This window comes from Mixophyes fleayi, chromosome 6 (genome assembly GCF_038048845.1).
Source record: "Mixophyes fleayi isolate aMixFle1 chromosome 6, aMixFle1.hap1, whole genome shotgun sequence".
Classification (NCBI taxonomy): domain Eukaryota; kingdom Metazoa; phylum Chordata; class Amphibia; order Anura; family Limnodynastidae; genus Mixophyes; species Mixophyes fleayi.
This window is the reverse complement of record NC_134407.1, coordinates 158,124,018-158,196,106: the sequence shown is the minus strand read 5'-3', so window position 1 is coordinate 158,196,106 and position 72,089 is coordinate 158,124,018. Positions and strand designations below refer to the sequence as shown.

General features: G+C 40.7%; 1 protein-coding gene and 1 long non-coding RNA gene across 3 annotated transcripts; one reads left to right on the top strand and one right to left on the bottom strand.

Moving 5' to 3' along the window:
• Nucleotides 1-41,828: 41,828 nt before the first annotated feature.
• WNT9B (Wnt family member 9B) lies at nucleotides 41,829-59,572 on the bottom strand. Of its 2 annotated transcripts, none has more exons than XM_075176890.1 (4): nucleotides 59,521-59,572; nucleotides 47,040-47,296; nucleotides 45,965-46,230; nucleotides 41,829-44,209 (listed from the first exon to the last, which is right to left on the bottom strand). In XM_075176890.1, the coding sequence occupies exons 1-4, from the start codon at nucleotides 59,547-59,549 to the stop codon at nucleotides 43,751-43,753; spliced, it is 1,011 nt and encodes a 336-aa protein (XP_075032991.1). In that variant the 5' UTR covers nucleotides 59,550-59,572; the 3' UTR covers nucleotides 41,829-43,750. The 2 variants fall into 2 exon arrangements, with proteins under 2 accessions (XP_075032991.1, XP_075032990.1); XM_075176889.1 differs by lacking the exon at nucleotides 59,521-59,572 and adding an exon at nucleotides 52,865-53,244.
• Nucleotides 59,573-60,445: 873 nt separating this feature from the next.
• On the top strand, nucleotides 60,446-69,673 carry LOC142094586 (uncharacterized). The gene is made up of 4 exons (XR_012677679.1): nucleotides 60,446-62,385; nucleotides 63,201-63,273; nucleotides 65,517-65,746; nucleotides 67,933-69,673. It is a non-coding gene; the product is annotated as an uncharacterized LOC142094586 (long non-coding RNA).
• Nucleotides 69,674-72,089: the final 2,416 nt, after the last annotated feature.

Here is a 72,089-nt window from a genome sequence, read left to right as displayed (position 1 = left end):
AGCGGCTGGCCTTAACCAAGAACCGCCGCAAGGTGGTATGGACTTTGCAGCGACCGCCACGCAGGTCGCGGTCCTCTGGTAGTGGGGCAGGTTCCACGGAGTTCGGAGAAACAGAGCTTGAACAGAAATAATCACTGAGATAGCGAAGCTGTATGGAGTACTGCGGATTGCAGAATGACCACTGGAATAGCGGAAGCTGTACAAGTTGCTGCGGTTTGCAGGATGACTGCTGGGATGGCGGGAAGCTGTATAAGTTGCTGCGGATTGCAGGATGACCGCTGGGATAGCGGAAGCTGTACAAGTTGCTGCGGTTTGCAGGATAACTGCTGGGATGGCGGGAAGCTGTATAAGTTGCTGCGGTTTGCAGGATGACCGCTGGGATAGCGGGAAGCTGTATAAGTTGCTGCGGATTGCATGATGCTGTATAGAATTGCTGCGGATTGCAGGATGCTGTATATAATTGCTGCGGATTGCAGGATGCTGTATAGAATTGCTGCGGATTGCAGGATGCTGTATAGAATGCTGCGGATTGCAGGAGGAATTCACTAGGACATCCAACTGAACCTAAGAACAGGCTCAGAGTAAAGGAAGAGAGAGGTTTAAATACTGGAGGAAGATCCTCCAACCAATAGAGGGCAGTGGAAAGCCTTAAAAGCCTTAAAGCATCTAAGATGGCGGCCGTCATCGGGACTCCGCCGGGCACCGGAGAAGTAAAAGAGCCGGGTCCCAACTAGCGGGTCCCCGGCGTGACAACATGAACCTGAATGGACCAAAGCCATTGTGTTTAGTTTTCCAGCTCTCTCAGACTGTGGGCTTGCTCACATTATAGGTTTTTTAAACCCAAGGCCTCTGCTCCTCTCCTGGATTGTTATGTGATGGACCCTCTTTTTTTGAGGAGAGCAAGACTGCTAGCGTTAAGAGACAAGCTTTCCATCTCCACTAATAATTCTGGTAAACCATTCTGTCCAAGAATTCTGTCGATATCTTAGTCTGGATGGTTCTGTGCATGTTAAACATTCTGTCCACTTATCTGTTCTCTCTACCTAAGAACAAGGATCTACAGAGGATTGTGCTCTTGGAATAGGAATTTCCTGATAAGCATTTTCATGTCAGTTGCCACTTTGCAGCTTTCCCATGGAGGACACAGTTAAGTCAGCTCTTCCGCTTGTCTAAATAGGCAGTGCTTCCCATTCTGGATTCTGCTTCTCCTCAATGCAGTTTTCTCTACTGCTGCCTTCTCAACAGCTATAAAAAGATGGAACATTGCTTGGAGCAGCTTCCATTAGATCTCAGAGCAGATACATCTCATGATTATATCTTCCATAACGTGGGCCAGCTACAGGACACCACATTCTATTTGGGGTGAGCTGACCAACTTAGGCAAGCTTATGGCCCGAGTGTCTGACAATGCTTTTGCTGGGGGCTAGTGTAGCAGATGTTTATTCTAAAAAAATCTTAGAATTCCCTTTAAGGGTATTCACGTTATGGGCTGAAGCTGAAGAAAGTCATCTTCCAGGCAATAAGTGGTGAAAGTGCTTTACTGCCAAAAAATCTAATGCTCATTCTATGCTCCTTGTAAAAGAAGACTTAGAAGCAGAATTCAGGTAAGGGCAGAAATACGCCCTTGGAAAATATAGACTCCAACTTCACTGCTGCTGTCAAGTCTTTTAGAATGCTTAATTTCAGGGGGGTATGGTTGGGTTCTTACACTGATCCCTGGACAACATGGCATTGTCAGCTCACCTAGTTTCACGTATACCCCCTCTGTTTTTTTCAGATCCTTTATCACAGAGCCAATTTTGCAGCTTGAGTTCCTCAACATCTTGGAATGTTTCAAGAAAGAATCCTTGTGGTCTGTTATACACACCATGTCCCCATTAAGAATGCATACCTCATTATTCCGATTTGTGTGCTTTGCAGTGGGCAAATCTTGCTGCCAGTTTTGAGAGCTTCCCTTTGATCTGACATCCACCCTATGTGTGTTTGCCAAACGATAATGGCTCTAACAGCTCATCTTTGTCGATGAGGTATCACCATCCTACCCTACCGCAATGAGCAGCTGATCAAGGTTGATTATCCTTCATTTTGGCTTATCTTTGCATGAATGTGCTTGGGGGCCATAATACCTACTAGAGAGGTAGTTCTGTTCACACAGTTTCATCTTCGCCTGCTCAGGGGTATTTTCTGTAGGTCTTCCATCTGTCTGAGGTTGATAAAAAAAATGCAGTATTCTCCCCAGCAGCTTTTTTCCTGGTGCTCCACCTGGCTGTTTTTACTTGCCACCCGGCTCTTGGAGCCCAAGCGACTTCTATTATAATAGAATAAACCATTGTTTCTCTTATTAGAACAGGCACTATGGAAGCACTACAGCCTGCAGTGTCTGTTAGACCACTGACCAATAGTCTGACCAGTCCTAGTAGTGTGGGCAATAACCTCCAACATATTTCAAAATTATTACAAAGTATTACAACTACCCCCACCTGACTTCTTCTGAATGCCACCCAGCTGGGTGAGAACACTGCCATGTATGCCAGGGTAAGGGGCCAATGGACAGTCGTTCTAAATCTCAGCCTGAAGGCACTGTAACCTCCTCAGGAAGCTCTTCTGCCCATCATTGTTCTGCAGCTGATAGCAGTAGTCTTGGCTCTTCAGAGGTACACTCACTTTTTCAGTAAAAAAAAAAAGCATTTCAAGCTCTGTCTATTAACATTGCAATGGCAGCATATCAAAATGATCAGGATCATCAAAAGGAGCTATTGGCAAGGCAATGACAGAATAGGGCTGGATGAAAGGGATAGTCATGATCCAGATGTGCAGTCTTGGGAAGCCAACTCACTTGACAAATGCTGGATCATTCATAAAGGTTTTTTTTTAAAATTGGTCATTAAGACTATGTTGCATGTCCGATCATCCTGGACCTATTACAGGATCTGAAACATCTATATAGAGCCTCCTCCACCATCGGTTGCCTTCCAATTGCTAATTTTGGGAGGAAGGTTCTGCAATCTTTTGTCTTTTAGGAGACTTTCCTTCGTGTCCTAACTTCTTGTGTTTGGCATCCTCCCAGTTTTGACTCTCTGGCTGTTTCCTGATCTGTTGCCCAACTGGCTTGGTTTATCTCTGTAGATGAATATTCCTCTTTGCTATTGTTTTCCTATTTTGAAGTTCCTCATTGCTATGTGTGAACTGGAGGTCCCCTGTCAAGGAGGGGACATTTTTCTAAAAGTGTCCTGTCTCTTAGGTTTGGGACTTACCAACCATCGGTAAGACTGTATACCATAATGGCCTCAGAGAAAAAGATTTTCCATAAGTAAAAATACATTCACCAATTTGTTTCTGCCACTTCTTCTTCACTTTTCCTGAGGTTTGACTTACAAATTACCTTCAATTTGGACAGTAGAGAGGTCATGTCAATAAAATATATCCTTATATCTGTGAGTAATGATAATATTATTGTCACATGTGAAATATATAACTATCAATGAAGGGAAAAAATCAATAGAAAAAGAAAAGGTAATACATACCTAGGGATGATGGTACCTCATACTGGCAACTTAAAATTTGTGTATTATATAATATAATAGAGCAACATATATTTGCCTTATGATCAAAATACAATTTCCCTTTCATAATAAGTCCATTTTTAGGTATTTTGCTATTGCTTGAAATAGTAACCGCTTTATTGCGTTAGCTTTGTTTTTAAAATTTGCAGTGATAATGTCTGCATTACGTAGTATGTAGTTGTGCTCAGGGGATACCAATATAATACCAGAGCTACAACAGACAGATATTTGTGAGTTATTACCTACAAACCAGCACTAAATTATCTATGTGTGTGGCACTAATTAGCAAACGTTACAGGTCTACTTTCATCTAAGTTTCTAAATATCACTCAGGACAGGGGTTGCGGGTGCAAAAGGTTGAAAGTGTTTTTGGTTTGTAACCTTAAACAGTGCCGATTATAAATGAACGTAGCATTCCACAAGAAGAAAATCATGTTTATAGCTGACATGCAGAATACCCCACACTGTTTGTTGTTAACATTTTACCAAAAACACAAACTTCCTGCCCAAAACAAATTCCAACCCTCAGGGTATAGATTCCACATGACTGAGATGCTCTAGCTTTTGGGGAGATGGTGCAGCTGAGTTTCGTGTAAATACAAAAGACATACATATTAATGGAAGTAAGGAATCCATAAGTATTTCATTACTCTTTTGTGCTAAATTTGAACCTTGTACTTTTTATGAAATATCCCTATTGAGGAGCATTATCCAAGTGAGATAATAATATTTAAAGTAACATTTGTTTGGTATGCATCCAACCCCTATAAGGTGCTTTGGTCAAAAGATAATGTTTGGTAACACCAAGTATTACCTGTAGTGGATCCTACTCTCTGTAACAATTTATTACAGCAGAATAATATTTTTTTTTTATTTGGGTACAGTTTAACATAAAATAGAAAAATATATATATTAAACGGATTTTGCTATAAACCCATGTAATCAGAACACCTGGCATTAAAATTATTCCTAGACATCAGCTATTCATAATACTGCCTCAGCATAATTTAAATTTGTATATGCTGTGTGTATTGTGCTTCATAGGAAACCAGGTTAGATGTTAGAAGTCAGATTAATGGAATTTGGGGCTTATGTACTTGAACTAAGCAGTTCAGAATACCATTCAACGTTCTCTCTGATATACTGGGGCTGATGATATGTAAAATGTATAGCCAAATTTGAGAAACAGTTGAAATGTTGCCTATAGCAACCAATCAGATTCAAGTTATCATTTATTTAGTACATTCTACAGAATGACAGCTAGGGGGGTATTCAATTGTTAGCGTTAACGCTCTCAAACGAACGCTCAAAAAATCTTAGCGTTAATACGGTAATTACTCGCGGAATTTCAGCTCGCCGCTCCCTGACCGGCGAGCTGAAATTCCGCGAGTAAACTACCGTATTAATGCTTTTCGAGCGCAATATTACCGTATAAACGGTAATATTTTTTGAGCGCTCGTTTTTTAGCGTTAACGCTAACAATTGAATACCCCCCTAGAATCTGATTGATTGCTATAGGCAACATTTCAACTTTTTCAAACCTGCAGTTTAGTAAATATACACCTGACTGTTGGCAAAAGGCATTTTGACTACTTTTTGCTATTTAAGCGTTAACCCCCATTAGATTTTTGAAAGGGTAAAACAATGGATATGGTGGTACTTCATCATCATCACCATTTATTTATATAGCGCCACTAATTCCGCAGCACTGTACAGAGAACTCATTCACATCAGTCCCTGGCTACTTGTATTTAATTATGTTTTATATGGAAAATGTGAGCTTTGCAATTATAAATAACAGTCAAGGCAGAATTGATTGTGTATATAACATTTCATTACAGTATTATATTATGTACAAATAGGGTAATTAGACTTTAGCAGCTACTACTAACACTGTGAAGCCACAATTTTAGGCTATTATTAGGCATAAGTATACACACCTGTACACCTGGCACAAGTACTACTGTTCTTGAGTTGGACGCTTCTTTGGATGTACTTGACCTTACATACATACGTAGGTACAGAGTATTTTTCTACATATGATTGGTATGCAAATGTGTGTAACTCTAAAAAAGGCATGTGTGTAACATACTAAAGTTTGCTGTATTTGCCCCACATGCAGAAAAAAGTTTGCATATGCACCCCTTGCTTCCGCTTTATGACACTATAGTTATTGACCAAAGACAATGGTTATGGGTGTGGGACGGGCTTTAAAAATATGGTAGTATCCAGTTGTTTATAGATAAGGTAAGACAGAAGACTTCATTCTCTTCTATTTTTTATAAAATATTTTTCTGGTTTAGTTCTACTACAAAGAGAAAGTGTTGTTTCTTTGTTCCATTATTAATAATAACAACACAATAGGAGCCATTCCTGTTTGGTTTGTCCACTAGCATGTTCAGAATCATGTGAAGGGAAGCTTTTTATCCTGGCTGTTACATCCCACCTATTCTGCCCACCCATAATGCTCCATTTAGGCACATGCATGTTCAGTACATTTTCTACACACTAAAGAGGGAAGATTATTTTGGCCTAGAGAATGAGAGTACTAAATTTCACATTGAAATTTAATGGGTAGTAAATTAATGGGTAGAAAATTTACAGCTTGCTCTACCCATCTAAGTAGTTTATTAGTGTCGCAGAAGAATGTAAGAGTATGGATTCATGTTTACTGGTTTTCCCAAGACATTTTTTCCACAGTAAATGTGTGCCTTAGGCCTGACTTGCCTGCAAAAATTTCCAGAACGATCCCGAATTTCAGGGAGTCCTCCCAGACTCTCAGAAGAGTAGGCATCCTCCCGGGTCCTCGTGGAGGTGGGGCTTAATGACGTAATTGGCGTCATCAAGCCCACCTCCAATATTCAGTGCAGTGAAATTCGGTATTTCATAGCAGGGGTAGGGCCAATGTGAAGTGAGTGATGGGCAGCACGGTGACTAAGTTAGCACTTCTGCCTCACAGCGCTGGGGTCATGAGTTCAATTCCCGACCATGGCTTTATCTGTGTGGAGTTTGTATGTTCTCCCCGTGTTTGCGTGGGTTTCCACTGGGTGCTCCGGTTTCCCACACTCCGAAAAAACATACTGGTAGGTTAATTGGCTGCTATTAAAATTGACCCTAGTGTCTCTTTCTATCTCTGTGTGTGTATGTTAGGGAATTTAGTCTGTAAGCTCCAATGGGGCAGGGACTGATGTGAGTGAGTTCTCTGTAAAGCGCTGCGGAATCAGTGGCGCAATATAAATAAATGGTGATGATGATGACCTTTGTTACCTGACCTCCCCTCTTGAAACTCCCGGAGGGGAGAATTTAAAAGTCTGCAAGTATTCCTTAGACATCATATTTTCCTAGAATTTGGACTCCTGATGAATATGGATTATTCAGGTTAATAGGAATGGGAGCTTAAATTGGTTTGGCTGTGTGTGACTCCAAAAAGAGTCACAAACAGAAACCGTCTTGTGACGTGGTGTACTGGTTATTTTCTTGAGATCAAAAATTAAGTTTTTTCTTGACACGAGCAAGTAACATTTGTAAAGACTTCTGATTTATATTGTATCATGGAGTGTTATAGAGAAACAAAAAATGACAGTGCAGCATATATTTAAACTGTACAGCAGTATATGGTAAAATTGGTCAAAAGAGTACTGTATTGATCACAGACCATTATATAATGCACTATATGATGGCAGTGGTGCACAAGCCAAGAGGGAGCAGCATCTAGTCTAGAGCCTCAATTGATAGTGGGCCTTGAGCAGCGTCATCCTATTTATAATTTTATTAGTGTCTACCTGTGAAAAAAATAAGATTAAATTCTAATTTTAAACCATACTTGCCTACTTTCAGGAGGCGACATCCGGGAGAGGGGCGTGACTAATGGCCGGGAGGGGGCGGGGCGCTTCGGATTGCGTCATTTTGGTCACACCCCCACGAGTAAAATGGCGTTTTGTCGTGGGGGGCGGGGCCAAAATGATGCGATTCCTGGTGAATCGCGTCATTTTAACAAGGGAATTCCGGGATGCGGGAGAAATGACAGCTCTCGCGGGAGCCCGGGAGACTGACCCGAATTTCGTGAGTCTCCCGGACTTTCCGGGAGAGTTGGCAACTATGTTAAACATTGATGCAGTATCACATATGCCTGATGTACCACTGCAGGAAGGAAAAGGGGTCAGGTTGGATGGGACAAAATACTGTTCATCTGCCATCAAGTTCTATCTTACTATACAAAAAAATGTGTATTTTTAATACTGGCCCTGCTGGCTTCCAGTTTCCGCTGTCTGCTCATCTCTCGGCTGCTGGCTACTCTGCATATCACGAGAAAGAAGCTTAATCCTCCCAGCCCTTCAAAATGGGGCATTACGAGCTTTAGTTTAAAAGTCCTTAATGGGTTTTTACAAGAATGCTCAGACGCTTCTCCTCTCCAAGCTGTCACATTATCTAGAGAGCAGATACCAGAGAGTGGGGAGATGCTGTTGTGCCATAAATGAGTTTCTCTGTCTTTCTTTTTCAAAATAAGTGTTTTTCTGGCTTATTACATCAAACCTGGGAGCATGAGAGTGACAGGTAATGATTCTAGAGGCTAGCAAGGGTAGGTTAATGCCCTTCATTTAACAATCATCTAACACATGAGGCCTCTGAAATTTTTTTCCTCTGTGCTCTCATTTAAAATGGATTAATTGGAGACAGCTAACAGCAAAGATCTTTTTGTAGTTTTTTAATTATTGTTTTTTAATAAGTTGAAACTGGGCACACTTGTCTTTACAGGTGTGTTACTGGAGACTGGAAGGATCAATACAATGAAATATTTATACATTTTTTCTTTTTAAGAATGTTATGTAAGATTTTGAAGTAAACAAATTTAAAAGAACGTTAAAGGCTACGAACAAACCAGATCACAAGTTGGCAAAGACAGGTAAGATAAATTCAGCAGACCGGACACAAGAGAATAGCAAGTTGGAAATTTAAACTGACTTTGCACTTGGCACCAATATCATCTGGAGTTATTTTGACAGGATACCTAACACCATTGGCTAAATGTTGGCTTTTCCCTTCCTACATCGAAGATACCTACATATGGACACGTAAGAGTTATCCGGTCTGAAATACTCTGTGCAGTTCTTAAAGTTCTAATTTGATAGTTATAATCCCCCCCCTTCATCTCATGCCTTGTTGGTGTTCTTATCCTAGCACACCTGAAATGGAGGATTATAGATAAGATTACTACACTATATTATAGTTAGGTATTACACTTTATTATAGAAGGTATTACAGTGAATAAAAAATATTCTCAAAAGATCTTGATATAAACTGCGTAAATAAACATTACTACTAAATTATTTTTTTTCTATTAATAGGATTTGGGGCTGCTCTAACAGGAGGACAGAATCAGGCTATAAATCTTCTTTAATAATAAGCACTATTAATTTAAGATTTTTAGTAGAAAAAGCTGGTAATGCAGACCTGCTTGTTTAGCAATCTCCAGTAACTGGGAAAGAATATTTTCTCAAGTACCAAGTTCACTGGGCTGCTATAGGTGACAGCGGGGTTCATGTTAGGTATCATAACCTCTGGAGTTAATTAACATGCGTTTACTAGTGTTTATATTGCTAGTACAACACATGTAAATGGGTCTAAAAATAGAACCCATTGTTCTTTTAATTACCCCATACCCAGTCTAATTTTTACTAGTGTTCGGGTACATTGTGTTTGCGTTCAGTTTTTCCAAATTCATCTTGCCACTGGTTCCTAATGTATTAATAGGCTGCTTTTTGCTTACTTTTTTGCTCTAATTGTCTCTGTGATCAGATTAAGGGCTCTATTTATCATAATAAACGTCTGGTTCCTCTCGGTACTGCCATCCCCATATCCTCTGGGAACTGCGATTTTGTCCAATTTACCAAGCTCTGAAAAACTTAGCAGCTCTCTCCCTATAATAAAGCCTAGCTGAAGAGGGATCTTCTCAGCCTCATCCTCACCCCCCCCCCTCCCCCTCAACATTTGTGCGCATGTGTGGTCTGATGGCCACACATGCGCAGCTGGTAGTTTGTGGCAGAACCAGGAAATACACTCTTTCAGCTCTGCGATTAGCAGCTAGAAAGTAGTTGCTACCATTCACAGGGACAGCTGCATGTCAGAGCAGCTGTCTCGCCTTCAGTTAATTGATGAATTACTCCATTACTACAGTTCATATCACTGCGAATAGCGGAGATAAGAAATGTTAGTCAAAAGGCAAAATTTGCGACATTAAAATGGCTGGTATAATCATTGCACCTCATTGCGCTACCACAAACCCACAGCTCTGTCCATGGTGCTTACTTCATACTGCTGTATGCCCCTTTACAGCTAGCAAAATCCTACTATTCTCAGTGAATCCCCTAGGATAGAAAGTAGAAGTAAGAAAGTATTGCACAGTACCTGGACCAATGTTGTTCCACAGCAACAGTATTTGTGCTGGCTTGAATTGTGTGTGATGAGTGACATGCACTGATTGTCAGAGGAATATTCTAAATATCAGACACATGCAGTTTTATATCCAGATTATGGGGTTTACTAACAGAGATGAATCTGCCCTAGAGATACCTTAGTCGGCCCATGGCATAATTCCACCCCTGTAAATATTACAAGGTACAGGTAATTTGTGTGAAATAAAGAGATTAAGTGATTATAGGGTGGGAGAGCCTTATAAATAAGTTGTTTGTACTGTAAGTGTCACTTCTCGTACATGGAGGCTGTGAGAATTGTTCCTTTTTCCTAGAATAAGACATCATGTCCTCATGGAAAGTAGGTGGAAGGTGGGGTGAGAGGCCCTTCAGCGTGGTGGGGATTTAGAAAATTGAGTTTAAAAGGCTTTACTCATTAACAAAAGTGGAATGACAACTAGTATGTGCATAGGTGTAGAATATATAAATTTGGCCGAAAACAATCTGAGATTGGATTTTCATTGTCTGTGCCGTGCAGTCATCAATGTTTTGCAGAGGTCTGTAAATTGCAAGTTATTTATATGGTTGTCTTTGCTATTTTAGTGTACTTCAGTGTCCATGACTCCTCTCTCTCTTTTGCCCCCCACGTCCAATCCCTTGCCCAAGCTTGTCGCTTCCAACTGCGCAACATCACCCGCATCCGACCCTTCCTCTCACAAGATGCCACCAAAACTATCATCCATGCTCTCATCATCTCCCGCCTCGACTACTGCAACCTTCTCCTCACTGGCCTTCCCCTCTCCCATCTCGCCCCCCTCCGCTCTGTACTCAATGTTGCTGCTAGACTCATCTTTCTCTCCTTCTCTGCCTCCCCTCTCTGCCATGCCTTACACTGGCTCCCCTTCCCCTACAGGATCCTTTTCAAACTCCTCACCACCACTTATAAAGCTCTCTCCCAGTCTACTGCCCCCTATATCTCTAACCTCCTCACCATTCACACTCTTGCCCGCTCCCTGCGCCTGGCAAATGAACGTCGCCTCTCCTCCACTCTGATTACCTCTTCCCACTCCAGAATTCAAGACTACTCCCGAGCTGCCCTCCTGCACTGGAATGACCACCCTCGCTCTATCCGTCTCTCTCCCAATCTGTGCTCCTTCAAACGGGCACTAAGAACTCACCTGTTCCTCAAAGCCTACCATCCATCCACTTAACTCCTCATCTACTCTGCTCTATCTCCCCTCTCTCCCCTGGTCCCTCTTTTCTCTCCCCCTGCTTCACTGGCTCCCTTCTGTGCCTCTTTTTGTTCACCCTCCCTTAGGGTGTAAGCTCGTATGAGCAGGGCCCCTCTCCCCTCCTGTCTCCCTACCTGTTCTTCTGCTCCGTCTTTACTCCATATGTCTGCCCGAAGTTTCTGAAGCATTGGTACTATGTGTTTATTGTTCTGTACTGTTTCACCTTGTATGGTCTACTGTTTGTACTATGTACGGCGCTGCGGAAACCTTGTGGCGCCTAACAAATAAATGATAATAATAATAATAATAATAATAATAATATACTTTCCTCTAGCACCACATGCTTATATTGGCAGTTGTGATTATATTCATTTATCAGGTGACATGGGCTTTGCTTGGGAAAGTACTAATTTAACAATAAACTATGTTGGATGTAAGTTTAATTTTATATTGAAATACATTTGATACAATAATATTACAATCAGATTGAAAGGCGTCTTGTATCCTGTTGGAGGATTTTATTGTCTTTTAATGTTGCATTTTCAGTCTGTGACTTCTTCATTTCCTTCATTCCCCTTCTTAAATAATGTCATTACCCTCTCATGTAGCCTTGTCTTCACTCCTATCAGACCACTTGACAGGTCTGCCTCTAAGATCAGCGCAACCATCTATTGGACTACTCTGCAATGCTGTGGACACTGTCATGATCTTACTGGTTACAGTTTGTAATTAAAATTTGTTTACACACAGACAAGCAAGAGATGGAAGAATGAATACAACAGACCCTCTAAATCCTATTCAATCATACCTAACAAACACATGGAAAAGCTGTTCTGTCCATGTGCAAAATAATAAACAAAATAAAAATGTAATTCCATACTAACTCTTACTAACATCAGTAGATGCTATCGCTTACATCAGTTTTGCTCCTGATTGGGCTTTCTCAAGGTGAGAGCCATAAATATATGTACTACCGTCATAGTTTGGTACATAATTTAAACCTTTGTTCTTTCAATATAATCTCGGGTAAGTCTGTACCCATTACATTAGTTGCATCCATTTTATGAGTAGGCCATAGTTCCCCTCCCCACCAACAAAAAGACTTCAATTCTCTCTGGCTAGAGATGCTGGAATACAAATCTCTTCAATATACTTTTAATCGGATGCATTTTACACATTCCAGTTGACGTACTCCAAGCAATGTAGTAAACACAAACACACGGGGGAATTGAATTGACTGTGTTACTCGTGAGAGTAACGTGGCCCACGTACTATTACCGTTACTACAAAAGACACTAGCAGAAATCCACATTAAAATTACCGTACTAACGGTCATAGTGCACGGGCCGCGTTACTCTCAGTAACGCTGCCAATTGAATTTCACCCACGATCCTAAACATTTAATAGAAACAGTCCCAATATCCCCTCGTGCACATAATTAATTTAAATAAACTTGGACATTTAGATGCAGTAGTGAAAATGAAAAAAGCAGTGCTGACCTACATATTTTTCACTTTAAAAACTACCCTTAGGTCAGGTATTTGCTGGTCTTGCCTTAGCAGTTGAGAATGCAGCATTTGACATGTATTTGTTACGAGTATTTTTACTTGTGTTTGGAGCTCCAATGTACTCTTTTTTTTGCACACAACACATCTTGTTCCATTCTTTGTGTTTTTACCATTGGTAAATGCATTGGTGTAGCCTTTGACAGGAATCCTTTACATTCTGCTCATACTACTGTACTAAAATAGGTCAGGGTCACATTTCTTGTTTAATACATAACTTTATAACAATGTATCTCCCAGTGGTATCCATATCTTAAATGTAATCAGAAAAACAAGCTCCATAGATTTTTACTGTATTAGTGCTATTTCCTTCTGTTAGTGTAACTCCTCTACAAGGTCACATGGCCAGCTCTGAGGTTATGTGTCTACAATACATTTTTGAGTGATTTTCATGTTTTCTCCTATATAATATTTTTGAGGCCGAAAGTACTGAGACTGCCAGGAAATTTGAGGCTAGCCAAACATCACTGTCAGTCTCTGTAATACTAAACTGGAATAGCTGGGCACCAGGAGAGCAACAATGAGTGTTCTGGAATAACACTAAAAGCATGGGAAATACAAAGTGTGGAACACAGAAAGCACAATGTTACAGATGTAAGGAGGAGATTTGAAATGTTCTCTGATACAAACCTAAGGTCAATACCCAGCCAGCACCAGTTGGGACTGGAGCCATTATTGACATTCCTTCTCACTGTATGACGAGCTATAACACCTGACCATCCCCCAACATGTAAATGACAGGTTATATGGAGATGCTTTTAGTAATAACTTTTAAGTTGCAAAGAGGTTTAGATTTATTTATTTAGAAAGTTACAGGTATTTCCATAGCTTTGTACAATAGGAAGACAGTACAAATAATGACATGCAACTTGTCAGTTCACTTGGAACCAGGGACATAACTGGGCCATGAACCTGTTTCTAAGTGCTAATGATTCAGTCCACAAGATGGCTGACTCCACTGTGTGTTGGTGACTGGCCTATTTTAATTTCTTCCAAATTTGACACGCAGAATGGCCCTAAATCCTGCAAGCTAGTATTATACATTTAGATCAGCAAAAGGTTTTTGAAATAAAATTAGCATTAATAAATTACATATAATTAATTACAGGTGTTATATGAGGATACGTGAAATTAAAAGAAGTTATAGTCAGAAAGTATATGGAGTAATTAGAGTAATTATAGGTAGATATAATATGCAGTTATAGGGATAGGTTATATGGAGTAACAAGAGAAGTTACAGAGATGTTATATGGAGTAAAATGAGTAGTTATGTGGAATAATGGGACGTCGGCATGTGATGACATCACACCTGACAGCAAGAATGGAGCAGGGAGCAGAGTGGAGCCAGAACACAGAAGAAAGTAAGACGAGGAAGAGAAGAAACAGAAGAAGAAGGTCATAGAAAGGTAAGTATAGAACGGAGGGGGACAGTGTGATGAATGAGTGCACAGGGTAATGATGGAGTGGACACAGGGTGATGAAGGAGGGCACAGTGTGAAGAGTGAGGGCACAGTGTGATATATGGAGGGGGCACAGTGTAATATGGAGGGCACATAGTGTGATATATGAGGACACTGTGATATGGAGGGGCACAATGTGAGATGGAGCGAGGGGGCACAGTGTGATGAATGAGGGCACAGTGTGATGAATGAGGAGGCACAATGTGATGAATGAAGAGGCACAATGTGATGAATGAGGAGGCACCATGTGATGAATGAGGAGGCACAATGTGATGAATGAGGAGGCACCATGTGATGAATGAGGAGGCACAATGTGATGAATGAGGGTGCAGTGTGATATGGGGGGCACGGTGTGATGGAGGGGGCACAAAGTGATATTGAGGAAGCACCAGTGTGATAGAGGGGGCACTGTGATGATGGAGGCGAGTGCACAATGTCATGATGAAGGAAGGGGCACAGTGTGATGATGGAGGGGCAAAAGTGTGAATTCATTAGTGAGAGGCAATAATAGGAGCAGGAACAGGGATAGATAGAAAGGATCAAGGAGTAAAGGAGGAGCAAGAGAAGCAGGGTGTGAAGCACAGGGGAGAGCAGGGAGAGACGGGGATACCTACTATGAAAATAAGGGCACATAGGAACAGAGAAAGGAGACAGATAAGGGAAAGATAAAGGTTAACATGGAAGATATAAGGGAGATATTTTGGATAGTTTTATAATATGGAGATATGAGGGAAAATGTAAGGGAGAGGTGGAGGGACTCAGAGGAAAGGTAATTGGACACGGTATATAGTCTTTCATCATTTAATATGTTTTATATTATACTATATAGTGTTAAAATGGATCTAAAATTAATTTCACTCTATTAAAGTCCCTAAACCTTTTGGCGCCCCCCAGGCCCTGGCCATTAATTTCAAGGTGGAAGTTCCATACCAGAACTTCTAAAATTCCACTTCGATCACTGGGACAGATTATATGGAGTAATAGGACCAGTTATAGATAGAGATCTTATGGAGTAATAGGAGAAGTTACAGAGAGGTTATATGGAGTAAAATGTGGAGTTATGTGGAATAATCGGTTGAAATTTTATGGTATAATGGTAAGAGTTATAGGGAGAGTGTAATACAGTGTAATAGAAGGGTTATAGAGGAGAGTTAATATGGAGTATTAGGAAGAGTTATAGAGACATTATGTAGAGTACTTATAGGAGAGTATATTGAATAGTAAGATTAATTATAGGGTGGGTTTATATGTAGGTATAATAGGAATTTATATGGAGTAATATGAGGAATTATGATAGATTAAATGGAGTAATGGAGGAGTTCTAGGGACAGGTTGTATATAGAGTAATTTTATTTGATAAATACAATTGAGCAACCGTAATTCATTCTTAACTATAAAACAAACAATAAAATAAAAGTCCATCAAGTCCACTTATCTTCATAAATCACCCAAGCTAATTGGTTACCTCTCCAGAATGTGTCAATTACAATATTGTAATGCCAATGCCTAGAAAAGAAACTTAGAAAAACTTTAATGTAAGAGTCCATATTCAGATAAATACCTTTGAATAATGTTACATTTTTCCTATTTTCTTAACATCTGAAAACCTGATCCACCTTATTTCTGACAAAATTAGATTTATGCCAAATATAGGAAAGGCTTACAGTAAATCGATACTCTAGTTCTTGGATGACAGAATTTCAGAATAATCAGTTATGTTGACCCTATGTTTCTACTAATTATAGTTATTGGCATGCCAGTATATCTGTTATATTATTTTTAATTATATCAGAATTTGTAACCCCCTGATCCTACACTAAACATGTCCTTCCATCATTGTCTTTTCCCCCAGAATTCTGCTGCAAAATGTTGCATAGTTTCCACCTTCTGACATTTCAGGGCCATTCCTATCTGATACATTAAAGAAATGTAAATTTTCTCTGTCAAAGATCTTTCCGTTCAGTGACAACCAAGCTCACAAAACTTTCCCCGGAGTTATAACCCATTTAACAACTTTAAACTTTAAAAATTGTATCAAAATAGTCTCTATTTGCAAACTAGGAGCAAAAGAAGGTCCTACATACTTTATAAAATAGTTCATTTTTTTACTTATTTACAGTATAAGACTTCTATATGTCCCACTTCCTCAGAGACGTGAGACTGGATTCCAGATATGATGGGAAGTGGATCTGCATCCATTTTCCCCTCTTGGGACTACCATGGGGACTACCATCTCTACTAACTCTATATTTTATGCATACCAAATCCTACAGGGGACTAATGCACATATAGGGGGTTGTGGCTCTTACCTGAGGCAGCTAATTTGCAGTTTTCAGCATTACATATATACGTGATTAACTTATTAATATGTTTGGCGGTTATAGTGATGATGAGTTGGATGTAGTGTGGACGAATGGGGACTGTTACTCCTGTGACAGATCTGATGAGATGTTAGGTATTTTCTTTTATTCACAAACAGAACTTTTAGAGAGATTTTAGAGAGCTAACCAGTCGTTAGCTTCCACAACCCGCCCCAGTTCACTCTCCCATCTGCTTTCGTGAGACTCCTTATAGAGGAGGGGACATAAGCCAAGTTGGTGTAACTTGTGGGAATGAGCCTTCTGCAAGAGTGATAAAAAAAAAAGTGATTCTAACATGGTGGGTTGATGTGTGATCTATTAATCTCTTTCGAATGGTAAAAATAATGAATTTGGTGGTATTGCTGGAAGTGGGAGTTAGGAATTTGTAGACAGGACTGTAATTAACAGAAATCAGACAGGGTGCCCTCAATAGGATGATCATTATTAAATTTGAAATTTCTCAAAGTCCCTGCAGAAAAATTGTGGATTATTCCATGAGAGAAATACTCTAGGAGGTGGAGATAGCAATAGATACATTTTACAGTGCCAAACCAAAATGCAACATGAGAATGCCATTGTTGAATGTTCTTATAGTTTAGCTGAACTCAACTTATTAGGAATCCAGAGTAATGTAGAGATTGAAGCACCCAGAGTCTGACACCAGGTAGAAAATACATCTCTATGCATTGGGTCAAATGGGTTGCTAGTTGATATTTCTTCATATCTGGGACATTGAGTCCTTGACAGAAGATGTGCTCATGTCAGGTACACATTTTAACATGGTTTTTCTGCCTGCCCAAATAAAGGGCAAAATGTATTTTTGTAGCAGATTAAAGAATGGGTTGGATGTGGTTTCCGGTAAAACATATATTTTAGGTTTATTCTTGTGCTTGGTGGCATGTTTGAGAGTTTTGGCTTCCAGAGTAACAATTCTCCCCCTGGTGTTTCTCCTTGGGAGTGAAAACCAAGCTAAAGTGTTTGCCACGTATGGTGGTTTTATGTTTCTCCCAGATGTGGTTGACATGTTTTCTGACATATTTAAATTGAATAATTCCTTGAAATCCCACCTGATCTCCTAATCGCAGGTCTGGTTCCACAACAGGATGTTGCTAAGGGTGACAGATTTGACAAATGTTCAATGTAAAAGAGGTAGCACTGTGATTAGGCCATACCAAGGGATGATTCTGGCCTCCACCTGTCGAATGAGAACAAAGTCAATGCAAGTGATGCTTATGTGCAGGTAATTTTTGTGGGGGCCAGAATAATAGTTGTAATCTTTAGCAACATGTTGCTTCATTCTCAAATAATTGTGCCTTGTAGTTTTAAAAGATGATTTCTTAGAGTCACTTACTGGACTTGTTTGGCTGATACTGGTAGATAACTTCAAGTTTTAGGTCTAGTACCATATTAAAGTTGCTTACACTCCCCTCCACTATAAGCGAAAACTTTACAAAGAAGGGAATCTGGAGCATAGATAGAGGCCAATGTAAGTGTATGTTATATGTGGGTTCCTACCACTATGAGAATCTGCTATTAGGATATGCAAGTGATGTAGTGGGGGTAAGTGGAAAGCTATTGTTAATGTGTATTACAACACCCCTGCACTTGCTATCAGCTGAGGTGAAAAAGGTTTGGCTCCGTTTGTACGCTAGTGAAGAATATGGAGCTTTAAAGTGCATTTCTTGCAAAATAAAGCAATATATCCACCATCGTTTTATGTAGATCAGAAAAGGAAAATGGTGCATTTTTGGGTGCATTTAAGCATTACATTACTGGAATAAACATTTAAACTCAAGGTGGGTGGTAGATAAAGATAATGCGAAAGATTATGCATAAAATTGCAAGTGCAAGTTTACCTGTCATTGCCAGGTGGTAGAAGGAAAGATGAGACAAGGAAGGGAAAGACGGGGTAAAGGACCATTTGGGTCTAAAGCATAAGTACACCTGAATAAGCAGCTGTTCAGTGTGCAATACTACATACAACGACATATATTTTTTCATGAAAAACAACTAGTGGGAATGATGGTGCCAAGCCACTGAACCAGTCAGTACTAGAGAATAAACTTAAGGTGGTGCACAGTGACTATAAACATTAAAGATAAAGAGGTAACTTTATTTAGCCAATCTCATTTTGACTCAGAGGCCACTTGTTTTTTCAATGAAACATGTTTGAGATATAAAGTAGAACTTTTAAGTAACACCAGGGGTATTCTCAAAAATTAGGAGCATATTGTGTAGAGGATTTATAAGGCCATATTCCAGCTCGGTGAGTGAGAAGCTCTTGGAGAAGGATGAGAGCTTTGGGAGGTAGGAGAGGCAGCATTTGTAAATTCATATAGGCTGTAGTGTTTTAAAAGTTCCACACCTTCTTCTTAGGTTTTAGCAGTTATAATATAACCATCATGGTGTATTTGCAATTGATATGGGAAGCCCCATTTATATCTGATTTTGCGTTTTTTTCAGCTGTTTAGTTATGAAAATCCTCTCTCTTCTCTTCCTCGAGGTAAAAGGGGTCAAGTCCACAAATAGATGGAGATTAAGCCACTAGAAAGGAATGGACGGGTATTTCTCACCACAGATATGATTCATTTCTTGTTGGAGTAATAATGGAAACAAGTATTAAGGCTTCTGGTGGTTAGTCAGCTGGGCCTCTTGATTGAAGGGTGCGCTGATTGTGGTCCAGCATAAGTCTCTCAATAGTGGCAGAATCTACTTCGATGTAGCTTTGATATATTGAGGTAGAATAGCAGTGGTGGTTGTTTATGGTACATGTTTCAGACATAAGTTGTTACGATGTGGTCGATTCTTGAGGTCTTTCAGTTTATTATTTACCCAGTCTATATCTATTGTCAATGTGTCAACCATGTCATTAAATTAGCAGACTTCATTTACCTTTGCTTCTAGTGGATGTAATTTCTGTTTTGAATTTAAGAGCTGGGAGTTCCAATTTGCTGGTTGCTCGCTGCCTAGGTGTAATCCTTGATTCACACCTATCCTTTGTTCCCCACATTGACTCTATATCTAAATCATGTTACATACATCTAAAGAACATTTCCAGAATCCGCACATATCTCACGCAGGACACTGCTAAAACCTTAATTCATGCACTTATCATCTCCCGCATTGACTATTGCAATTCTCTCCTTACTGGTCTTCCCAAAAACAGACTCAAACCCCTACAATCTATTTTGCACGCTGCAGCAAGACTGATTTTCCTTGCAAATCACTATTCCTCTGTTGAATCACTCTGTATGTCTCTACACTGGCTGCCTGTCTTCTACTGAATCCAATATAAAATACTTTTACTAACCTACCAGGCCATCAACAAAGCTGTACCAACATACATCTCCTCTCTTGTCTCAAAATATCTCCCAACTCGGCAACTCCGTTCTGCAAAAGATCTGCGTCTCTCATCCACCCTCATTACATCCTCCCATTCCCGGTTACAGGACTTTTTTCGGGCTGCACCCACTCTATGGAACTCTCTCCCTCGCACAATAAGACTCTCCTCTGGTCTACAAACTTTCAAGCGTTCTCTGAAAACCTACCTATTCAGACAAGCTTATAATATTCCTCAACCACCCTCTTAACCTCACTACCTTTAGCCTGTTACTGCCTGTTACACAATTTCACACAAGACAACTACTCCCTGACCAACATTGTTGTGTGACAGGATCATTTAGCTTATGAGTCACTTTTACCTTTGCAGTCTGGCTGGGCCAAGATGCAAAATGTATACTTAACCTCATGTGTCAATTTCCCATTGTCCCATAGATTGTAAGCTTGCGAGCAGGGCCTTCTTACCTGTTTGTCTGTTTTACCCAGTTTGTTTATTAGTTTATTATGTTTGTCCCTAATTGTAAAGCGCTACTTAATATGTTGGCGCTATATAAATAAATGATGATGATGATGATTGAATAGGAATGTCAAATGCAGCAACATTGATCACTTACCTAGTCTGGAGAGGAGAGCCATTAAGCTGCTGATGGCGATGGTACAGAAATTCTGTGCTGTCAAGGAGACTCAAACAAGGTATGGGCTCTGCGGAGCCTTCAATTGTCACCAGGCATTCAGGGCAGCAGACAGAGTAAGAGCACAGGGTTGGGATCTTTGCAGGGAGCAGGTGTGAGTTTGCTTTAGGAATGGGGCTACTGCAGAACCAGGGAAGCTGGATGTTGGCCCCACAGGCCAGTATCCACGGGTTAAGAAATAAAATCATTGTCTCTGGCAGGCCAGAGATAGGGTGATTGGGTGATGACCCTGGGATACAACAGGGTCCAGATGCTGTTAGCATGTTTAGTACTGCAAAGACAGGAGTTATCTGACTATGAGAGCCTCTTGATGAGAGCAGTCTAGCTCAGTAGATGTATAAGCACTTAAAATCACTCTTAAGGAAATATCTTCTTTTAGAGCATGAAACATGAATCTCTACTTTCCATTATCAAATGAGTCTGGCGAGTGTTTCATATGTAATATATATCTAGAATCATTCACAATAGCTCAAATAAATTCTCCTGTAATTGGAACCCATGGATTAATCACTATAGGGCCTCACCTTCCCTACAAGATTAAATTAACTTGTACATTTGATACACCGCTCCTTATGAGGGACTCCCTGTCTTAGCCCCGTATTACCTAAATCACCTGCCCTTACCTTATTTAACCCAATTAATCTAATTAACCAATTTCTACCCAATTTCATTTCACATTTGTATGCCAATTATCAGCGTTCACTGCTGATAATGCTTTGATTTCTCTTGAGTTCACACCTAAATCTTAATTGAAATGTATACATTATACCAGGGTTTCCCAAACCCAGTCCTCAGGGCTCCCCAACAGTGCAGGTTTTCTGGATCACACGTGACATAATTAGGACCACCTGTGGATCTGTTACAATGTGTCAGTCACTAATGAATACACCTGTGCTCCAGCAAGGAGATATGGGAAACCTGCACTGTTAGGCAGCCCTGAGGACTGGGTTTGGGAAACCCTGCATTATACTATGTCTCCTGTATATTTTAATTACCCTTTGTCCTCCTAGTTTTTATACCTACCCGTCCATTTTTCTCTCTTCTGTACCCTATCTTTACCTTGCCAACCACTTGTTTCCATATCTGACTTTATTTGCTCTCTCACAGGAAGAGATCTTCTTTTTGTAATTGTATCATCTTCTGACTCTGCATCTCATTCTGCTGCCACTCTTTTTAACTGCTGCTCCAACCCCAATGCATTGAACCAACAGATATCAGCATCCAATCCAGATAAGGTATTTTTTCTTTTGGAAATAACTGTTACTCCTACACATGTTCCTGCCTAAACTGTTTTCTTTCTTGTGTTGTATCTTTCACCTCTTGCAGAACCTCCTGGCTTGTTAGTATTACTTTATGAAATTAAAGCCTCCTTTTTCAGGGCTTCTCTTCTGTTACCAGTCATTTATCTGGAGATTCACTACAAATATTGTGCCAGACATCTGAGCAGTCCTTATGGAAGTAGCTAATTCTTCCACATAAATTGCACCTAATATTCACACAGGTAGCACGTACATGGCTAACATCATCAAACAAATTACAGTTAATGACTATGCAAACCCCTGCCTCATTACCAGGCTTCCCATGTTTAAAAAAAATTGTGGGGTGATATGAATTTAAACACACACCTCTCTCAATTCCAAAGAAAGAATTAGGGTGATGGATGGTTATAGTTATGCTGTTTTATCAAAACCCTCCAACCTCCAGTCCAGACACCACCAGCATCTTTATTATTTGTCAGATGTGACACTAAATTTCAATGTTTCATTCTAAAAATGTATTCATACATTGATTGTGTCTGGCTTGGAATAAAGCTGGAAGTTTGTTCCAGGTTATGTACTCATTCAATAAAATAATATTTTCTAACATTGCTCCTGAAGTTTCCACCCACCATTTGAGTTAGTGTCCTCTTGTTCTCTGAACCTAGCTGTTTCCCTTTATGAACTTGTATGTTTAAATCATGCCTGTGCTTCAAGCTCTCATCTTATTTTTTTAAAACTGACCATATTTTTAGCTCTTTGAGTCTTCTTTAGTAATGTTTGTGCTTAAGGTCTTGCACTAGGTTTTCCAATCTTCTTTGGATCATCTCTAGTTTATCAATATCTGTCTGAAGGTACATTCTTCAAAAGTGAACACAATACTCTAAATGAGATTTGGATAAAACTTCTCAGTGGATTTACAACCTTCTCCTAAACCACCTACCTATGAAGCCAGTAACCTGCTAGTTCTACTACTACTCTGGTGCGCTGTTTATGAAGTGAGAAGAGTAGTTATAGCAGAAAGTTATATGGAGTAATTGTAGTTATAAGGGGAAGGTACTGGAGTAACATTTCTATTTTGAGTAACTATAAGAAAAAAAGCCTTAAAGAGCCGTAACACAATCATATTTCAATGAATCCTACATTTCTGGGGGGTTACCATCTTCTTTATCGGTAAGTTTCTAATGGAAATCTCTTTCACAAGTGGAAGTGACATCCTGACCAGATCTCCTCCCTGTACCGGGGACATTAATAATCCATCAGGAATTTTGATGAGGCTCTTGGAATTTTCCGCATCACATTCCTTTCCCAGAGACAGAAATGAGTCGACAAGCACGTGAATCTGAGCTGACAGACTTTGCTTACCCCCCAACAATGGGAGCTACTCTCTATATTCAAAGGTTTCAATGGGTCAGACCACAGTCTGGGTGGTGTTTGTAAAATTATCCAAATTTGGTGTTCCCCTCCCCCATGTATCTAAAGCTCATTTTAACCATTCCTAATTAAACCATAGTGTCTGCATTTGCCTTTGCTTCTCTCTTGCCTCTCAGTACAGGATTATTTAGTAACTATACAAGGAGTTCTAATACATTTTACTTTTTTAATTCTCTATTTACACCACCTCCCCCACCTTTCTTCTCTTATGTCCTCTCATGTATCTGTCAATTTCTTTCATATGCTTCCTCTCATCCCTTCTCTTCCTTCCTCAATCTTTCATAACTTCTGTTTATAACGCCTCCTATTGCCTTTTCATGTCTGACCATCTCTTTATTGTTCTCTACATGTGTGTTGTATCTGTGATTTCTCATTACTGTGATGACCCCTTACAATATTTCTCTTTCTCATTTCTCTGTCTGTCTCTATCCTTTATCTCTGTTTCTCTAATTTTGCTTTGTCTCTCCCCTTTTTCTCTGTATCTCTCTCTCTTTTCTCAGTCTCTCTCTTTGCTTTTTTTCTGTCTCTCTGTCTCTCTCTCATTGTTTATATCTTACTGCCCCACAGACCCTTATTGTTTCTGTTATTGTTTCCCCTCAGGGAGCACTTGCTCTCCAAGGCTAATCTTTGAGTCTCGCTTTCCAACACCTGTAGTTCTGCTACTGCCGCAGGTCTTGTATCACATGTAGAATAAATTCACACACACTCATACATATAGACACGTGCACCTCTCAACCCATATTTGTAAACATTGATATACACCTTTAAAAATGTGTATTCCAAAAGACAGTCTACTCTAAATAGCCATTCAAAGTTATATGTGCCACTGTCGGGGTTTCTTTAGGAAGAATGGAAGTCAAGTAATGATAATTCCAAATTAAATATCACTTCCACCTCTTAAACGTGCCACTTCATTTATATGGTGCTACCCCCACAGTTCTTATATGTTTATTTTCTGGTGGGATTATTATTGGTTTATTCTCAAAAGTGTAAAATAAAAATGCCAGAAAACACTCTAAAACAAGTAAAAGACACATTTACCTCAAGGCATAGGATGTTGGTTAAAACTGTAGTAGTGGATCATCTGCATCCTCTTACCAGGTGGTATGCAGGAAGAATTGCATAATGTGTTCTTTAGTGGAACGTGGAAGAGAAGAGAATTAATATAATTCATGTTTCAAAAAAAGAAAATACACTTTTTTCTCCTTCTCCATTGCAGCTTCCATCACAATCTCTTTTTTTAAGAAATTTTTTTTTTTTTGTAAATGAAACCTGAACTGTAACTAAGAAGGATGAAATGGTTCATTTCAGTTTGGAATACTCAGGAGTTTGGTAGTTTGTGGATCTGAATAAACTTGTAATATAAAATGCAGAGTTTGGAAATAGATAATTATTCAATAAAATATTAATTGAAATTTCACTTTTTGATTGATAAATTCTGTTTATTTTTCGTTTAAAATTAACATCATGAGCTGTTGCCCCAACATTAGAAATTGTTGTACAAACTGTGGCATATATGCTCATTTTTTAGCAGTAACAATGTATTTTTCAAAAACATGTAACGGGCAGGGTAGTTTCTAGTCAAACTGTCTTCCAGGATGAAAAATGCTCCCCCCCAACTCACCAGTATTTAATAGAGCATATTCTAATTGTCTGTATACAGATATATAGATATAGAGAGCAATCTGCTGACCTCTATACAATACAAAGAACATTCTGATAACCTTCATAAAATATAGAGTGCATTCCAGTTACCAATATACAACTCAGAGCATTCTGGTGATCGATATACAATACAGAGAGCATCTTGCTGACCTCTGTGCAATACAGAGAGCATCCTGCTGTAAGGAATTACTCTGGTATTTGCACATCCGACCACTAGAGATCTATGTATTTGTAAACTTGCCCTTAAATTTGCCCTTTTCCAAGATGGCCAGCAGTAGGACATCTAAGAGAAACCATTGTTCACACAGACACAGCCACCTGACAGAAAGATACCTGCATGAGGTAAGTATCTCATTAAAGACAGGGGCGCCTGACTTGTGTCTTCAGACTTGGAGCTTGACTAGCCTAAAATATGAACTGGAGCTTGTTTGCTTCTACCATTTGATACAGAAGGGACACAGTGTGATTGTGAAAGGGGCCAGTGGCACAATGTGGTACAGAAGGGGCACAGTGTGATGGTGAAAGGGGCAAAGTGGGATGGAGAAGGGGAGCAGAAGCATAGTGTGATACAGAAGGGGGACAGTGTGATGTAAAGGGGGCCAGGGGCACAGTGTGATACAGAAGGGGCACAGTGTGATGGTGAAGTGGGCAAGAGGCACAGTGTGATACAGAAGGGACACAGTGGGATACAGAAGGGGCACATGTTATATATATTTATATTTCTTATACTGGAAGTTTGAAGTAGAGAAATCAAACAAGATAATATACATTTGTGTGTGTGTGTGTGTGTGTGTGTGTATGCGTGTACGTGTGTACGTGTGTGTGTGGGGGGGGGGGGGGGGGCCCAAAACAAATTTCTGCACCTGGGCCCACAACTTGCTAATTCCGTCTCTAGAGGAATGTGTATTGGATATTGTGGATTAAATTTGGTCATTTAACTCTGCATAGCTTCTTAATGCTTAGAGGGAAGGGCAGTCCCTGAAGCCATGGTTTCCCAGAGGTTTCATCCAATATTCTTACAAAAAACCCTCCAGAATTTGAATACAAACTGGGTACCAGGATCGGATATAATTTCTTCCCATGTAAACGGAAGACCTCCTTTATGAAGATGCCAGCTAGTAGAAGCAGAGGGGAGAACTTTGAGAGGCACAAAATGAGCAGCCCTGGGAAAGCGATCCGTGATAACCCAGATAACAGTGCAGTCAAATTGATAATTAAATCCATCGATAGATGGGACCATAGGACTATCGGCAGTAGGTAAAGAAATGAGTGAGCCATAAGGTTTTTGGCGAGGCGCCTTGAGCTGAGCACAGAGAAAACAAGCAGAAACAAACTTCTTAGTGTCCTGGTGAAGGGATGGGCACCAATAATTCTGAGTGATCAGCTCCCAGGTCTTTCTGATGCCTACATGTCCAGAAAAGTGAGAAGCATGAGCCCAATGTAATAACTTGGCACCTAACTTGGAAAGGATAAAAGTTTTGCCAGGAAGACAATTAGAGACCAAGGATGTAGTAGTTGCCATAATGTATTTGGGATTCAAGATGAATTTGTTCTTGTTGGGGGGGGGGGGGGGGGCATCCATGTCAGAAGAATCAAAATATCATGAAAATATCAGCCTTTCTGTTTTTGGAGCCGGGATGGTAGGTCAGACTAAGATTGAACCAGGTGAAAAACAGCGATCATCTCGACTGACGAGGATTTAGGCATTGTGCAGATTGTAAGCACAATAAATTATTGTGGCAGGTGTAAATGGTCACAGGAAATTGGGCTCCTTCCAGAAAGTGTTTCAAATCTACAAGAGCTACTATGATGGCCAACAGCTCTTTGTCAACTATTCCATATTTCCTCTCTGCAGGTAGGATCTTGCAAGAGGAAAGCTTGAAGTTTCTCAGAGGAGGCCTGTTGAGGCAGAACGGCTCCAGTTCCACAAGAGGATGCATCTACTTCCAGAAAGAAAGGAGATAGACAATTGGGTTAATTTACAATGGGGCGCAGATAAGAAGGCACTTTTGAGTAGTTTAGAAGCTTGCACCGCAACCAGAGGCCTTTCTTTGGGGTTAGCCATCTTCCACGTCAAGGACCTGATGGGAGCAACGAGAGTAGAATAATATTTGATAAACTGGCAATTATAATTAGCAAACCCTAAGAACCACTGGGTAGCCTCTAGTCCAGAGGGTTGGAGACAATCGGTGATGGCTTTGAGTTTCCCAGGATCCATTTAAGATCTGGTACCAGAAATAATGTAACCTAGAAAAGGCAAATGAGCTTGCTCAAATACGCATTTTTTGAATTTGCAAAATGCATGATTAGACTTGAGGAGTGTGAGGACCTCTGCTTTATGTCTACGATGGGATTTGAGATTTTGGGAGAAGATAATGATATCGGCTAGATATACTACTATAAACTAATAAAGTATGTCCCAGGAATATCTCATTGAAAGATGGCAGGTGCATTGCATAGTTTGATGGTTATAACCAGATATTCGAAAGGGCTGTCACAGGTGTTAAAATTTTCCACTCATCCCCCTCTTTGATATGAATAAGATTATATGCTTCTTAAAGGTCCAGGTTACAGAAAATGGTGACTTCCTCAACATGGTCAAAAAGTTTGGTGATTAAAGATAACAGGTTCCTGTTCTTCACAGTGATGGCATTTAACTCACGATTTTCAATGCAGTAGCAAAGCCCACTGTCTTTCATTTTGACAAAGAAGAAGCCAGCCCTGGCAGGTGATGATGATTTTCGAATGAAGCCCTGCTTGAGATTTTCTTGAACATTGATCATTGTTTAAAAAGAAGAAAAGGTTGGGCGCCTCATAGTGTAGTAATATAGGCAGATAACCTATAATAAAAATTATAATAATTCTGAGTACCAAATAGTTCCTTGTTATCAGGCGTATCAGATTATTTTTGGTCCTCACACCTTCACCATGGAGGTCATCCAGGATCCCAAAATCATATATCAGATAATGATATGGAAACCCAGCAATTGTGTATTACCTTTTTGTACATAAAGGACCTTACACCATGCACCCAGCTTACCACATATAAAATATATTGAGCTTATCTGTCTTGTTTTCTTGGTGGCAATATGAGCCTATTAGTGTTCCTTAGTACCTGTTTCCCTTGGTTTTCACTCTGTGCACTCACTTGCTGGACCAGCAAGTGAATGCCTCTAAGATGAAGCGTTTAGTGAAACGTACGTTAGGTTTTAGAGAAGAAGTGGAAGCATAGAGCTCATAGTTTAGGATTCCACTGATCTGAATATTACAGTAATTTATGCTCTTATTTTGCCACTGCACTTATGCTATATTCTTTAAGTTCATGAATAGCAGAACACTTTGCAAATTGTCCTTGGATTACTATTAGCGTGAGCTAATTTATTCAAGTTGATTTAGATATTTTGACACTATTTGAAACATCTAATTAATTTCATTCATAATAACATCAATCTACCATACGTTGAAGTCAAAATCTATTATCTTATATGAGTTAATTTACTCGGTCTTATTACAATCACAGTCCTAAGCACGGCCGCACATGAGAAATTTTTATCAATCATCATATAATAGCTTTATTCTCAAGTGAGGAATTATTTTGAACTACAACAATTAATGTGTAATTTACATATTGTCTATCTAAATTAGATTTTGGAGACTATCTTTGCCACTATTGATGAGATTAATAAGAACCTGCAAACGGCAAATACAATTCTCTATTAATTAAGCTGTTTCATTAGCGGCAGTGTAACACACAGGACTCTTCACCTGTATACCATCTCAACAGAATAACTCTTTTCTAGCTGTTTTACTATATGTATCAAGTTTATTGAGGTATACTCTATATATCATTTACTTCTTAAAAGATTAGCGATATACTCACATTGTGTCTTACGTTTATATAACATCAAATTAGAATTAATCCTCTTTTCAGCCTTTAGTTTCACCACTGCAACTTTACTGTTGAGATACATAATTGATACTTTAGAACTACTGTTGCATGAGCAACAATATTGCAATATTTCATCGAAGTGCTAAACACATATATAAGAGCAGTTCTATTTCAATGGGGTTTATGTTTTGTTCCAGTGAATCCTAGAAAATGGCATTTAACCTACTATTATTGAAATTTTGGAAGTGATAATATACTCCTAAGCCATCCACATTTTCGTACATTGTTTTATATTTTGCTTTTTAAGATTTTCATTAACACTAATAAAATATATTTTCATGTGTCTGTTTATTATTTCTTATCAAGACTGAGGGCTGTGTTATAGGTTTGAGAGTAAGCCTTTATTCCAGTGGTTCCCAAACTTTTGCAGTTCGCGGCACCCTTAGAGTCTCCATAATTTTTTCAAGGCACCCCTCCAAAATAATTACCGAGCAGTATTATTATATATATATATTTTTTTCAATTATATTTCAGTCAAAGAATAATTGACAACTAACTCACACTGTTACCTCCTTCACCTCCACACACTCTGCCCCCTCTGCATCCAGTCACGCTGCCCCCTCTCACGCTGCCCCGTCTGCCCTTTCACTCTGCCCTCTCTCACGCTGCCTCCTCTCACTCTGCCCTCTCTCACGCTTCCCCGTCTGCCCTCTCTCACGCTGCCCTCTGCCCTCTCTCACGCTGCCCCTCTGCCCTCTCTCACGCTGCCCCTCTGCCCTCTCTCACACTGCCTCCTCAATCTGCCCCTCTGCCCTCTCACGCTGCCACTCTGCCCTCTCTCACGCTGCTTCCTCTCACTCTGCCCTCTCTCACGCTTCCACTCTCCCCTCTCTCACGCTGCCTCCTCACACTCTGCCCCTCTGCCCTCTCTCACTCTGCCCCTCTCACGCTGCCTCCTCTCACGCTGCCCCCTCTCACTCTGCCCCTCTGCCCTCTCTCAGCTGCCCCCTCTCACTCTGCCCCTCTGCCCTCTCTCAGCTACCCCCTCTCACGCTGTCCCCGCTGCCCCCCTATCACTTTGCCACTCTCTCTGCCCCTCTCACTCTTCCTTTGCCTCTCTGCCACCATCTCTCACTCTGCCCCCTCTCACTCTGACAGTCTCTCGCCCTTTCTCTATGCTCCTCTCTCACTCTGCCGCCACTCTGCCCCCCTCCGCCGCGGCCAGCCAAAGGAAAAAGTAAAAAAAAAGAAAAAAAACTTACCAATCTGCGCGGCGCAAAACACAGACAATGCAAGTGTTCATTCAGTGCCAGAAATGGTTTCTCTTTATATTGGAATTTAAAGTTTGGTCTTGAGAAGGGATTCTGGGCACCTGTACTACATTTTTAAGCATTATTCTGCAGTGCGGCACATCACATATGATACAAAAAAACTTCATAGTGCATGAAAGGGTTAAAGCAGTGCCTGCGACCAGCCAGAGGGAAAAGAAAAAAAACCAAAACTTACCAATCTGCGCGGCGCCGGGACCCAGCATCCTCCTCTCTCCTGCAGCTTGTCACTGATTGTGGGGCGCGCTGCAGGAGAGAGGAGGATGCTGGGTCCCGGCGCCGCGCAGATTGGTAAGTCTTGTTTTTTTTTCATTTTTTTTTTCTTTTTCCTCTGGCTGGTCGTGGCACTCCAGTGACAGTGCCGCGGCACCCCTAGGAGCTGCGGCGCACACTTTGGGAACCGCTGCTTTATTCTATTCTTTTCCAATACTATTGATAGAGATTATCTATTTTATATAGATGAGGTGTATCTTTTATTTTCTTTTTTGTGTATGCAATATACTCCTCCATCGGATTAAGCATATTACCCAGACATTTCTATTATCAATTTTAAATAGGGTTAAATAGATCAAATAATCACAAAAGGGATAGTATGGATATGGATCTGGAATTTTTCTTTTGTGCAGGGGGTTAATTTATATTTCCATGCCTGGTAACAAGAAACTATTTGGTACACATAATTATTATCATTCTAATTATAGGTTATCTGGCTATTTTTAGATTTCTTTCCTGGACTTACCAGCCGGTTATATCGCCTCGGCTGACGCTTGAAAACAAGAGAGTGATTACGGAAGTTGGAATCTAAATATTGCATTCTGGACTTGATCTTGAATAAGCTCTATTTTATATAATATTTTTTTGTGTATTATTGATCATTGTTTGATGAAAACATCAGAGAAATGACTATACTGGGAAGAGAATCTGGATATGGGCAGCAGAGATAGAGGGACCACTTTCTATAGTCAATGAGAGTCGCAATGTGCATCCTAGGATAGATTCTGAATGGTTTTCCACTCAAGAGTGGAGGAGTTAAGGCGTAGCCACTGAAGACCAATGAAACAGGGTTTATTGCTTTGGTAGTGACAAAGAATGAAATGGTTTCTTTATGCAGAGCCCCGATATGCATGGTCAAGGGAAGTGTGCGAACTTGGATGAGCCAGCCGGCAATCTTGCTACCATCACTAGCGGCAAGTCAAATAGCGTGTTCAAAAGGCTGGATAGGAAGGGCAAATCGGGTAACAGTGGAGGCTTCAAGGAACTCTCCCGCTGCACCGGAATTCATAAAGGCAGGTAAGGAGATACTACTGGAAGAGTAGTGCAGAAGAATTGGAATAACAAGATTGGTGTCAGATGGACGTAGGGGAGTTTTGATTAGCGAAACCTAAAGTGGTCTGCCCAGCACCTGTTAGGCCTTGTCGTTTTCCCGGACGTTTAGAACAGTTTACAAGAAGATGCCCGGAGTCACCACAATACAGACATTTATTCTTAAATCTTCTCTCTCTCTATTCACAAGAAAGACAAGATTTGTCCAGTTGCATAGGTTCCTCTGGGGAAACCATTGGAGTTTGGAACTGGGGAACTAGACGATAGGTAGAGCTGTTCCTTTTCTTGTGCTAGTTCTCTAAAGCGAAAGTTTACCTTATTGCACAGAATTTTGAGCTTATCCAATGAAGAAGGAAGCTCTGCGATCAGAGCCTCATTATTCCGTTAGAGCTCAGACGCCATTGTCCTGAATTGAATCGCGAATTGGCCCAGAGATTGAGGGCACTGACAAAGGCACAGTATTCCAGAAGTAGCATTTGACACCCTACCCAGTTCATCAAAAAATGTCTTAAATGTAGTCAGAAAATTAGTACAATTATGTAACAAGGGATCATTTCATTCCCACAAGGGAGAGAGGCACAGGCAAGAGCTTGTCCAGATGAGATAGATTATGTAGGCAACTTTGGCTTTTTCAGGAAGGAAAATTCCCTACTTCAAACTGGATAGCACATTGATTCAAAAATCCCCTACACAATTTAGGATCACCATCAAATTTAGGGGATTAAGGATGCGCAATTGGGAGGAGGCTGCCGGAGTGGATCCTGGCTCAGGCAGTGTAGAAGCTGGCCCTGGGCAGCAAGGGTATTTTAGAGGGTGTCCTGCCGTGTGGATAACCCTTGAAGAAATTTCATTATGTGCTCTTGATTTGTCTCCTGCTTTTTAATTCTCTCCATAAGATTTTGTAGGAGATCCTTAGGCGAGGGATTGTCAGACCGGAATCCATAGAGGGTCAGAGCAAACTGTGATGAAATACTCGGAAGAAAATGGATTCCAAGTGTCAGCCAAGATTTGCACTGGTCAACCAGAGGTACAGAGTCTGGTGAGCCCCCAGTTTTCACTATGAACCGCCGCAAGGCAGGATGGGCTTCGGTGACAGGAACTTGCAGGTCGCGGTCTTCCGGACTGCCCCTTGTGCAACATGGAGACGTGGCAGAGGTAGTCAGCAGATAATGGATAGTCAGACAGGCTGAAAACTGGTACTTTGAGAGGTCATGAAGTACAATGTCGAAATCCAGGAAAAGGTCAGACAAGCCAAAAACTGGTACACGGACATTCAAGGAGGAATAAACCAAGGTCCAAACACTAGATAACATCCAAGAAGAATAGCCAAACGAGATGATGAAACCTGTTGCTCTGACCAGCAGTCTGCAGTGTCAGAGCAGGTTTAAATGCACTACAGATTTGAAAAAGGCCGCCTCTACAGGGGGTCATGTGACTTCGGGCAGACAGCCCGGAAGTGTCGCACACCTGCTGTCAGAGCAGGTGCAAACAGAGGACAGCGCTGGATCAGGGATAATGTAAGTATACATAGAGCATTTTGCTGACCTGTTTAAAATATAGAAACCATTCTGCCTAACATTCTTGTGAGCATTCTGTTGAACATTCTTGTGAGTAATGTACAATACAGAGAACATTCAGCTGATCTTTAGAAAATAAATAAAACATTCTAGTGACCTTGATTCCAATATTGAGAATATTCGACTGATCGTTATACAATACAGACAGCATTCTAGTGAGCACTATACATTACTGAGAACATTCTAGTGACTGTTTTACAATACCAAGAGTATTCTGATTTCCTTACTACAACACCGAGTTCTAATGATTGCGATAAAGTACAGTAATAATTAGAATGAATAATGCATATTACACTGAGCATTTTAGGGGTCCATATACAATAAAGAGAGTATTCTCATGACTTCTATACAATACAGATAACATTTTAAAGACTGATATAATATACAGATAGCATTCCAGTAACCAATACACAATACAGATCGTATTCTAGTGAGAATTCTAGTGGCCAGTGCACAGTGTATGCTAATACACTGTGTATGCTAATAATGTTGCCTATTCTGGACACCACTATACTATGCAGATCTCAAACACTGATGACTTTAACATAGTAAAATATAAGTTAAATAATAATGCAGACTCCAAATATTTAATTGCTTTGGATCCTTCCAGAGCACCACTTTTACCCATTTTGCCTCACCTCCCTGTGCTGCCAGGTTGCCTCGGTAGCAGGTATGTGCTATTGCAGCGGTTTCCATAATCTTTCAGTCTTGAGAGTGCTTTGCAACATGCAATGAGATATTTAAATGTCCTCCATTTCAATTTTCCTCTCCTGCCACCACAGCGTCCTGATAGCCCAAGGAGCTGAGACAGAGGAAAACTAAAATGAGTGAATTTGAGTAAAAAAACTAGAGTATAGAGAGACATAGGGCAAGATAGAAACCCCAGCCCTCCAAAGAAAGATTAATAAAATAAATACATGTACATGTAGCCTGGATTATCCTCACCTAGAACTGGGCCTGGTGACAGAATAAAAGCAGAAACATTCAAATGCTAACTAAGAATGAAAACTTTGATGACTTTTGGAATACTAGGTTTGTTTTTTCAGACAGCTGACTAAAATATATATACATTTATGATCTAATTGTTCCCATGATTATATCAATTTGGCACCTTCATAGATACGTAACTGTCTGGTGACTACAAAAGTTGGAATGCATTACTAGTCTACATCATATGAGTAATTGAGTATAAGATAGGTGTTTCCCATCATTTGCCAAGCCTGCACATGTGGATTTGAAATTAGGCAGTCAATTCAGTCAATTAGAAGACAATTGTTTGATATTTACACAGTATAAAAATGTCAAAATTTAAATCAAATGTGTTGTAAAATAATTCCATTTTCTATTATTACCCTAATTAATGTCAAATAGAGTCAATTGCTACCAAAAGTCTGCATCAAATTATTACATTGTTGTGACTGGTATACTTGGGAATCAGGTTCTTGGTAAAAATCTTATGTCTGTCACAGTAACTTCTGCTGTTTTGAAACTATACAGTAACCATACATCAAGTGCTGCGAGAGATTTTCTTAGAAAGGAACATATTTTATGTTGTTTAAGTATGTGCTCACAGGCAGGTTTTCCAATAGTAATGCCCTGATGCACCTGCTTCTTTTGATCCCCCACGGTTGTGCGTGCAGCCTATGGAGTTTGATTGTGCTCTGCTCACACTATGTGCAAGCAGCTTCGGCAAATGTGGGTAATACGCATGCAGCCTAGAAGGCGTGTGACTGTTTGCACCAATAGGAAGCTAATGGTCTGCGCAGTTACTTCCTCCTGCCTATAATACAGAGCAGATGGGGCTGGAGCCTCATCTTCCCTATAATAAGCACCACTGCCGAGTTCCTAAGGGAGGCCCGAGAGCGGATAGTCAGTAACTGCGACACCTTCCTCTTGTCGCCCTTACTCACATGAAGGTATCTATTAAAAAAGGTTAGATTATGAACCTTGTTTCATACAGAGGTGTGTTTAACACCACAATCTTTCTGAAGTGCTGCAGCAGCTTCATATCACTACTATCACAAAATCTATTGAGCATATTTATAGCCTTGTTAATAAAAAGTAATAAACCATTTACAGATTGTACCGTTTGATGCAAAAAAGTTAAAAGAATTTCTGCTGAGCAAGAAAGCTCTAATCCTACATTGATTGTTGGGACCTCTTTTTTTTTGTTGTTTCTTTAGGGGTTGCTTCTGTTTTCTTTTTTTCTGCTCCATACCTTCCCTCTTCTGTCTATATTTTGTTTATGTATACCATCCCTTCACTGTTTTTTTTTTACATTGTTTTACTTTTGTTAGTGTTGGACAAATTTTTTCAAAAGTGAGGGGCCAGAGCCAACAGTTAGCGTCACAGATTGTTGTAAAATATATGGATCCTAATGGTGTATAGTAATGCATGTTGTCAGGGAACATTGTACCATTAGTAATAATGACCTCAATATAATTACACTCAATATTAAACATAAGCTTATAATGCCAACTTCTAACCCCATAACACTTGCAGCTCATCACACACATCTGCCAGCCTGTGCCTCATAATGCATTCAGTGTTGGACGGGGGCATGAAGGGTCAATGGTAGGGGCCCACAAATAGTGCATGCACTGCCACTTCATGGTGGCGCGCTGCTGAAGGGGCATGAACAGCCACCAGAGACTGGGCCTGGAGGACATGGCTATCGCCACAGTGTAGTATATAAAGAAAACAATTATTAAAATCAAAAGATTGTTCTTACCTGCCATACTCGTGTTTAGTTATATGACCGTTGTTCCTCCGTTTGTTCATGTCACGTAGGATCGGCAGGCACCAGGACTTCATTGTAAACTTCAGCAAAAGGATAAGATGGTGGTAAGCAGAGAAGAGGGAGAAGTGTAAGATTAAAGGATGGCGGAATAAGTTGCAGGGCAAGGCGAAAAGTGAATTGTAAAGGGCATAAGTGAAAAGTGGATGATGGTTGCAAATGCTAGAAGAGGGTGGAGGATAAATATGATAAGAGTGGTAAAGGGAGACAGCCACAGGGGGAGAAATAAAGGAGACACACAAACACAAAAGGGAGGACATAGGGAGACAGATGGGGATACAAAGGTGCACATACAAAATTAGAGACACACACAAACAGGGAGATAGAAACACACATGAGACTGGGACTGCCACTTACAGGGAAAGGGAAGAAACACTGGCACAGGCAGGGGAAGGTCAGAGAGGGTGGCGCAGAAGGGAAGGATAAACAGACTGGCACAGGAAGGTAAAGGGCAGAAAGGATGGAACAAACGGGAAGGACAGAGAGGCTGATGCAGACATGGGAAGGCCAGAGTGGCAGACGCAAATGGGAAGGGTGGAGAGGTGGTACACACAGGGGAAGGGCAGAGAGGCTGACACAGACAAGAGTAGGGAAGAAAGGCTGGCACAAATAGGGGAAGGAGAGCAACTGGCACACAGAGGGGTAGGGCAGAGATGCTGGAGCAGATAGTGAACAGATATAGACTGGTTATAGGGGATGTGTCCGAGCATGTACTCAAACCTGTTTAACCTGGACTGGAGACTAAGGTGAGAGTGGATTTAGTGTAGAGATATGTGAACTCTATGGGCCTGATTCATCAAAGCACGCATTCTGAACACAGTGTGCGTTTGTTTAAAAACACATGTAGATCAACTCTGCGTACTCCCGAATTCAACAAGGAGCGGATCTGAAGATATGTGTGCTGATGAATTCGGGTGTAGGTCTGCTCTGCCCTACTACACAAGACACTGCACGATACGTCCAATGTGGATTATATATTCACAAAAGAACACACAGAAAAAAAGTATTGAATTAATGTCACCTGTTAATAAAATAGGCATTAGTGATAACACAGTAAAAAAAATGTATATTCCCCCCCCCCCCCATGAAATACATTTATTAGTATGATTTGAATGTCTGCTGAACATAAAATACATTTTTACAGTTAATCTTAATCCTGATTGCAAACACATGTTATAGCATGCATACAAGACTGTCATTACTACTACTCAGGACTTTCACTAGCTCTGTAGCTGGAGCAAGAGATACGGCAGAAAAACAAGTAACTTTCAGATAATCGAAGCTGGATTCGGACATGGCTGCATGCGCTTGAGTTTGGAACGCTCTTACTGTAATGACTAAGGCCAAACGTCCCTTTCCCACCCCGGAAATCGTAGGCTGTAGTATGTGTCCTTTGCGTATGAAGACGGAGCGGACATGGCTACGCTTACTGGCATATGGTCCAGTTCTGAGTGATTTTGCACATGATACGCTCAAAATCGGCAGATACGTGCATTGATGAATCAGGCCCTATGAGATCTGGGGGTAAATGTATCATACTCCGGTTTGTACAAGTCGCCGAAAATCGGCGAGTTGACAGCTAAAATTTAAAGCGGCGCTGCCTTGTAAACGCAAGTTTCCCTTTACAAGGCAGCGCCGCTTTAAGTTTTAGCTGTCAACTCGCCGATTTCCGGCAACTTGTACAAACCAGAGTGTGATACATTTACCCCCTAGTGTGTGATAAAGATATTGCTCAAGTGATGTGATCACCGAAGAGGTAGAAAAATATGTGTTAGGATAGGTAATAATAAACAATGGTAGTTAGGAGACTTATATACAGAGTAATATTAAGTTACACAAGGTTATTCAAATATATTGAGTTACCTATCCTAAACATATAAGTTTTCTATCTCTTCAGTGATTGCAGCGCTTGAGCAATATCTTTTTAACACACGGGAAGGGCAGAGATGCTAGAGTAGTTGGGGTAGGGCAGTGATGCTGGTGTAGTCGGGTAGGGCAGAGATGCTGACGAAGACAGTGGACAGATATAGACTGGCACCAACAGAAAGGCATCATAGAAAAGTGGCAAGAAGATATGTCTCTATAAACTTACATTATTTGTCTTCAGTCACAGCTCCATGAGCAGGGCTGAGATGAAAAGAATCTAAGGCACCGTCCAGTGGATGAGTAGAGGTGGACATGCAGGAAATACAATAATTAATTTTTGGGGGAGGGCGCAAGGAGAATAGGTTTGGGAGGGGTATAGAGGGTGGTTAATGTTCTATTAAATGTATTTTAATTTGAAGTATTGTCAGTTGTAAGCGAATTCTGTCGGATGTGTGGCCCTATAGAACTGTTTGGAATATAAATATTGCACACCTAAATAGTGTATCTACAGTAAACCAATGGAAATGGAAATGTTGTGGACCTGGTAGACCACTAACCCAAATGGATGTACATGGTCAGCAACAATACTCAGGTAGGCTGTGCCATTTAAACAATGCTTAATTGATATTTAGGGGCCTTATGTGTGGCAAGAAAACATTCCTCACACCATTACACCACCAGCAGCCTGTTCCCTTAACAGAAGGCAGGATGGATTCACCATTGATTCATGTTTTTATGCTAAATTCTGACCCTACCATCTGCATGTTGCAGGAGAAATCGAGATTCGTTAGACCAGCAAATGTTTTTCCAATCTTACCCTGTCCAGTTTTGGTGAGCTTGTGCCCAATGTAGGCTCAGTTTACCATTCTTAGCTGATAGAAGTGGAACCCGGTGTTGTCTTCTGCTGCTATAGCCCGTGCACTACAAGGTTTGACGTGCTGTGCATTCAGAGTTGCACTTCTGCATACTACTGTTTTAACGCATGGTTATTTGAGTTACTGTCACCTTCCTGTCAGCTCCAATCAGTCTGGCAATTTTCCTCTAACCTCTCTCATTAAGGAACCTGATGTTTTGGTTTTTTTTTGCATCATTCTCTGTAAAGTCTATGTAGAGTCTATGTAGAGTCTGTTGTGCGTGAAAATCCCAAGAGATAAACAGTTTCTGAGATAATCAAACCACCATTTCTGACACCAACAATCATTTTACGGTCAAAGTCACTTAAATCTAATTTCTTCTCCATTCTGGGGAACCTATTGAGCATGTCTGCGTGCTTTTATGCATTAAGTTGCTGCCACATGATTGGATGATTAGATATTTGCATTAACAAGCAGATATACCTAATAAAGTGGCTACAGAGTGTATAAGTTTTATTTATATGACTCAACTATTTATTTCATTTATTTTTTTGCTTAAGTCATTCATAGTGAGTTATAAGGTTGTCATTCTCACCTGCAGTCGCCTCCAGGCCTATATAAATGGAGGTTAATTTGTGCAAGACTGTAAAGAATGAATATTGGACTCTTTGTGGTTAGGTTCGAAATAAATATAAGAACCGGGAAAGAACATTCTTCTAAATGATAGCTACCCTCCCCAGCCAAGAGGTGAATAGAGGATACCATATGGCCAGGTCCTTTTAGATTTTGGCAAATAGTGTCAGGTAATAAGCAGAATACAGAAGGAAACTCAACACTTACAATTAAAAAAAAAATCTTGATTAATGTTTAGATCGAGCACTTTTGATTTGGATATGTTGAACTTATATTTGTTTTTTCTTGTGTCGACTTCAAAGTGATGTAAACAGAAGCCATTGACAAAGATAGAGAGAGAGACACAGCAGGATTTTGATAGAGCACCATATGCCATAAAGGAAATTGCATCTAAATCCATATTTGTTTACATTTCAGCTCACTCTGTCAAATGCCTTTTTCCACATCGAGGGCTAGAACTGTCGAGAAGGTTCTTTAAAGTTGCATTTGAATGGTCATCACATTTGAAACCAAATTACCTCACATTTTTATTTTTAACTATCATCATCATCATCACCATTTATTTATATAGTGCCACTGATTCCGCAGCGCTGTACAGAGAACTCATTCATATCTGTCCCTGCCCCATTGGAGCTTAGAGTCTAAATTCCCTAATATAGACACACACTCACAGACAGACTTATACAGACAGACAGGTAGAGACTAGTATAGCAGCCAATTAACCTACTAGTATGTTTTTGGAGTGTGGGAGGAAACCGGAGCACCCGGAGGAAACCCACGCAAACACAGGGCGAACATACAAACTCCACACAGATAAAGCCATGGTCGGGAATTGAACTCATGACCCCAGTGCTGTGAGGCAGAAGTGCTACCACTACGACACCGTATACTCTTGTAGAATGCAAGGATATTTACATATTTATCCTAAGTCCCCAATAAGTAAGTGTTTTTGGCACTAATATATACATATATGTGGTTCCAAGTATTCAAGGAGCATGCAACAACTGGATTATTTTCCTTGATGATTTCTGTAACTTGCTGAAATTTGCTGAGACAACCAGAAAAACACTTTACCCATAAATAATAACATAATAAAATCAGTGTTCTCCCTGGAAAATGTTGCCAACTGATTGGCATTGAGAAGTAGCCTGATGTAGGCAGTTGTAATACTTTGCAATTCAATTGAAAAATGTAGGAGCCTATTGCCCAAACTTGCCAGGACTGGTCAGACTGGTGGTCCGTGGTCTAACACACACTGCTGGCTGTAGTGCTCACATAGTGCCTGTTCTAAAACAATGTTTTATTTTATTATTCTATTATAATAGGAGTCTGTTTGGCTCCAAGAGCCAGATGGCAAGTAAAAACAGCCAGGTGGAGCACCCGGGAAATAGGTGCTGGAGAGAACACTGTATACACTATAGTTATTATTCAGTTATTATTATATTCATAATGGTGGTGGCCCTAGAAACAATAGTAGGCAGCTGCTGTTTCTAGCACCTATTTAAATTATGTGTGTTATTTTTGACTAGTCTAGGGGGTATATTTACTAAACTGCGGGTTTGAAAAAGTGGAGATGTTGCCAATAGCAATCAATCAGATTCTAGTTCTCATTTATTTAGTACATTCTACAAAATGACAGCTAGAATCTGATTGGTTGCTATAAGCAACATCCCTTTTTCAAACCCGCAGTTAAGTAAATATAGCCCTAGAACTTTATCCATGAATGGCTGTTAAATGGACAATGTCCTGTCAATACAACCGAAAAGATATAAATGTATAGATTCTGCACAATATTACGTATTCTAACATCTAATTTTGTTCTGTAAAATTATGTTTTCTACCATTTTTCATTCTATTTTTGTCACCAGAATCGTTATTTGAAGTGAACGGGATAGAACTACCTGCAGTCAATAAGATCATGAAATAATCTCAGGTGCTGCAAACATTTATAAAGTGATGCCTGTGCTGATGCAGTGACCTATCCACTGGTGTAATTGTGATACATGAAATGGAAGTTGCTTAATTAATTTATTTTTTTATTTACAAATAGAAAGCAGATTTTTATTTTTTACTGATTGACAGCAGTGCGCTGTGAGAATATTGTGTGTATTTCTTCATATGCGTGATTGTGAAGGACTTGGCTGCATGTGACAGGGGTAGTGTCATGATGGAAGGAGGATTTAGGCAAGCAGGAATTTGACTGCACAGAGCACCTGTCAAACTGATGATGAATATTATGATGTCAATGGACCGTTCATACATCCAATGCATTTTAGTTTATAGATGATTTATCAGTTTACCTTTACGTATAATGGCAACTCTCTGTGAAGTTCTTATGTAAAGGGTACATTGAAAATAAACGCCTTAATATGCTGGCCCTGTATATTCTAATACAATCCTGGTACTAGATGGGTTTGATATATAGAAATATAGTGGATAACTACAGAAAATATTTTATTTTCATTCTTTCAGCTCTAAAGTAAATGATTTGTGCCTGCAGGTATTTCAGGCGTTATCTCATGATTTGTCCCATACACAATGTTTAGTTGAACAATGACAAACAAAAAAAGAGTCATACAAAGTAATTTACAAAAATTCAGTTTATATCTGAGCAGTATATAAACAGATTAGAAGTGCAGTGTCTCCTATGTACATAGTGGCAAAAATATAAATATTTATTGAATAACCAATATCTATATACATCTCTCTATAGTAGGCAAGAAGTGGCTTCATGCCACGGTTATACTGCAGTTTTAAATAACTTAAATATCCACAGATTTGCTTTCTTTTAATTGCACGAGGTAGAAAGTAAGGGCCTTGTACTTTTGCATTTTGCATTATATAGGATAAGGCCCTATGCTTGTTATGGCTGCATCCCGATTACAGCAGACAAGAAAACTACAATTGAAAACAACAATGCAAATATTTTAAATAATTTTAGCATATTATATTCCAAATAGAATAATAATTTGTGACTCTCTTGATGCTTTTATTTACTATTCACCAGGCTGTGATTTCTCATATTTCCAGCATTGTGTCTTTGTTTATTGCAGTATAGGATATGTTTCTGTTGTGAAATTATTATCCTGACAATCCCGGGATTCCATGTTCTTAGAGCGGAACATTTTACTGCTTTGACGTGCTCTTTTGACATAATGACTTCCTATTGGTCTATGGAAAAGATCTTTTGATAGTGAAATAAACTAGCCATAACTTTAACATGACAACAAATTGTTCCTCTTGCTAGAAAGAAAGAAAAATCTGTTTATCCATCGCCAGTAGTCATTCTATTGATAGAAAAATAAATTGTAGACTCTGTTTACATCCGTACCCTTGACATCACTTTATAGATCATTATTGTTATAGTCTTTATAGTCTTTATATACACTTTATAGTCCTTTTGTTTAATTTTTGGCTGTGGCACATAAGCCTAGCTTTTGGGATGCTCCTGCTTACACAATAGTCACTAGTTCTTTGATTGTGATTCAACCACTTGAGCTGAAGCAGACAGTGATTTTAAATCTGGTCTGTTTGTGACCACCATTGAGGACCATTGGTAATGACTGTAACTTGTTGTAGTAAGATGTCATGTTACTGGAATTCCACACTATTGATTGGACAGATTATAGAATGGATCAGCGCAAAGTATAGAGCTTAATAGGTCATCTCTAATTAGACAATCTATAATATTCAGTATATCAGAGGTTCTCAAACCTATACTCAGGATTCACCAACAGTGCATGTTTGTGAATCTCCTACCAGGTGCAGAGGTGAATGTGTTAAATTCATTGAACCAGTTTTAATACACCTGTACAAAGTTATTTTTACAATATACTCTTTCACATCTTGGCAGACAGAGATTTAGTTTACAAAACATGAATGTGGTATGTCCAAAATTGACACCATGCACCTGAGGTTCCTGGGTGGTGATCCAAAAAACATGCAGGATTGGTCTATTTATATAGATTATTGGACTATATCCCAGATTGGTTTATACCAGGCCTGTCCAACCTGCGGCCCTCCAGGTGTTGTGAAACTACAAGTCCCAGCATGCCCTTCCAGCTATCAACTGGTTGTCTACCAGCAAAGCATGCTGGGGCTTGTAGTTTCACAACACCTGGAGGGCCGCAGGTTGGACAGGCCTGGTTTATACTGTAGTACAGTAAAGTGATTTAAAAAAAATGTTTATGATTTATTTAAAATGGCAAAATCCTGGATGTAAAGCATGCCAATTATAATAGTCATCAGGTGCTGATTATTTTTCATGTGGGATATATATCTTTTTATACTGTTAATTGAAAATATAATATATCATGGAATGATATTTACTCCATTGAAGAATGAAGCATTGTGGTCTGTAGGTCCTAGGTTTTCAGCATTACAGGGGTTCTTCTGAGTCATATGTAGTGTGTCGCTTTCTAAAGTGTGGACGCTTGATAACAGTCTGGTCTGCTGGAAGCTGAGAAACCAAGGTAGTCTGTATTTTTCCCTCTGCTTCACATTGATGTCATTGTTTGCAGGTGTAGGTGTCCTGCTGCTGTACACACTTCTGACACTCCACATGGCAGCACCAATGCACTTGACAATGGCAGGAAAAAGTGACCATCCGACTCTGAGTGTTGTATCCTCTTCCGCAGCACAGACTGTCACAAGTGGTCTCCCGAGAACATACTCTCCCTGCAGTGCCAGGAGAAAAACGGCTGGCACGACAGAAGCTAGGAGAATCCTCTAAATAAACCAGGTCACTAGAGCGTGGGGAGCGGCCAGCAAAGGAATGTCCAAGAGACTCGTGGCCCCCAACTGCCTCATTGGTGGCTCCCAGGACTTTTAGCGCATTGTCATATTTGGCTTTAAGCAAAGCTCCTGTTTCATGGAAGGGGGATAGCTGTTTCCAGCAGGTACGAACTGCACATGAACCAGATACTCCGTGACACTTACATGTGGTCTTTAATCCACTCTTTACAGCCTGGGGATAAACAGAATTGTACATATATTAAGTGGCAGAATCATAGCATGTACAAAATCATTTTAAACTTCGTGTATGAATAAGTTTAAATTATTGTTTTCAGTTTTAAGGATCTGTTCCTAGAAGATATTGTGACTGATAATGGTCCTGTTTCAATATAGACTAAAAGTGTTAATACGTGTTGTGATTCTAACTGTAATTTAGGTTACCTGATGGCCACAGATCACTGCGTTAGTGGCCCATAAAATGGCAATACTCACTGCAATTTCCAATCAGTATTTTTAAGATGTTGATTTGCGTGAGTTGGAAAATTCTACACTGACTGAATCTGTCCATGTGCACAGAAATCATTCTGCCATGAGTACAGTGCCACATGAGATCCCAGCACTGAATAGCCAGATGTTTCAGATTTAGCTACACATGTATGTGGCCAAATCAGACATTGATCCAGCCACTCAGCCTTGAGAGCTTTGTATGAGCACCTTAACTACACAGTACAACTTCTCTTATTCTTGTAGCTATCGGTTTTAAACCTGTGTGTATGAAAAACAGCCACACTTCTCTTATTCTAGATGCTGTCATCCAGTTGCATAATCCTTTAAAGCATACCTTGTACATGAATAAATCTGTATTATTCTATATTTCTACAGCTTTTAAGTTTGTTTACATTCCAGTTTTCAAACATTTTAGATATTTTGATAATGTTGTGGCTTTTAATATAGAGTATCTGTACAGTAACACTTATCTCGATATGTATAGCTGATTCAATACCATGAATCTTATTTTATTGTTGTTAAAACAGTTTTCTGATTTTGATAACCCCATCCCTTCAAGGTAACTTGTATATCAGTTTGATGGGGGTCAAACACCTCCTACAATTACTGAAAGGTAACAGCTTCCATTTATATCTAAGAATAGCAAAGTGCTCTAAGTGATGGAGGGCTGGACCTATCCTGAGCATTCAATCTTATAGGACAGAAGGTGTGTACTGATTGCGCCACATGATTGGATGGATTGGTACCTGTCCTGTTAGGTAATACATTCACTTCAACATTTTATTATGCTCCAATGATAGGCTGCATTTGTGTATTACTGAAATAACAGGCTGCATTCATGTCTTAGTGATAGCACAAGTTTTTGATAAATTGATGCGGTTGCGTTTGTGCCTTAGTTATATCCGCTAATGTTATCCATATGTTGTATTTGTGTCATTGTGATATTAATGGTTACTAGTGAATGAATAGATGCATTGCCATGAATGTCACAGAGTTCCAAATATGACTGTCTCCTTTATATGTAGGTGACAAGCGCACTTTTAGTTTTAAGAATTAAAGTGAGGCAAATGGCTTCAGCTGCCACATTGAGGATGGGTAGATTTTAGTTCTCGGTGTTATGTGTCCTTGTTTATTCATTGACTACGGAAATCTATGTCATCAATGGGGGAAACTTCTTTGATAGCAGTACTACTACAGCAGGAACTACTATTGTCCGCTTCATGTTAATGAGTTGTATTACAAAATGTTGCTATGGGTCCCCATTGTTATGCCCTGATGACATCTGTACACAAACCTAAAGAGATATTTGGCAGATGTGTTTGATGCATTGGTAGCTTAATTAAAATGAAAAGAACAATTATAAATCAATATTTAATTTCCCACAGATGGATGAAAGTTTACACCCTGCCACATGTTAATTATCAAATTCAATGTATGTATTATCTGACATGGGGTGCTTGGGTACTTGAATACTTCTTACCCTTATCCCAGCATTGGTGTTATGCAGATCCACCTTGGCTCTTGTATCTCTCTCTCCTCTTCTCTGGCCCAAGAAGTTTTGCAGAAAGCGGGTACTATGTCGTAGGTTATCCCCGCAGACTCCCCACTGCCATGCCCGCTGGCTTTCTAGCCCAGGAGAGTCATCACATGTACAGCGTTCCATTTTACCTCCACTGCAAGCCTTAGCCAGCGAGTGTGTTAGAGCAGCAGAGGACACTGCATACAGGAATGCTGTCTCTTTAAATCCTGCAGAAGAGAGTGCTTATTGTTACTGCCACTGACAACCAGTGATTGTGCTGATACGTGGACCTATGTGTACAACCACTAACATGCTGTGTCATGTCTAAGCTAAACTAAAATACCTCCTGGCATTTAAAAAAAGTAAAAAGTACACTTCTCAAACAAAAACTATGATCGATATAATGGATATTTTTTATCATTGCAATACAATGTTTTCATTATACTTAATATAAATGTGTTTATTAAGAATTCTTTTTTTAGGATTTTTTGATGACTTTTAAAGAGGTATAAAATAATTGTATGCACTAGTTAGTTGGCTTTTTGGGGGAAACCTTTATTAATATAGCAAGTAGAGTCAATAAAATACATTACATTAGTGATGTTCATTTGAAGGGATTCACTGTCATAATAGTTTAGAGCTCAATCACTTAATTTGACAGGAATCAGTATTTGGGAGGTTGTGGGAAAAGTGGCACGCAATTGTACAGCTGGGTATTTGCTCCCGTCGACCATTCCCCTTTAGAAATCTCCCACATCTAAGTTGCTGTGAAATACATCCATTAGGCTGAATGTTGGGGAGGTGGGGAAACCATTTAAGTTTTCAGACGATTATGAGTTAAATATATCTCACCAGCTTCTACAAGCTTCAAAGGAGTAGAGATTGCAGTGACAACGTGCACCGTTATCCTAAATTATTGTTTGTCTATTTTACGTTCTTATTGTTTGTAACGAGAAATATAGCCGGTGCAGCTAATGGGCATTTAAAAATACTGCCATCAGGACGACTTTGATTGTGTTTGGTGTAGATGCCTCACCTCTTTTCAAGAGACTCCCTCTTCCCTGTAGACTGCAGTTCCAACGCTCACTGCGCAGCTGGTATTGACACTCTAGCATGCCCAGTCGTACAGCTTCTTTTAGGGCTTCTGCCAGCCCCGGCTCCTTCCGGCACAATCTCCTTTGTCGTCGAGTGAGGGGCAACAGATCACACTGTTTAAGGTGGGCTCGGTTGTGAGTACTACCAGTCGCAGGAGAAGATGAAGAATAGTGTGAAAGTGATTCCTTGCTAGTTAGTCTGTGGAAAGTCACAAAAAAGAGGATCATTAAATTGAATGATACCATATACATACCTACCCGAAATGGAAGCAGTCATTTTATGGTTTAAATTAATATATGACTAAACCATATCAATTTACTGGAAGCTAGTAACATCACAGAGGCATAAGGCAAAATATGCATAATTACTCCGTGATGTTACTAACTTGCTGATAATTTATGGGCAGCATATTGGTTTGGCCACAAAGCTGTTGCCTCCATTGAGCTTAGGTAACAGGTGCCCTTTAAAAATTGTTCTAATTAATATTTTTGTTAATAGACACATATGATGTCTAAAACATTGTATTAGAAAGAAAACAAATGGTACATTCAGCTCAGACGTAGTTCAACAACATTTACTATTATGTCTGCTTGTTGCATTTTTAGCCATTTCCATTTCACAAACCTCAGAATCCCTGGGTATGACACTAAATCCAAGTAAATTGATAGGTTGAAAATTGGTTCACCTCACAAAATAGCTGCCTTCACTATACGATACCAACAGATATATATAAAGTGCAATGGATATCACTCTGCTGGAATTATTAAATATTTAAGAGATTACCAGGATTCCTATCGGTAGCGGTGGCAAGAGGGTTTATAAAATATCAGGAAATAGGCATATGTGCTCAAAAATTCCGTTATATGTACCATATAGTGAGTGAGCCACAATATCACATGGCATATCTTATTTCTTAGTAGTTAAATTGGCATTTATTTTATATTTACATAAATGAAGCAGAGGCTGTTGATCTAACCACTGTAGAAACTGTAGTATGTGCAATGACTAGAATATGAAATCTGAATAATGTAAACATTGAACAGATCATTTTGGCCAATGTCTACATATAAGCATTTCTGTGGAATTCGGGAAGAAGGGAGCGCTGTGTCACGCTACAACAGCTCCCACAACTGTCTCTGCAGAAATTAATACCTCTCTAAAAATTGGCCTTAAAACAAAGGTTTGGTCTTTATCCACTGGCTGGGTTCCAAATTTGAGCTAATGAATACATAATTACATGGCTGTTACATGGCTAATCTGGCTAGAGTAGGTATTAGTGAGAATTTGATTGTAGCACCAAATTACTGGTTTGCCAAGCTACTGGTACTACTAGCCACTGACATTGGTTAGGATGTGGGCTACTTTATTGCTCTGTTTCCTTTACAATCCTTTGTAATCCAGTGGTCTTTGTTGTGTCTATGTGATATTTAGAATAGTTAGAACCAATGATACTTCTTAGTTGAGTGATCTGGAAATATAAAGAGTACAGAGCTTAATCAAATAAGCATTTCGCCCAGAAGAGCTGCAATGCAAATCTGTTCTACTCAGTGCAAACATGCACAATGGATTTTTCTTAATAAGTTCATTTTTTTATAACTGCCATTTACAGATTGCTTATAAACAAAGGCGAATAGGCGTGAATTAACCCCCTAAAATAATTTGTTGTGGAATATGGTCAATTCTCTAAATTTCCAAGCATAAATAGTAACAGTCCGCCATATCAGTTTTACATTGCAGTAGGTACTTGTCACCATGCAGTTCCTTCAATTGATCAGCACTAAAGTCACTATCTAAAAGACAAAAAGCATATAGGAGTGCAACCCTATAAGTGTAACAGATACAAACAATGCACTATATGAATCTGAAACATAAGACACCTACAAGGTATATACTTAAGTCATAACAAACAGTCATCCAGTCTCTTGAGACATAGCCGAATCATTCTTTAGGCAACCTAGGCTCCTGTTTAGGGCCAAGTGAGCACTAAGGGGCACAGATTACCCTAATGCATTTTTATGTTTTTGGGGACGCAATCTAGTATGGTGTCTAAGGCCCCAAGGAGTCTTAGTCCACCTACGATGTATACTTGTATCCAACAGGACACCAAAAAGCAGCTCCCTAATCTGTACAATACCCTATAAGTGTGTGCACTTGAAGAAGGGATGTATATATATATATATATATATATATATATATATATATATATATATATTTATCCCTAAGTCATACCAGATACCAATATGTGCAGATGTACTAGAAAACTAATGTTTTTGTGGACTGGTTTCAAACATTTAGCTACACACATTGGTGTCTTGTGTGATATACGTTCATACACCCATTCCTTCCTCATGTGCACACAGATACAGGTCATGATATACACAAAAGAGCTGATTTTTTTGAGTTCGGTTGGATGAGAGTTGGTGTACTTTGGTGGAGTTATGAGGACACGGAAGTGATAATTAGAAACTAGGTGACTATACACTATGACTTAATTTAATACCTTGTGTGTTCATTTAGATTTTTTTATGTTGCCTTACTCGTTTCTACTACATTTGGGTTGGGCTCCTGCGTGCTTTATCTCTTCCAGATTGCTCATCTTAAAGGAACAGTGACAAGTAATCCAAACTGTACCCCCACAATCCCTGATCGTCTCAAGCATGAAGAGTTCACCCAAAGCTTCATATTACCCAATGAAAAACACACCTTTATGCATGTCATACACACACACACACACACACACACCTCTCTCTCTGTGTGTATATATATATATATATATATATATATATATATATATATATATTAATATCTCAGGTGACCTCCTGCAGGTATGTCTGTTCGGGAGTGTTAGTTCTACTTTATTTCCACCTATTTTTTGTCCCTCCATACACAAAGAAAGGACCAATCAGAACCTCATAGGTTACATTTCTTAACCAAGACACGGACACTGAGCACACTGAGCTTCAGAATGAATTGTATTTGTCAGTAAAATCTGGATACTGTCACCAGTAGGTACATTACTGTTGCTATTCTTAAAATGTTCGGATTTAATATACAAATTTTCTACATGTCTCAAAACAGTAATATGTATATAAGATGACAACCTTTGAGATGGGATATAGCTAAGGATAAATATGATGGCTCAACAACAAATTATTAAAAATAATATCCAATAACATATTTGGAGCAACAATTTACGTCATGCCCATGACTTTTTCTAAATGTTATCTTTTTTAAATATAAAATTAGTCTCATGATTAACACACTATATCAAGAACTTGGATTGTTTATATAAACGTACCTTACTTAGAATAATCCATGCTCTGATCAATCGGATCAATTGTACTCAAGTTTATTTTTTTCAGTGAAAACTGTCAGTTTTCCCTTATTCTAGGTCGGATTGGTTATTTTCTTTCTAAACTTAAAATACAAGTTATCCCTTCAGAGCATTAGAATTGTCCTTCTTAATTCTCAATTAATATGGATCATAGAAATGATGCTGCTTATGTATTATCTCCAACACTAAGGGGGTGAATTACTGAAGCGCTTAACTTTCAGCAGTTTTGCGGCTCCAAGTTCGCCTCCATCCTGTCCATCAGGAGTGGGGGAAAGAAAAACAACTTTTTTTCAATCTGATTGTTAATGATGTGATTTTGGATCCACCAAGCTCCCGAATATTTAGTATTTTGCTTTAGTAAGTTACCCATAAGTACATTTTATAGGTAAGGAAAGCTCAGTGAAGTTTTTGCCATGCGTCCTCATTCACAGATACACACATTTTGTATATAGTTAGATTATGCGTCTATCTGGTCTTTCCTCCCGTCACCTGCCGTTTACCCATATAATGTGATCTTATGAATGTAAATATTTGGAGAAATATCTTCATTTCAAGGACTCTGAGCTCAGCACAAATCACCACACACAAATAGAGAGAGAGAGAGAGAGAGAGACGTGTTCTACATAGGGAGGGGAAAGAACTGTCTGTGAGAAAACAGGAAAGGGAAATCTCTGTGATAGAAGTGTGAGAAAAGATGATGAAAAATATGTATTTACCAAGTTGCTTTAACCCCTTAAGTATACTTTTAAGCAATCTAAAATATAGGAATATTTAATGGTGTTAGATTTGTATAAATATTTTTGTGTCTTTTTGTCTGTATATTTATCTGTGTGTATGTGGTGTGTATATATTTTTTTATTATCAAAGAAAAAGAGGAATGTCTAAATAAGGGATTTTGTTTTGTTTTTCTTGAAAAAATTAGAGATTATCCCTCATGGCCTATAGGATAGAGCAGCATTTATAATACATAATCTAAAAAGAGGAGCTATGTGTGGTATGAATTGGGGTGGAATTAGGTAAATATAGCACAGTATTGTTATAATCACAAATATTATAACATGATTAAAGACTAATTCAATCACAAAACATATAGAACTTTTAATTTATAATGATTTTATTTATTATTTTAAGACCTGTAAATTTATCTTCCTTAGAATTTTTAAGGAACATTTTGGAATTACTTTACTATGAGTTCTAAATAGAGTAATGCATTTTGCATGTTTTACGCCAAACTTGTGAAGGTGACATTCTAAAACAATTTCCTAATTTAAATACAATTTAGAAAAGACTTTCTTTATCTAAACAGTTTGCATTAAAATGTATACCATTCAGACCTGAATTGTATAGGTCATTCAAGAAGTGGCTTGCCATACCATAAATCTATACCATATTATATCACACACAATAACTATGTGTGTGTATGTGTATATACATTATATATATATATATATATATATATATAGATAGATATACACATATACATACATATTTTGTAGTAAATTCTTACCCACAATATACTGTATGTGTGTTACAAAAATAATGTATGTACCTGTCATACATTATTTAAATGTATCAGTATATTAATTTAAAATCGTTATTTTGTAACATCAAGATTACTGATTCTAATAGTTCTTACATTCTAATAAAACAAGCCGGAAATTCTTACAAATATATTGATTACATTTGTATTTTAAAGGAATATATTTGATCATGTTCTTCAAAAACATTTAACCTGTTGTCGTCACTCTATAACAACTGCATTTTAGTTTTAGAATTTATGTCGGGCTCAGCGCAGTGTAATTATAAATATATTAATCCCGTTATATGTCATGTGATGAAGATGAAAGGAAGGGGGATAATCTCTTAACTACGAAAATCATGTTATTTTTTTAATAACCTTTTCGACTTGTTTGATCGCAACCATAAAATAGATGAATCATGACAGCAGATAACGTGTATGCAGAGGATATTGGAGGAATTGGAGGGTAATCGATAGGCAGGAGAATAAAACGTTAAGATAAATTGGATAGTAACAAGCGGCTCTGTCCCAAGATGTTGTGGAACTGAAGTAACCAGCATGCCCAGCCAGTGCTTTCTTGGACTTGTAGTTCCACAAGATCTGACAAGCAGCAGGTATTATGAGTATGTAGAAAACCTGAGCTCTTTTTCCCAGCATTATATTTCAATTTCTCTTCTAATTTCATTAATCGCATTTCTGACAGTTAACAGTGCCTGCATTTGCTGCAGTTTTTAATGATCGTTAAACCCAAAGTAAGTTATTAATAAGCAAAAGACTAGTACACTGCAGTTTGATGCATATACTGCATAAAGCCCGAAAAATTGTCAATACATTTTAAATAATATTACTGGAGAGAATTCCTAAAGCAGATGAATATAAATAGGTGAGTGTAAGGAGGATAGGTAAAACTGACCCAAAGTAGGAATCCACAGGCTGCAGCAGAAGGATGACGGACAGTAGGTGCAGGCACAGGACGGCCAGGGGTAGGTGGAGGCCGGTTGGCATGGTGCAGACACAGCTCTGCTCCTCATCTCTCTCCCTGCAGCTGGTCACTGGCCAGCAGCTCACTCTTGCAGAGTTTAAAGGGACAGGACACACCTTGTCGTTGATTGGATGGGAACTGACAAACTCTCACCCTGGCTGGCTGTCCTGTCAAGGTGTGTAGGGAAAGGGTGGAGCTTGCACTTCACCTCGAGCAGCCTTAGATCCTGAGAGTGAGTGAGAAGCGATGTTTCTTGTTGCTGTAGAGATGTTAATATTTTACTCTATAACAAACATCGTGCAACATTATTTTAATGAAATAATGGTCGATGAATTGTCCTTGATAACAAGATTTCATCTAAACATAAATATAAGGGGCCTGATTCATTAAGGAACACATCTGGCGGGTTTTGTGGATAATACGATAATTGTCTCTGCGCATGCCCAGAAACGGGAGATGCGAAATGGAAACCATTAGAATCCATTGCGCAAGCTGAGATAATCTGTTGCATATGGGAAGCATCTGTCAAATTTAAGTGAAACTCCATCGCAATTGCGAAGTTGTTTGACCACTTGAGTAAAAAGGGATGGATATGGGAGGGGAATGGGCGGGGAGTGGGCGGAGATCATAAATAAGTTGAGAAGAGTAGGCGTTCCCTCTGTCCGTGTAGGATAGTTAAGTAGAATGTTGTCTTAACTCCTTGCTCAAACTTAATGCAGCTCAGGGTCATGTTTAAATCCAAAACAGCTAGCTAAAGCAACAATTAAACTGTTCAAAAAGCATCGTTCGTTTACAACACTCGCAACTAATTATGCACAACATACATACATCTTAATACACTTCACTTTTTTTTTTATTTTTTGTTTTCAAATTTATTTGTGATATATATGAAACATTAAACATTATGTACATTTTTTTTAAAAGCCACCCCTTTTAAGTCACAACCATCATTGTAGCAAATTGCAATGTAAAGTGGTTAATGTGTCAACAGGTAGGTGCTGATATTTGGGGTTTTGGTTAAACTCGGAACTGCCGGAATGCCGGAATGAGTCAGCTTAACATAGCGCCCTCTGCTGCTTGGTGTGTCTTGATTATAGCTTGCTGTGTTTTCTATGCCTGTATAGTGCATTTTGTAATGCTACACAGATATGTTCTCTGGAATGTGTGGAACAACTAGTACACATATTATAATATTGCATATATATATATATATATATGAGATCCCACCTATATATTCCAGTTATCTGTTCTACCTGCCTTAAAGTATGCCAGAATGGATTGCTGAGTGCATTCCCCATCTGTTCCGGCAGCCGGAATGGAGCGCAGAGTGCATTCCCCATATATTCCGTCAGCCAGAATGGAGCGCAGAGTGCATTCCCCATCCATTCCGGCAGCCGGAATGGAGCGCAGAGTGCATTCCCCATCCATTCCGCCAGCCAGAATGGAGCGCAGAGTGCATTCACCATCCATTCCGGCAGCCGGAATGGAGCACAAAGTGCATTCCCCATCCATTCCGGCAGCCAGAATGGAGCGCAGAGTGCATTCCCCATCCATTCCAGCAGCCGGAATGGAGCGTAGAGTGTATTCCCCATATATTCCGGCAGCCAAAATGGATTGCTGAGTGCGTTCCCCATCCATTCCTGCAGCCGGAATGGAGCGCAGAGTGCATTCCCCATCCATTCTGGCAGCCAAAATGGATTGCTGAGTGCATTCCCCATCCATTCCTGCAGCCGGAATGGAGCACAGAGTGCATTCCCCATCCATTCTGGCAGCCAAAATGGATTGCTGAGTGCATTCCCCATCCATTCCTGTAGCCCGAATGGAGCGCAGAGTGCATTCCCCATCCATTCCAGCAGCCAAAATCGATTGCTGAGTGCACTCCCCATCCATTCCTGCAGCCGGAATGGAGCGCAGAGTGCATTTCCCATCCATTTCGCCAGCCAGAATGGAGCGCAGAGTGCATTCCCATCCATTCTGGCAGCCAAAATGGAGCGCAGAGTGCATTCCCCATCCATTTCGGCAGCCGGAATGGAGCGCAGAGTGTATTCCCCATATATTCCGGCAGCCAAAATGGATTGCTGAGTGCATTCCCCATCCATTCCTGCAGCCGGAATGGAGCGCAGAGTGCATTCCCCATCCATTCCAGCAGCCGGAATGGAGCGTAGAGTGTATTCCCCATATATTCCGGCAGCCAAAATGGATTGCTGAGTGCGTTCCCCATCCATTCCTGCAGCCGGAATGGAGCGCAGAGTGCATTCCCCATCCATTCTGGCAGCCAAAATGGATTGCTGAGTGCATTCCCCATCCATTCCTGCAGCCGGAATGGAGCACAGAGTGCATTCCCCATCCATTCTGGCAGCCAAAATGGATTGCTGAGTGCATTCCCCATCCATTCCTGTAGCCCGAATGGAGCGCAGAGTGCATTCCCCATCCATTCCAGCAGCCAAAATCGATTGCTGAGTGCACTCCCCATCCATTCCTGCAGCCGGAATGGAGCGCAGAGTGCATTTCCCATCCATTTCGCCAGCCAGAATGGAGCGCAGAGTGCATTCCCATCCATTCCGGCAGCCAAAATGGAGCGCAGAGTGCATTCCCCATCCATTTCGGCAGCCGGAATGGAGCGCAGAGTGTATTCCCCATATATTCCGGCAGCCAAAATGGATTGCTGAGTGCATTCCCCATCCATTCCTGCAGCCGGAATGGAGCGCAGAGTGCATTCCCCATCCATTCCAGCAGCCGGAATGGAGCGTAGAGTGTATTCCCCATATATTCCGGCAGCCAAAATGGATTGCTGAGTGCGTTCCCCATCCATTCCTGCAGCCGGAATGGAGCGCAGAGTGCATTCCCCATCCATTCTGGCAGCCAAAATGGATTGCTGAGTGCATTCCCCATCCATTCCTGCAGCCGGAATGGAGCACAGAGTGCATTCCCCATCCATTCTGGCAGCCAAAATGGATTGCTGAGTGCATTCCCCATCCATTCCTGTAGCCCGAATGGAGCGCAGAGTGCATTCCCCATCCATTCCAGCAGCCAAAATCGATTGCTGAGTGCACTCCCCATCCATTCCTGCAGCCGGAATGGAGCGCAGAGTGCATTTCCCATCCATTTCGCCAGCCAGAATGGAGCGCAGAGTGCATTCCCATCCATTCCGGCAGCCAAAATGGAGCGCAGAGTGCATTCCCCATCCATTTCGGCAGCCGGAATGGAGCGCAGAGTGTATTCCCCATATATTCCGGCAGCCAAAATGGATTGCTGAGTGCATTCCCCATCCATTCCTGCAGCCGGAATGGAGCGCAGAGTGCATTCCCCATCCATTCCAGCAGCCGGAATGGAGCGTAGAGTGTATTCCCCATATATTCCGGCAGCCAAAATGGATTGCTGAGTGCGTTCCCCATCCATTCCTGCAGCCGGAATGGAGCGCAGAGTGCATTCCCCATCCATTCTGGCAGCCAAAATGGATTGCTGAGTGCATTCCCCATCCATTCCTGCAGCCGGAATGGAGCACAGAGTGCATTCCCCATCCATTCTGGCAGCCAAAATGGATTGCTGAGTGCATTCCCCATCCATTCCTGCAGCCGGAATGGAGCACAGAGTGCATTCCCCATCCATTCTGGCAGCCAAAATGGATTGCTGAGTGCATTCCCCATCCATTCCTGTAGCCCGAATGGAGCGCAGAGTGCATTCCCCATCCATTCCAGCAGCCAAAATCGATTGCTGAGTGCACTCCCCATCCATTCCTGCAGCCGGAATGGAGCGCAGAGTGCATTTCCCATCCATTTCGCCAGCCAGAATGGAGCGCAGAGTGCATTCCCATCCATTCCGGCAGCCAAAATGGAGCGCAGAGTGCATTCCCCATCCATTTCGGCAGCCGGAATGGAGCGCAGAGTGTATTCCCCATATATTCCGGCAGCCAAAATGGATTGCTGAGTGCATTCCCCATCCATTCCTGCAGCCGGAATGGAGCGCAGAGTGCATTCCCCATCCATTCTGGGAGCGAAAATGGATTGCTGAGTGCATTCCCCTTGCATTCCTGCAGCCAGAATGGAGCGCAGAGTGCATTCCCCATCCATTCCGCCAGCCAGAATGGAGCGCAGAGTGCATTCCCCATCCATTCCGGCAGCCAGAATGGAGCGCAGAGTGCATTCCCCATCCATTGCGGCAGCCAAAATGGATTGCTGAGTGCATTCCCCTTGCATTCCTGCAGCCAGAATGGAGCGCAGAGTGCATTCCCCATCCATTCCGCCAGCCAGAATGGAGCGCAGAGTGCATTCCCCATCCATTCCGGCAGCCAGAATGGAGCGCAGAGTGCATTCCCCATCCATTCCGGCAGCCAGAATGGAGCGCAGAGTGCATTCCCCATCCATTCCGGCAGCCGGAATGGAGTGCAGAGTGCTTTCCTCATCCATTCTGGCAGCCAAAATGGATTGCTGAGTGCATTCCCCATGCATTCCTGCAGCTGGAATGGAGCGCAGAGTGCATTCCCCATCCATTCTGGCAGCCAAAATGGATTGCTGAGTGCATTCCCCATCCATTCCTGCAGCCGGAATGGAGCGCAGAGTGCATTCCCCATCCATTCCGGCAGCCAGAATGGAGCGCAGAGTGCATTCTCCATCCATTTTGGCAGCCGGAATGGAGCGCAGAGTGTATTCCCCATATATTCCGGCAGCCAAAATGGATTGCTGAGTGCATTCCCCATCCATTCCGGCAGCCGGAATGGGGCTTGGAATACCCTAACCATCCATTCCGGCAGCCGGAATGGGGCTTAGAATACCCTAACCATCCATTCTGGCAGCCGGAATGGGGCTTAGAATACCCTAACCATCCATTCCGGCAGCCGGAATGGGGCTTAGAATACCCTAACCATCCATTCCGGCAGCCGGAATGGATGGCTAAGGTACTGACAAATCCAGTCCAGCAGCCGGCATAAGATTGTAAAATATTTTATATGTAGCTGTAATATTAAACATTGTGTCCTTTTCAAAACAAACAACCTCTTTTTATTTACAACCACAATTGTAATAAATCGCAATGTAAAGGGGCTGATATGTCAACAGTTCGTTGCTAGTGTTTGGAACAAAACATCTTAAAACTATGTTACTAATAATATGCAAAAAAAATAAATATATGAGATTTAAACGGATGATTTGTGCAAACTCAGACCAAGCGTAGTCTTACACCATGAACACTTTGGACAGCCACATAAATATGGCAAGGAAATGTATTGATCCCATAGAGGCAAGATGGTTGGTGAGGATTTGAACTCAGGTTTGCACTGTTGCAAGGTGGATTGTCTAACTGCTACACCAATGTGCAAGTGCTGAATACAATATGTGAATAAAATAAAATAGACTGAAAAGTGGAGCAGCAAATTCTGTCATAACAAGCTTTTTTCATGATTAAATTTTAATGAAGCTTGATAGCTCAGAGTTGGTTACTGATTCTGGGATGCCTCTCAGTTTAATATTGTTTCGGCGGGATCGATTTTCACTGTCTGCCATCTTATCCGCCATCACCAGTACTTGAGATTCAAGTTTCTCATGGGAAGAGATGAGGTCATTGTGATGGCACCAATTCCTCCATCTTGTCCTCTGTATGAGAGGTTCTGCCGCCCAGAGCCGTCACTTGCATATTAATTTCTCGCAATGAGGAGCTAATTCGGTCTTGAAAGAGGTGAACATCCGCTGCAGAGTTCTAGCGGTAATCGAACCATCCAGGTTTACTTGTGGTTATGAAGCGGTAGGGGAAGATGAGACACTTGCTGATGACGGAGTTTCCACCTCTTCCGTGGCTCTATGCTTGGAGACAGCTCCAGAAGATAAGGCAGGTTTGGGTTTGAAAAATGTAACTGTCGCTGCCTTCTTAGAGGCCTTGATTTTCTTAGGAGCCATCTTGACCTGCAAATTAAAATTGGCTATAAGAAAGATCTCAGAGAGGTATCAGATCCTTGAGCGGGACCGGATTAGCACAATGAAGATATGTCCCATTATATCTCAATCAAGTAAAATATGTTGCATTCAGAGGGATGGAGGTATGGGTGTGAAACATAGCTGACAATAAGGTATTTGACATCTCAGCTGGTTGTGCCTTACGCCACTTGGATATTATTGGGCAGAGGTAGTATTGAAACTGTGTGCTGCGTAAATCTTTATAACATGACCCAGGCGAACTGCAGTGTTTGTACCTTTCTATTCGATAGAACACAACGAAATAGGCAGAAAGCGCAACGGGACACCGCCCAATGTTATGAGGCAGAGCTTTTAATCTTCCACTTCCTGCTTGCTCTATATCTTCGATCCTGCCTGATGTTAAGCCAAAGATCTGATAAAAACTTGCAGTGGGATTTGAGAATGTTAACTTAGTGCTAATAGTAATTCCCCACAAGGTGGCAGCAAAGCCTCAGTTATAATACTGTGTGCCTCCCAATAATAGAAAGGAATGACAGGCAGCTCAGTCAAGCGTAAAATATAGATACACCCCAGTACTGAATATATTTGGGACAATTATCAGTGCTGCACAAAGGAGCCAACCAGAGTCTCAGCGCTGGAGCCTACATCAGCAGTATCACACTTAAGGGCTGTTTTGCTCACCTCCGCAGTGACGTGGACAAGCTCACCATAAATAAAGGTGCTATGGCGCGATGGGTACAGCGAGGTGCTGTGTGGCAGCTTGGTCATAGGCGTGCAACAGCATATAGCCTGGTAGTACGCGGTGGTCCGGAGCTCTATTCATTAGTCAAATAAAATAGAGGAGGCTTCCAACTGAAGGGACAAGGTCTCCTGGGGAAGTGGACCCTTTTAGCTACTTCTCAAGCGGCGAGAGCCCCTGTATAAAGGACCTTTAAGGGCTGCAGGAGCGGAGCTGATGGACGAGCCGTCCTGCTAGTAAGACTGTCAGGCCACGCCCCCTCATGATTAAATTTAAAATAATGACAATACTTGTACATATTATAGACAGAAACCATTGGTACATGCACAGTTAACATGTTGGGATATGGAAAAACATTCATATATAATAATAATAATCATAATAGTTGGACTACAATTTATTTTTTTATTCTTTTGGGCTTTACGGACACTTAGGTTTTTTGGCTTTCATCTGTGGATTTGTCGTATGTCTTTGCAACCCAGTCAATTTGAACTGCTGATTCTCTGTGTTGTAGCTGCACACATTTTTCAACATGCTATTTAGTCATATTACACAAAATGTAGCAGGAATCAAACTCAGGAACCCACTGATGCAAAGGGTATTGTTTAATTACTACACTAACGTGCAAGTGGAAACAGTATGTGCATGAAATTGTTAGGAGAAACGGTGATGCTCCGCTTTTCCTTCTAGTCAAACAGTTTAACGGCAATAATTTTAAATCATGTAATAATCTATCTATTAGATGCTTATTATCTCAATGCTTGGTACATGCACAGTTTACATTTTTGGATAAGGAAATTGTCAACACTACACATGCATTACTGCCAACATGAGTGTTGAAGGAGAAATACTAAAGTATTACACACACACATTCTCTGGTTCTACATAGCGAAAAATGTGTCATAGTAATATTATTAAATGTGGATGCGGATGTAATGCCTAACGATTCGCATTCATAACTCCGCACACAAATCATATTACACGTGAAAACAAACCATATGCTAGCGTACTAGTAGTACATCCACAGTTACACAGTAGTACATCCACAGAAGCATGGGTGTAAGTTGTATGTGGTAAATATACAGTGGCACAAACTCATGTTTGTTGCTTTTATTTTTCCTGGATCTTTGGCAACACAGTGGCTAAGTGGTTAGCATTTCTGCCTCACAGCACTGTGGTCATGAGTTCAATTCCCGACCATGGAGTTTGTATGTTCTCCCCGTGTTTGTGTGGGTTTCCTCCGGGTGCTCCAGTTTCCTCCCACACTCCAAAAACATACTGGTAGGTTAATTGGCCGCTAACAAATTTACCCTAGTCTGTGTGTGTGTGTGTGCCTGTCTGTCTGCATCTGTGTGTGTCTGTCTGCTTGTCTGTCTCTGTTCATCTGTGTGTATGTTAGGGAATTTAGACTGTAAGCCCCAATGTGGCAGGGACTGATGTAAGTTCTCTGTACAGCGCTGCGGAACTAGTGGCGCTATATAAATAAATGATAATAATAATCTTTCTGGTGAGGTGGTCTCTGATGTGGTGTCTTTGCTCTTTCACTATGGCTTGAGTATTGCAGCCTATTTTTTGTATTTGTTTTGATTTTTTATTATAAATTCCACCTTTTCTTGTCTATCTTTATATCTTTAAATTAGGGAATTGTTTTACATTTGCACAAGGTGTCTTGTGTTTTGGTGTGTGCCAAGTATACAGTGTCACCTACTCATGCTTTTTGCTTTTATTTTACATGATCTTTCTGGTTAGGTGGTCTCTGATGTGGTGTCTTTGTTCATTCCCTAGGGCTTGAGTATTGATGTTTTGTTTTTTTAATTTTTCTCAATAATTACTGACTGTACTTGCCAAATCCAAAATAGAAGATGAATCGTGCTTGACTTGTAAGTATAAGTTTCAAGTTTGGAGTATACAGTGAAAATGGAAAGCTCTGAAAGGCCTCTCCTAATGTTTTTGTTTTTTTGTAAACTCATGCTTTTGTCACACATACAGGTGATCCTGGAGTTGGACGAGAGTCTAGTTCTCAAGGAGGCTGATCCTCCACAACGTCCAAACCAGCAACTGGTCCAACATTGCCGTCCTAGGGAGCATGTCTTCAGGCCACATGTCCGCCTCTTTGGGATGTCAGATGCTGAGGTTGTCCGTCGCTCTCACCTTATCCTCATGTCATCTTGGACACCCTGCGCATTGTACAGAGTGACCTTGAGCCAATGCGCCACATCCCAACAGCAATACCGCCTTTGACCAAACTGTTGGCAGTACTGCACTTCTGTGCATCTGGGTCATTCCAGACCACAGTGGGGGTCGTGGCAGGTATGTCCCAGGCCACCTTCAGTCATGTGCTGAAGGTTGTGCTCAGGGCATTCCTCACAGTTTAGACATCTGCCACTCGATGAGGTATCCATTGTGCGGATTAAGCAGCAGTTTGCCACCATAGATGGCATTCTGCACGTCATAGAGGCAGTACATGGGATGCATGTGGCCTTTGTACCGTCGAGTGGGGATGCTTCTGTGTATTTAAACTGGAAGCATTTCCACTCGATAAATGTACAGGCTATTTGTGACCCATCTCTCCAGATTCAAAACTTGGTTGCCAAATGGGGGGGAATACCCATTACTCCTTTACGTTTAGCCAATTGGTGACGTGGCACAGATTACAACAGAGGCAGGGGGGTGCAAGGACACATGGAGACGTGTGGCTTCTTGGTAATTAGAATAATGTATTGACTCAATTTATTTAGATGCTTGTTTCTATAATCATCTACTACAGTTACTGTACTCTGAATGTGATCTTTTTCCTTAGATGCTATGTTTCTACATTGTGTCATATAGTGCATGTGCCCGTTCTTTATAGTAGTTATAAAAATGTGGTTTGTTAAAAAAGCTTTCATAAACAGACATAACATCTAAGGTTACCTGATGTCTTGAAAGTGTTTGTAAACACTACAAGGCCATATGCCAAAGACAAAATTTGTTTGGAAATGTGTATTTTCACAATGGTACATTATATTTTTTTACTTAAAATTTTTAAAGCGGTGGTTAGTTTGTAAGTATTAACTACATGTAAGATAAATATTGCCCATGGCATCCCTCCAAAAAACATATAAGTCACATTGTAAAAATTCTTCAGGTTCCTATGGTTTGGTTCCCAAAATGTGTTTAGTTTGCAATGTTTAGTTAAGTTAATAATCCTCACTTAGCTGTCAATTTGCCTTTGCTATAATGTACTAGACATACTTGTGAATGTTAGTATTTGGAGGGTGGTGATTTGTTTTCTGTTAAAGTGTGTTAATGTTTGTTTCTTGTGTCTTTCCAGTCATCCTACAGAAGAGACAACGCTTATCCCTTATGCCCTTGGCTCCTCACTCCCATGTTGAGCCCACACACAGAGCATAATGTTGCATATAACTTGGCTCATACAGCCACCAGATGGGTAATTGAAAGGGCCTTTGGCCTCCTAAAGGAACGATTTAGATGCCTTGACCTGTCTGGTGGTGCCCTGATGTATGGACCGAGTAAAGTATGTGACATCATAGCTCTGTGTGTGGTGTTTCACAATATTGCCATCCGGAGTGGGTCTCCAGGGGTGGTGGACGAGGTTGCTGGGATGTAGGAGGTGGGGGAGCCTGAAGCCATACCATGGGAATCAGACCAGGGAGCCAACTTCAGGCAGTATGTCTTTGATACACATTTTAGAGGTAAATCACATTGATTAGTACTGTTTACTTCAAAGGTCAAATACATCAATATTATATGCTGGAAAAATATAAGTAAACTTACATTAGAAACCAAGAAATGGCTCAAACATACATGTGGTGTTGTACAAATGAAATTGCTTCCATTTGCCATGCTTCTAAAATGTATGCTAATCTCTAAGTGTACTTCAAAATTCTTTCGGAATTCTCCTTCAATTCATGTAACATTTTAACCAATCATTTGTCCTCCAACCCCCAAAATGTATTGCTGTCCAAAACTACAGGATAATGTTCTCCTTGTTCCATTCCAGCCACACACATACACACACTTCTAAACATGCTAAATTGTTGGTGAAGACACAGATTGTGATTCTGCACACACCTGGCATATATGGGGGTTTTTTTTTGGGGGGGGGGGTAAAATCTGGGAGACAAGCAGTATTGATCGAAACTCACATGTTCATATGGGATCTTGGTGTTTGATGTTAACATTAATTTGAAATAGCATTCAGATTGTGATTGGTACCGTAAAAAAACAAACATTAGCCTTAAGCCAGAATCAGGATGGGAATATCTGCAAGTAGGATCTGTAAGTGTGTGTGTAATTAATATGTAGGGATACTTTTTGCCATAGTAAGACCAATGCCTGCTTCAACATGTGTAAGGTATATGTAGGGTATCACAAGTACTTTTAAAGTGTTAGACATAATAGCACTATGAGGCCACAATTTCATTCTCCTCACACAGCAGAGTGGCCATTCTCCAGAATGACAAGCAAGCAGTAAGTAATGACCACTGGCACACAATCTGTAGGGAGATGTAAAACCCCATCCCAAACATAGGGGTTTACAACAAGGTGCATGTAAAATTAGCTGTATTCACTAAGCATAGTTTTGTGTGCCTAAGTAGCTACTTGGCAGGGGAATATAGGGCAGCACGATGGCTAAGTGGTTAGCACTTCTGCCTCACAGCGCTGGGGTTATGAGTTCAATTCCCGACCATGGCCTTATCTGTGTGGAGTTTGTATGTTCTCCCCGTGTTTGTGTGGGTTACTTCTGGGTGCTCCGGTTTCCTCCCACACTCCAAAAACAACAGGTTAATTGGCTGCTATCAAAATTGACCCTAGTCTGTCACTTTGTGTCTGTGTGTGTGTGTTAGGGAATTTAGACTGTAAGCTCCAATGGGGCAGGGACTGATGTGAATGAGTTCTCTGTACAGCACTGCGGAATCAGTGGCGCTATATAAATAAATGGTGATGATGAATATACCATGGCTGCATGGCCATCCTGGAACCTAGATGGACTGTTATAAAGGAAAGGAAAGCACCACCAATATGGCTAATGTTAACTGTGCACAATCATGTCACAATGCTGAGTGGTCCAAAAAAAATAATTTCATCATTAAACCCAAATATTCCAAACCAAATCACATTGACCAGGCCAAGCACTCCACCCAAATTTGTACAGTAAGACTTGGCAAAGCCCTAACCCTACTACAAATCTTCAAACCAATCCCTAAGGATTTTGGTCATATATTTTAAAAAAAGTTTACTCAAGGGCCAAACTGACCCTATACCGTTTAAGATGTACTTTGTATCCCCATGTACCCCTAGAGTGTCTGCCCTAGCACACATTAGCCCTGTGAAATCATAATGTCTGGTTTTATTTCCAGAGCATGTCTGTGCTCAGCACCATACTGTGTTTGGATATGAGCCTTAAGATTGGTCAGATATGACACGGTGTAACATTATCTAATACACTGTAGCTAATGTTTTCATGTTAGTATGAGGCTTCCTATTGTTCACTTATGGCAAATGGTTAAGTGTATGTGTATTATCGATTTGGAGAAACATACATCAATAATTCTATTTTTGTGTTTTGAACATTTTGGCTTCACAGTACCTAGCTTTGTTTACATAAACAACTGTAGATCAGTCTGTGGCTAATAACCTGGCCTCTGTTAAAATCTAGTCATGCAAGTGTTTTTTTTCAACCACAATAGGATGAATAGGCAAAATTACATAATGCTTGAACCAATTATAGAGATTGTGTATATTTAGGCCTGCTATTTACATTGTTAATTATTACCACATTATAGGCTAGGTAAGTTATTTTTAAATATTGTGCTTGGACATACATCACTAGGCTAACTAGATAATGTGTTGTCGTGTATTTACAAGCACAACAGGGTGTGGTTCTGTGTCTGATGTCATCATCTTATTTATGAAATGTATCTTGTATTCCTAGGCCTTAATATCCAGAGACACAGCAGACAGTCCACACACCCCTACAGCCTGAGGCTCTTCTCAGAGATATCTGGAGATTGGAAGAAGGACTGCGATGACCCTCGTTATTATTTCTTTGGCTAAAGTTACCCCACGTCTGGTGATTCAGTGTGCTTGCAAAAAACATGGTGACAGTGAATGCGGAACAGTGGCCGCATGGCAGGCATTGGGGCTTCACACTACCAGGAAAGGGTAAGCCTCTTGTTTTCTTTTTTCAAAGATGCCCATAATAGGACCAGCACTGTATTGGAGGTAGGACTCTCGTGTCCATTGTGCATACCTGGAATTGATATTACTATACCATATGTTGATTTTTAGCATGTTGTTGGTGTTACATTAATTAAAGATAACATTGGTAAAGTAGGATATCTGCCTTGGTGGAAGTATTTCCACACGTACCGAGGAACACTGTAGGCTGTTCATCCTTTGGTAGACACCGTTCCCTCACACAAACCTTGAGACACTGCAACTGCTGCAAAAATATGTCTGTATTTAGAAGCTAAGTTACAGTATGACACTTTTCCAACAATCCACTAAATGTATCTGGCATTCACAAGACACAATTTACAAATAAAGCACAATACGCGCCTGATTCCTTAAGGAACTTAGTGAAGACATTTCTAACTTAAGTCTCCTGGACCAAACCATGCTAAAATGAAAGGGGTGATAATTATTTTTCTATGTTGTACAAAAGTTAAATACTGGCTGGTTTTTCATGTAGGCCACAAATATTTGATAGTTTATTTGTACACTCAAATTTATAGTTGATACACTCAAATTTATAGTTGATACACTCAAATTTATAGTTGATATTACTTTTGCTGCAGCACTGAGAGCTGTGCTCTGGGTACAAATGGAATATCTGACTACAGTGATTGAAGCTTGACTTAAAATGATCTCTTAGGAGTGCAAAGCAAAAGTCCATATCCATACACAAACAAGCACATACATAAACAAATCAAAAACAAAAAAAGCTTAGTAAATCAATCCTTTCATTGCAATGTTTACAACTCAGGCTTAGCCAGCAGAGGGAGACAGAGATCATTCTAAACATCCTCTGTCTTTATTTGATAGCTACAGAGCCCACAGTTGGAAAGTTTATATCAATGTACCTTTAGCACTAATCAAAACTTTACAAGTTACAAAAACAATTAAAACACATTTAACAAAGAGCATATACATGCTGCATAGTAGTATTGTTCACACCTTTCAGTGATTCTTTTGTAAGAGAAAATCATCCAAAAAAATTCTAGTTTTTTCATAGAATGGCTACTAATATAAAAGACTTGAGTTTTGTACCAAAAAAGAGACCTATATACCCTAAAAATCTTAAATTTTTTATGTTTAGTGATTTAATCATATTACAAAACACTGGAAGAACAGAGTAAAATGAACAGGTCATACACACGTACATATTTGCCTTTTAAAACTTTATACACATATTTCCTGCTGGCTTTTAAGAGTGTCTGTATTGTGTATTCTATAGAAACCATTGTCATCTTCTATTTGTTTTAGTACTTTTCTTTTCCATGCAAAGTAAATATATGAACTTAATTACACATCACTACAATCTGCAGTTGGGGAATCCTGCTGTTTTCACTATACAACTATATCTGTGTAAACCCGCTTACCTCCATTCTCCTCTACACATCTTGACCCTGTCACATGGAGTCAACACAAATACAATCATACGTGGGGACAGACCACTGCTTCCCACAAGATCAACACATGTATCTCCTGAAATAATCTGTGTTGCTGTTAGCAGTGACATTATTCTATCCTGGTGACACACAGATGAGTAGGAAATGAAGATCGGTAGCAAAAGGTGTCTCTTGTGCTTATACATTTTAGATCATGTTTAGTGAAGAAGCAAGATACTGTTTTAGAAAGAGGTAGTTTCACAATAGCCACACGTAAACAAAAGTTTCCTTTTCTAACACAAGAGGGCAGTGTGCATCCTTTCCATTGAGGTATCTGTAAATAATATTGTATTTGTGTAATTGGTGCATTCTGATGTCTTATTATCATGTGTTTGCTTTTTGCAGATCCTTTATCATACAGGGCACATTTGTCGCTGGTCTTCATCCCTGTATTAACACTATGGGGATGATTTATTAAAGGGCAAAATGTACTTTGCCCTACACAACAAATGGTGACCTCCTATTCACGGGGAAGCCTATTTAAAAAGTACCACAGTGGCACTGATACTGCCACAATACATCTTCTGTTATTGCTATCTCAGGATGGCAATAACAGATGAAAATTATTCTAACAAATGCTTTATTTTTTTGAATAAAGGTTTTCTCATTGTTAAATATTAATTTAAAAAATATATATATATTTTTGTCTATTTGCTTCTTTCTTTTTTTATTTTACAGAGAATGGCCCAGCGAATTGGTACCCTTACCACTCCGCTCAGCTGCCCCGGAGATGTTTTTCTTAATAAATTTTGCCTATAAGGGATTTTTTTAAAATCACCAAAATTATATATACCACTGCGTTTTCTCTTGGCTTTTGACAGCTTTCACTGAATTCTGACAGAAACAACAGCTACCGATCTACTGTAAGTGCGGCAGCTGAGAAAGAGGTATGTAATAGTAAAGAAGGGGTGTTGTGGTGTGAGTAATGGCAGAGGGATATAAATAAATGGGGGAAAGGAAGTGAAACGTATATTAAAGAATATAATAACTGTGTATAAGTGAGTGCGGGTGGCAGTATATGTATAAGCGGAGGCCAAGGGGGAAAAATCGGCAAGCATAATATATGTTTGTGTGCCAATGTGCTGTTTATGTGTAATAGTGTTGGGGGTTCAGTTAAATAAGAATGAGTGTATTATAAGAGTGTGTACCCCTACAGTAAATTATTAGGATATTCAGAGGCCCACTGTGTAAAAGCACTAAACCTTCGGCCTCCTGCTTTTAATATATTGTGGAACTCTGGCGTAACTTCTTACACCATTTTAATTTATCGTGATTTACAGTAGGGGCTAAGAGTTATGTGGCGGAAGTTGCAATCTTTGCTCTCAATTTATAGAGAACAAATGGTAGTAACCATACCTTTTATTACATACCAGTGGTACAAACACTAAAGGGTGCTGACCATGCACCAGCCTAGGTGATACCGCAGCGGATCCAATATACTATAGCTAATCTTGTTGGTGATATGTATGGCCTCAAAGTGCTCCACAGCACTGTACAGTGGGGAAACAGGACCCAAAACAGGGACATGGAAGTCAGACAGAATAAATGTAGACGTGAAAAAAATTGCAGGGAGGACCCTGCTCATGAGACAGCTAATCAAATTATATATATAATGATAATTACAGAGTTAAAAAACACCCTACTGCAATGGAGGCAGCCATTTTGGGGCTTTTCAATATGCCTGAAATTGCAGCCTTGTAATTCTGTAGGAACCAGTGACATCACTGAAGCACTTCATGACCAAATATTGAGTGATGTCACTAGTTCCTAGTAAATTGATGGGTTGCATTCAAAGAAATGTTGGTTCAGCCCACAAATGGTTTGCCATTTAGAAAGCACAATCCACTGCTTACAAAAAGAAACATGGACCTACGTGCACCTTAATTTGATTAAAAGCACCTTGATTTTCGCCAATACACTTCATTTACTGAGCAAGATGACATTTGTAAAGGAGTAGAATCTTGCACTGGCAGATAGGAGGAATTCTGTGGAGTGAACACATTCCTAACAAATGACCCCTCTACAAAAGGACTTGAAGGACTAACTCAGCCTTTGCACGCTTTGGAGTCGGTGGAGAAGTGCACTTCCAGAAGCATTCCGTGTAGTGTAATCACACCGATACATTTACCACATGCCCTGATGTCCCCTCACTCTCATGATTAATATGAGCCATAAATGAGACTGAACCAAGCAGAATTTTAGGAAAGAAATCAGATATTCTTCCACCTCTTTACACACCAAGCCACACTTGAGGGTGCGCAAGCGTTCTCTGAGAGTAGAGGGTAGGAACATCTCTTGGTATGCAGACCACTGAGACATGCCAGTTCAAAACCAAAACTTTGCTGTGTCCATTAGCAGGGCTGCCAAGAGGAATTCAGGGCCCCGGTACAACAAATTCATGGGCCCCCCTCATAGTCGAGTAAGCCCAAAATTTTTTGCGGCTGTTACAACTCTGTCTGTTGTTTGTACCTAGCAGCAGTGCCTCATACCACCAGAGGTGCTGCTGTTCTGTTCCTGAACTCTTCTACGTGCCTGAAGGAGTTAATCTCCTTGCATTATGCCTGATTAGAACTGCACCTGTTGCACTGCTTTAAGTACCTGCCTCTAGCTGTGCTCTGAGCAGTTCATCCCGTTTGTTCCTGGCTACTGCTAACCTGCTCCTGTGCTATTTGGTATATACCTGCTGGACTGAACTTCTGTGTATGACCCCTGCCTGTACCTTGGAGCTTGCCTGCTTGCCTGAGACCCCGAATTGTTTGCCTGTACCTTGGACCACGCTGTTTTGCCTGTTGCCCTGACCTTTTGGACAGACTTCTGGACCTCGCTAATTTGCTTGATCTCTGCCTGGCTATTTGGATTTTGTCTGATCACTGCTTTATCCCTGGACTCTGTCTGCTTTCCTGGACAGCCTTGTGCCTTCTGGACTGGGGTAAAACTTATAATACCTGTTCCTGCCATTTTACTATACAGTCTCCTTAGGAACCTGTTCTTATCAGTGGATCTGAGTAATCTTTGTTTGTGTATTTACCTGAATAAAGACACTTTGCTTTACATTTCTGTTGCTCTTCGTGAATACACTGGGATTCATAACATGATGAACTGCCATACAATCTGGGCCTGCTGATTGCATGCCCTCTGCCTTAGTCCTGGAATTCCTAGTGTTTTTGCATTGAACTCTGTGTTTGGCTATTAGACATGTCTATAAATCCACAATTACAAATGCTGCAAATGGACATTGTTCAGCTCCGTTACCAAATCATACAACTATCCACTTTACTCCAAGAACTGCTTAAAACTCTTCCTGCTGCTGTGATAGGTGGTTTCAACACTAATTCTGATTTTAAAGCAACAAACTCCTTTAATAAAAGCATGCAGACCGCAGAGAATCCTCCCAGAACTTTTTCTGACATTGGTGCTGCATCTATGGTAATGCCAGCGGTCCCTACCATTAGGGATTCTAAATGACCAAGCTACCTACGTCCCCCTCTCACTGAGGAGGAACGATGGCGCAGAAGGATTGGTAAAATATGCCTCTACTGTGCCAGTGGCGAACATTTCTTACAAAGCTGTCCGCTCCGCAGACCACAACATCCTATGGAGCAGCCTTCAGTGTGCTCCTCTCCAGACCCTGGATTGTTCTGCACGTCACCTCCTGTTGCTTTACTTCAGCCTAATCTGCCAGTTCCAGTTGCCGCCTGTCCTGCGGTGCCAGTATCAGTTGCCGCCTGTCCTGCGGTGCCAGTTCCAGTTGCCGCCTGTCCGGCGGAGCCAGTTCCAGTCGCCGCCTGTCCCGTGGAGCCAGTTCCAGTCGCCGCCTGCCCCGCGGAGCCAGTTCCAGTCGCCGCCTGTCCCGCGGTGCCAGTTCCAGTTGCCCCCTGTCCCGTGGTGCCAGTTCCAGCTGCCGCCAGCACTGATCCTCCGGCCATTGCCTCCTGTTCCGAGGTGCCAGCCTCTGCCTTCAGCTCTGAGTCTCCTGTCGCTGTGTCCGGTCCCGAGTCCGCTGTGTCCGGTCCTGAATCCGCTGCCTCTACTCCCGAGTCTTCAGCCGCTGCCTCTACTCCCGGGTCTACAGCCGCTGCCTCTACTCCCGGGTCTTTAGCCGCTGCCTCTACTCCCGGGTCTTCAGCCGCTGCCTCTACTCCCGGGTCTTCAGCCGCTGCCTCTACTCCCGGGTCTTCAGCCGCTGCCTCTACTCCAGAGTCTTCAGCCGATGCCTCTACTCCCGAGTCTTCAGCCGCTGCCTCTACTCCCGAGTCTTCAGCCGCTGCCTCTACTCCCGAGTCTTCAGCCGCTGCCACTACTCCCGAGTCTTCAGCCGCTGCCTCTGCTCCCGAGTCTTCAGCCGCTGCCTCTGCTCCCGAGTCTTCAGCCGCTGCCTCTGCTCCCGAGTCTTCAGCCGCTGCCTCTGCTCCCGAGTCTTCAGCCGCTGCCTCTACTCCCAAGTCTTCAGCTCCAGAGGGGGCGCTGCCCTTACAGTCTGCTCCAGAGAGGGCTCTGTCCCTCCAGTCCCCTCCCGAGTTGCCTGTCCATGCGGTTCAGCCCGAGTTGCCTATCCATGCGGTTCAGCCCGAGTTGCCTGTCCATGCGGTTCAGCCTGAGTTGCCACTCTATGCGGTTCAGCCCGAGATGCCTGTCCATGCGGTTCAGCCCGAGTTGCCTGTCCATGCGGTTCAGCCCGAGTTGCCTGTCCATGCGGTTCAGCCCGAGTTGCCTGTCCATGCGGTTCAGCCCGAGTTGCCACTTGGTGCTGTCTGCTCTGAGGCATCTCACAGTGCTGTCTGCTCTGAGGCATCTCACAGTGCTGTCTGCTCTGAGGCATCTCACAGTGCTATCCA

Excerpts from the sequence above, each read along its gene's own strand:
- WNT9B (XM_075176889.1), bottom strand. The coding sequence starts at position 52,956 with ATGCCAACCGGCCTCCACCTACCCCTGGCCGTCCTGTGCCTGCACCTA. Across the intron at positions 47,297-52,864 it reads CCTGTGGATTCCTACTTTGG|ACTAACTAGCAAGGAATCAC; the intron begins GTCAGTTTTACC and ends GACTTTCCACAG. Across the intron at positions 46,231-47,039 it reads AGGGAGTCTCTTGAAAAGAG|GATTTAAAGAGACAGCATTC; the intron begins GTGAGGCATCTA and ends TCTCTTCTGCAG.